Source organism: Somniosus microcephalus, chromosome 1, assembly GCF_052327205.1.
Source record: "Somniosus microcephalus isolate GS21.2 chromosome 1, FLI_Smic_1.0, whole genome shotgun sequence".
Classification (NCBI taxonomy): domain Eukaryota; kingdom Metazoa; phylum Chordata; class Chondrichthyes; order Squaliformes; family Somniosidae; genus Somniosus; species Somniosus microcephalus.
In genome coordinates, this window is record NC_140987.1 from 340,547,858 (window position 1) to 340,619,147 (window position 71,290).

Below are 71,290 nucleotides of genomic sequence, written 5' to 3' on the forward strand. Positions count from 1 at the left end.
ATAGGTGAGTGGGACTTTGTGAGGACAGGGGGCTGATAGGTGAGTGGGACTTGGTGAGGACAGGGGCTGATAGGTGAGTGGGACTTGGTGAGGACAGGGGCTGATAGGTGAGTGGGACTTGGTGAGGACAGGGGCTGATAGGTGAGTGGGACTTGGTGAGGACAGAGACTGATGGTGAGTGGGACTTGGTGAGGACAGAGACTGATAGGTGAGTGGGACTTGGTGAGGACAGGGGGCTGTTAGGTGAGTGGGACTTGGTGAGGACAGGGGCTGATAGGTGAGTGGGACTTGGTGAGGACAGGGGCTGATAGGTGAATGGGACTTGGTGAGGACAGGGGGCTGATAGGTGAGTGGGACTTGGTGAGGACAGGGGCTGATAGGTGAGTGGGACTTGTTGAGGACAGAGACTGATAGGTGAGTGGGACTTGGTGAGGACAGAGACTGATTGGTGAGTGGGACTTGGTGTGGACAGGGGGCTGATAGGTGAGTGGGACTTGGTGAGGACAGGGGCTGATAGGTGAGTGGGACTTGGTGAGGACAGGGGGCTGATAGGTGAGTGGGACTTGGTGAGGACAGGGGCTGATAGGTGTGTGGGACTTGGTGAGGACAGGTGCTGATAGGTGAGTGGGACTTGGTGAGGACAGAGACTGATAGGTGAGTGGGACTTGTTGAGGACAGGTGCTGATAGGTGAGTGGGACTTGGTGAGAACAGAGACTGATAGCTGAGTGGGACTTGGTGAGGAAAGGGGCTGATAGGTGAGTGGGACTTGGTGAGGAAAGGGGCTGATAGGTGAGTGGGACTTGGTGAGGACAGGGGCTGATGGTGAGTGGGACTTGGTGAGGACAGGGGCTGATAGGTGAGTGGGACTTGGTGAGGACAGAGACTGATGGTGAGTGGGACTTGGTGAGGACAGGGGCTGAAAAGTGAGTGGCAATTAGTGAGGACAGGGGCTGATATGTGAGCAGGACTTGGGGAGGACAGGAGCTGATAGGTGAGTGGGAATTGGTGAGGACAGGGGCTGATAGATGAGTGGGAGTTGCTGAGGACAGGGGCTGATAGGTGAGTGGGAATTGGTGAGGACAGGGGGCTGATAGGTGAGTGGGAATTGGTGAGGACAGAGACTGATAGGTGAGCAGGACTTGGGGAGGACAGGAGCTGATAGGTGAGTGGGACTTGGTGAGGACGGGGGCTGATAGGTGAGTGGGACTTGGTGAGGACAGGGTCTGATATGTGAGTGGGACTTGGTGAGGACAGGGGCTGATAGGTGAGTGGGACTTGGTGAGGACAGAGACTGATGGTGAGTGGGACTTGGTGAGGACAGGGGATGAAAAGTGAGTGGGAATTGGTGAGGACAGGGGCTGATAGGTGAGCAGGAATTGGGGAGGACAGGAGCTGATAGGTGAGTGGGACTTGGTGAGGACAGGGGCTGATAGGTGAGTGGGCCTTTTTGAGGACAGGGGCTGATAGGTGAGTGGGACTTGGTGAGGACAGGGGGCTGATAGGTGAGTGTGAATTGGTGAGGACAGAGACTGATAGATGAGCAGGACTTGGGGAGGACAGGAGCTGATAGGTGAATGGGACTTGGTGAGGACAGGGGCTGATAGGTGAGTGGGACTTTGTGAGGACAGGGGCTGATAGGTGAGTGGGACTTGGTGAGGACAGGGGCTGATAGGTGAGTGGGACTTGGCGAGGACAGGGGGCTGATAGATGAGTGGGATTTGGTGAGGACAGGGTCTGATAGGTAAGTGGACTTGGTGAGGAGAAAGACTGATAGGTGAGTGGGACTTGGTAAAGACAGATACTGATAGGTGAGTGGGACCTGGTGTGGACAGAGAGTGATAAGTGAGTGGGACTTGGTGAGGACAGAGACTGATAGGTGAGTGGGAATTGGTGAGGACAGGGGGCTGATAGGTGAGTGGGACTTGGTGAGGACAGAGACTGATAGGTGATTGGGAATTGGTGAGGACAGGGGGCTGATAGGTGAGTGGGACTTGGTGAGGACAGGGGCTGATAGGTGAGTGGGACTTGGTGAGGACAGGGGCTGATAGGTGAGTGGTACTTGGTGAGGACAGGGGGCTGATAGGTGAGTGGGACTTGGTGAGGGCAGGGGCTGATAGTTGAGTGGGACTTGTTGAGGACAGAGACTGATAGGTGAGTGGGACTTGGTGAGGACAGAGACTGATTGGTGAGTGGGACTTGGTGTGGTCAGGGGGCTGATAGGTGAGTGGGACTTGGTGAGGACAGGGGCTGATAGGTGAGTGGGACTTGGTGAGGACAGGGGGCTGATAGGTGAGTGGGACTTGGTGAGGACAGGGGCTGATAGGTGAGTGGGACTTGGTGAGGACAGGGGCTGATATGTGAGTGGGACTTGGTGAGGACAGAGACTGATAGGTGAGTGGGACTTGGTGAGGACAGGTGCTGATAGGTGAGTGGGACTTGGTGAGGACAGAGACTGATAGGTGAGTAGCACTTGGTGAGGACAGGGGGCTGATAGGTGAGTGGGACTTGGTGAGGAGAGGGGCTGATAGGTGAGTGTGATTTGGTGAGGACAGAGACTGATATGTGAGTGGGACTTGGTGAGGACAGGGGGCTGATGGTGAGTGGGACTTGGTGAGGACAGAGACTGATAGGTGAGTGGGACTTTGTGAGGACAGGGGGCTGATAGGTGAGTGGGACTTGGTGAGGACAGGGGCTGATAGGTGAGTGGGACTTGGTGAGGACAGGGGCTGATAGGTGAGTGGGACTTGGTGAGGACAGGGGCTGATAGGTGAGTGGGACTTGGTGAGGACAGAGACTGATGGTGAGTGGGACTTGGTGAGGACAGAGACTGATAGGTGAGTGGGACTTGGTGAGGACAGGGGGCTGTTAGGTGAGTGGGACTTGGTGAGGACAGGGGCTGATAGGTGAGTGGGACTTGGTGAGGACAGGGGCTGATAGGTGAATGGGACTTGGTGAGGACAGGGGGCTGATAGGTGAGTGGGACTTGGTGAGGACAGGGGCTGATAGGTGAGTGGGACTTGTTGAGGACAGAGACTGATAGGTGAGTGGGACTTGGTGAGGACAGAGACTGATTGGTGAGTGGGACTTGGTGTGGACAGGGGGCTGATAGGTGAGTGGGACTTGGTGAGGACAGGGGCTGATAGGTGAGTGGGACTTGGTGAGGACAGGGGGCTGATAGGTGAGTGGGACTTGGTGAGGACAGGGGCTGATAGGTGTGTGGGACTTGGTGAGGACAGGTGCTGATAGGTGAGTGGGACTTGGTGAGGACAGAGACTGATAGGTGAGTGGGACTTGTAGAGGACAGGTGCTGATAGGTGAGTGGGACTTGGTGAGAACAGAGACTGATAGCTGAGTGGGACTTGGGGAGGACAGGAGCTGATAGGTGAGTGGGACTTGGTGATGAAAGGGGCTGATAGGTGAGTGGGACTTGGTGAGGACAGGGGCTGACGGTGAGTGGGACTTGGTGAGGACAGGGGCTGATAGGTGAGTGGGACTTGGTGAGGACAGAGACTGATGGTGAGTGGGACTTGGTGAGGACAGGGGCTGAAAAGTGAGTGGCAATTAGTGAGGACAGGGGCTGATAGGTGAGCAGGACTTGGGGAGGACAGGAGCTGATAGGTGAGTGGGAATTGGTGAGGACAGGGGCTGATAGATGAGTGGGAGTTGCTGAGGACAGGGGCTGATAGGTGAGTGGGAATTGGTGAAGACAGGGGGCTGATAGGTGAGTGGGAATTGGTGAGGACAGAGACTGATAGGTGAGCAGGACTTGGGTAGGACAGGAGCTGATAGGTGAGTGGGACTTGGTGAGGACGGGGGCTGATAGGTGAGTGGGACCTGGTGAGGACAGGGTCTGATAGGTGAGTGGGACTTGGTGAGGACAGGGGCTGATAGGTGACTGGGACTTGGTGAGGACAGAGACTGATGGTGAGTGGGACTTGGTGAGGACAGGGGATGAAAAGTGAGTGGGAATTGGTGAGGACAGGGGCTGATAGGTGAGCAGGAATTGGGGAGGACAGGAGCTGATAGGTGAGTGTGACTTGGTGAGGACAGGGGCTGATAGGTGAGTGGGCCTTTTTGAGGACAGGGGCTGATAGGTGAGTGGGACTTGGTGAGGACAGGGGGCTGACAGGTGAGTGTGAATTGGTGAGGACAGAGACTGATAGATGAGCAGGACTTGGGGAGGACAGGAGCTGATAGGTGAATGGGACTTGGTGAGGACAGGGGCTGATAGGTGAGTGGGACTTTGTGAGGACAGGGGCTGATAGGTGAGTGGGACTTGGTGAGGACAGGGGCTGATAGGTGAGTGGGACTTGGCGAGGACAGGGGGCTGATAGATGAGTGGGATTTGGTGAGGACAGGGTCTGATAGGTAAGTGGACTTGGTGAGGAGAAAGACTGATAGGTGAGTGGGACTTGGTAAAGACAGATACTGATAGGTGAGTGGGACCTGGTGTGGACAGAGACTGATAGGTGAGTGGGACTTGGTGAGGACAGAGGCTGATAGGTGAGTGGGACTTGGTGAGGACAGAGACTGATAGGTGAGTGGGAATTGGTGAGGACAGGGGGCTGATAGGTGAGTGGGACTTGGTGAGGACAGGGGCTGATAGGTGAGTGGGACTTGGTGAGGACAGGGGCTGATAGGTGAGTGGGACTTGGTGAGGACAGGGGGCTGATAGGTGAGTGGGACTTGGTGAGGGCAGGGGCTGATAGTTGAGTGGGACTTGTTGAGGACAGAGACTGATAGGTGAGTGGGACCGAGTGAGGACAGAGACTGATTGGTGAGTGGGACTTGGTGTGGACAGGGGGCTGATAGGTGAGTGGGACTTGGTGAGGACAGGGGCTGATAGGTGAGTGGGACTTGGTGAGGACAGGGGGCTGATAGGCGAGTGGGACTTGGTGAGGACAGGGGCTGATAGGTGAGTGGGACTTGGTGAGGACAGGGGCTGATATGTGAGTGGGACTTGGTGAGGACAGAGACTGATAGGTGAGTGGGACTTGGTGAGGACAGGTGCTGATAGGTGAGTGGGACTTTGTGAGGACAGAGACTGATAGGTGAGTAGCACTTGGTGAGGACAGGGGGCTGATAGGTGAGTGGGACTTGGTGAGGAGAGGGGCTGATAGGTGAGTGTGATTTGGTGAGGACAGAGACTGATATGTGAGTGGGACTTGGTGAGGACAGGGGGCTGATGGTGAGTGGGACTTGGTGAGGACAGGGGCTGATAGGTGAGTGGGACTTGGTGAGGACAGGGGCTGACAGGTAAGTGGACTTGGTGAGGACAGAGACCGATAGGTGAGTGGGACTTGGGGAGGACAGAGACTGATAGGTGAGTGGGACTTGGTGAGGACAGAGACTGATGGGTGAGTGGGACTTGGTGAGGACACGGGCTGATAGTTGAGTGGGACTTGGGGAGGACAGGAGCTGATAGGTGAGTGGGACTTGGTGAGGACAGGAGCTGATAGGTGGGTGGGACTTGGTGAGGATAGGGGCTGATAGGTGAGTGGGACTTGGGAAGGGCAGGGGCTGATAGGTGAGTGGGACTTGGTGAGGACAGGGGCTGATAGGTGAGTGGGACTTGGTGAGGAGAGGGGCTGATAGGTGAGTGGGACTTGGTGAGGACAGGAGCTGATAGGTGAGTGGGACTTGGTGAGGACAGGGGCTGATAGGTGAGCGGGACTTGGCGAGGGCAGGGGCTGATAGGTGAGTGGGACTTGGGGAGGACAGGGGCTGATAGGTAAGTGGGACTTGGTGAGGACACAGACTGATGGTGAGGGGGACTTGGTGAGGACAGGGGCTGATAGGTGAGTGGGACTTGGTGAGGACAGGAGCTGATAGGTGAGTGGGACTTGGTGAGGACAGAGACTGATAGGTGAGTGGCACTTGGTGAGGACAGGGGCTGATAGGTGACTGGACTTGGGGAATACAGAGTCTGATAGGTGAGTGGACTTGGTGAGGAGAGGGGCTGATAGGTGAGTGGGACTTGTTGAGGAAAGGGGCTGATAGCTGAGTGGGACATGGTGAGGGCAGGGGCAGATAGGTGAGTGGGGCTTCGTGAGGACAGGGGCTGATAGGTGAGTGGTACTTGGTGAGGACAGGGGCTGAAAAGTGAGTGGGAATTGGTGAGGACAGGGGCTGATAGTTGAGCAGGACTTGGGGAGGACAGGAGCTGATAGGTGAGTGGGACTTGGAGAGGACAGGGGCTGATAGGTGAATGGGACTTGGTGAGGACAGGGGCTGATAGGTGTGTGGGATTTGGTGAGGACAGGGGGCTGATGGGTGATTGTGAATTGGTGAGGACAGAGACTGATAGATGAGCAGGACGTGGTGAGGACAGGAGCTGATAGGTGAGTGGGACTTGGTGAGGACAGGAGCTGATATGTGAGTGGGACTTGGTGAGGACAGAGACTGATAGGTGAGTGGGACTTGGTGCTGACAGAGACTGATAGGTGAGTGGGACTTGGTGAGGAAAGAGACTGATAGGTGAGTGGGACTTGGTGAGGACAGGGGCTGATAGGTGAGTGGGACTTGGGGAGGACAGGAGCTGATAGGTGAGTGGGACTTGGTGAGGACAGGAGCTGATAGGTGAGTGGGACTTGGTGAGTACAGGGGCTGATAGGTGAGTGGGACTTGGGGAGGGCAGGGGCTGATAGGTGAGTGGGACTTGGTGAGGACAGGGGCTGATAGGTGAGTGGGACTTGGTGAGGACAGGGGCTGATAGGTGAGTGGGACTTGGTGAGGACAGGAGCTGATAGGTGAGTGGGACTTGGTGAGGACAGGGGCTGATAGGTGAGCGGGACTTGGCGAGGGCAGGGGCTGATAGGTGAGTGGGACTTGGTGAGGACAGGGACTGATAGATGAGTGGGACTTGGTGAGGACAGGGGCTGATAGATGTGTGCGACTTGGTGAGGACAGGGGCTGATAGGTGAGTGGGACTTGGTGAGGACAGAGACTGATAGGTGAGTGGGACTTGGTGAGGACAGGGGCTGATAGGTGAGTGGGACTTGGGGAGGACAGGGGCTGATAGGTGAGTGGGACTTGGTGAGGACAGGGGCTGATAGGTGAGTGGGACTTGGTGAGGACAGGGGTTGATAGGTGAGTGGGACTTGTTGAGGACAGGGGCTGATAGGTTAGTGGGACTTGGTGAGGACAGGGGGCTGATAGATGAGTGGGACTTGGTGAGAACAGGGGCTGATAGGTGAGTGGGATTGGTGAGGACAGGAGCTGATAGGTGAGTGGGAATTGGTGAGGACATGGGCTGATAGGTGAGTGGGACTTGGTGAGGACAGGGGCTGATAGGTGAGTGGGACTTGGTGAGGACAGAGACTGATGGTGAGTGGGACTTGGTGAGGACAGGGGCTGAAAAGTGAGTGGAAATTGGTGAGGACAGGGGCTGATAGGTGAGCAGGACTTGGGGAGGACAGGAGCTGATAGGTGAGTGGGGCTTGGTGAGGACAGGTGCTGATATGTGAGTGGGACTTGGTGAGGACAGAGACTGATAGGTGAGTGGGACTTGGTGAGGACAGGTGCTGATAGGTGAGTGGGACTTGGTGAGGACAGAGACTGATAGGTGAGTAGCACTTGGTGAGGACAGGGGGCTGATAGGTGAGTAGGACTTGGTGAGGAGAGGGGCTGATAGGTGAGTGTGATTTGGTGAGGACAGAGACTGATATGTGAGTGGGACTTGGTGAGGACAGGGGGCTAATGGTGAGTGGGACTTGGTGAGGACAGGGGCTGATAGGTGAGTGGGACTTGGTGAGGACAGGGGCTGATAGGTAAGTGCACTTGGTGAGGACAGAGACCGATAGGTGAGTGGGACTTGGTGAGTACAGAGACTGATAGGTGACTGGGACTTCGTGAGGACAGAGACTGATGGGTGAGTGGGACTTGGTGAGGACAGGGGTTGATAGGTGAGTGGGACTTGGGGAGGACAGGAGCTGACAGGTGAGTGGGACTTGGTGAGGAAAGGAGCTGATAGGTGGGTGGGACTTGGTGAGGACAGGGGCTGATAGGTGAGTGGGACTTGGGGAGGGCAGGGGCTGATAGGTGAGTGGGACTTGGTGAGGACAGGGGCTGATAGGTGAGTGGGACTTGGTGAGGAGAGGGGCTGATAGGTGAGTGGGACTTGGTGAGGACAGGAGCTGATAGGTGAGTGGGACTTGGTGAGGACAGGGGCTGATAGGTGAGCGGGACTTGGCGAGGGCAGGGGCTGATAGGTGAGTGGGACTTGGGGAGGACAGGGGCTGATAGGTAAGTGGGACTTGGTGAGGACACAGACTGATGGTGAGGGGGACTTGGTGAGGACAGGGGCTGATTGGTGAGTGGGACTTGGTGAGGACAGGAGCTGATAGGTGAGTGGGACTTGGTGAGGACAGAGACTGATAGGTGAGTGGGACTTGGTGAGGACAGGGGCTGATAGGTGACTGGACTTGGGGAATACAGAGTCTGATGGGTGAGTGGACTTGGTGAGGACAGGGGCTGATAGGTGAGTGGGACTTGTTGAGGACAGGGGCTGATAGGTGAGTGGGACTTGGTGAGGGCTGGGGCAGATAGGTGAGTGGGGCTTGGTGAGGACAGGGGCTGATAGGTGAGTGGGACTTGGTGAGGACCGGGGGCTGATAGGTGAGTGGGACTTGTTGAGGACAGGGGCTGATAGGTGAGTGGGACTTGGTGTGGACAGAGACTGATAGGAGAGTGGGACTTGGTGAGGACAGGGGCTGATAGGTGAGTGGGACTTGGTGAGGACAGAGACTGATATGTGAGTGGGACTTGGTGAGGACAGGGACTGATAGATGAGTGGGACTTGGTGAGGACAGGGGCTGATAGATGTGTGGGACTTGGTGAGGACAGGGGCTGATAGGTGAGTGGGACTTGGGGAGGACAGGGGCTGATAGGTGAGTGGGACTTGGGGAGGACAGAGGCTGATAGGTGAGTGGGACTTGGTGTGGACGGAGACTGATAGGTGAGTGGGACTTGGTGAGGACAGGGGCTGATAGGTGAGTGGGACTTGGTGAGGACAGGGGCTGATAGGTGAGTGGGACTTGGTGAGGACAGGGGCTGATAGGTGAGTGGGACTTGTTGAGGACAGGGGCTGATAGTTTAGTGGGACTTGGTGAGGACAGGGGGCTGATAGGTGAGTGGGACTTGGTGAGGACAGGGGCTGATAGGTGAGTGGGACTTGGTGAGGACAGGAGCTGATAGGTGAGTGGGAATTGGTGAGGACAGGGGCTGATAGGTGAGTGGGACTTGGAGAGGACAGGAGCTGATAGGTGAGTGGGACTTGGTGAGGACAGGGGCTGAAAAGTGAGTGGGAATTGGTGAGGACAGGGGCTGATAGGTGAGCAGGACTTGGGGAGGACAGGAGCTGATAGGTGAGTGGGACTTGGAGAGGACAGGGGCTGATAGGTGAATGGGACTTGGTGAGGACAGCGGCTGATAGGTGTGTGGGACTTGGTGAGGACAGGGGGCTGATAGGTGATTGTGAATTGGTGAGGACAGAGACTGATAGATGAGCAGGACTTGGGAAGGACAGGAGCTGATAGGTGAGTGGGACTTCGTGAGGACAGGGGCTGATAGGTGAGTGGGACTTGGTGAGGACAGGGGCTGATAGGTGAGTGGGACTTGGTGAGGACAGAGACTGATAGGTGAGTGGGACTAGGTGAGGACAGAGACTGATAGGTGAGTGGGACTTGGTGAGGACAGAGACTGATAGGTGAGTGGGACTTGGTGAGGACAGGGGCTGATAGGTGAGTGGGACTTGGGGAGGACAGGAGCTGATAGGTGAATGGGACTTGGTGAGGACAGGAGCTGATAGGTGAGTGGGACTTGGTGAGTACAGGGGCTGATAGGTGAGTGGGACATGGGGAGGGCAGGGGCTGATAGGTGAGTGGGACTTGGTGAGGACAGGGGTGATAGGTGAGTGGGACTTGGTGAGGACAGGGGCTGATAGGTGAGTGGGACTTGGTGAGGACAGGAGCTGATAGGTGAGTGGGACTTGGTGAGGACAGAGACTGATAGGTGAGTGGGACTTGGTGCTGACAGAGACTGATAGGTGAGTGGGACTTGGTGAGGAAAGAGACTGATAGGTGAGTGGGACTTGGTGAGGACAGGGGCTGATAGGTGAGTGGGACTTGGGGAGGACAGGAGCTGATAGGTGAGTGGGACTTGGTGAGGACAGGAGCTGATAGGTGAGTGGGACTTGGTGAGTACAGGGGCTGATAGGTGAGTGGGACTTGGGGAGGGCAGGGGCTGATAGGTGAGTGGGACTTGGTGAGGACAGGGGCTGATAGGTGAGTGGGACTTGGTGAGGACAGGGGCTGATAGGTGAGTGGGACTTGGTGAGGACAGGAGCTGATAGGTGAGTGGGACTTGGTGAGGACAGGGGCTGATAGGTGAGCGGGACTTGGCGAGGGCAGGGGCTGATAGGTGAGTGGGACTTGGTGAGGACAGGGACTGATAGATGAGTGGGACTTGGTGAGGACAGGGGCTGATAGATGTGTGCGACTTGGTGAGGACAGGGGCTGATAGGTGAGTGGGACTTGGTGAGGACAGAGACTGATAGGTGAGTGGGACTTGGTGAGGACAGGGGCTGATAGGTGAGTGGGACTTGGGGAGGACAGGGGCTGATAGGTGAGTGGGACTTGGTGAGGACAGGGGCTGATAGGTGAGTGGGACTTGGTGAGGACAGGGGTTGATAGGTGAGTGGGACTTGTTGAGGACAGGGGCTGATAGGTTAGTGGGACTTGGTGAGGACAGGGGGCTGATAGATGAGTGGGACTTGGTGAGAACAGGGGCTGATAGGTGAGTGGGATTGGTGAGGACAGGAGCTGATAGGTGAGTGGGAATTGGTGAGGACATGGGCTGATAGGTGAGTGGGACTTGGTGAGGACAGGGGCTGATAGGTGAGTGGGACTTGGTGAGGACAGAGACTGATGGTGAGTGGGACTTGGTGAGGACAGGGGCTGAAAAGTGAGTGGAAATTGGTGAGGACAGGGGCTGATAGGTGAGCAGGACTTGGGGAGGACAGGAGCTGATAGGTGAGTGGGGCTTGGTGAGGACAGGTGCTGATATGTGAGTGGGACTTGGTGAGGACAGAGACTGATAGGTGAGTGGGACTTGGTGAGGACAGGTGCTGATAGGTGAGTGGGACTTGGTGAGGACAGAGACTGATAGGTGAGTAGCACTTGGTGAGGACAGGGGGCTGATAGGTGAGTAGGACTTGGTGAGGAGAGGGGCTGATAGGTGAGTGTGATTTGGTGAGGACAGAGACTGATATGTGAGTGGGACTTGGTGAGGACAGGGGGCTAATGGTGAGTGGGACTTGGTGAGGACAGGGGCTGATAGGTGAGTGGGACTTGGTGAGGACAGGGGCTGATAGGTAAGTGCACTTGGTGAGGACAGAGACCGATAGGTGAGTGGGACTTGGTGAGTACAGAGACTGATAGGTGACTGGGACTTCGTGAGGACAGAGACTGATGGGTGAGTGGGACTTGGTGAGGACAGGGGTTGATAGGTGAGTGGGACTTGGGGAGGACAGGAGCTGACAGGTGAGTGGGACTTGGTGAGGAAAGGAGCTGATAGGTGGGTGGGACTTGGTGAGGACAGGGGCTGATAGGTGAGTGGGACTTGGGGAGGGCAGGGGCTGATAGGTGAGTGGGACTTGGTGAGGACAGGGGCTGATAGGTGAGTGGGACTTGGTGAGGAGAGGGGCTGATAGGTGAGTGGGACTTGGTGAGGACAGGAGCTGATAGGTGAGTGGGACTTGGTGAGGACAGGGGCTGATAGGTGAGCGGGACTTGGCGAGGGCAGGGGCTGATAGGTGAGTGGGACTTGGGGAGGACAGGGGCTGATAGGTAAGTGGGACTTGGTGAGGACACAGACTGATGGTGAGGGGGACTTGGTGAGGACAGGGGCTGATTGGTGAGTGGGACTTGGTGAGGACAGGAGCTGATAGGTGAGTGGGACTTGGTGAGGACAGAGACTGATAGGTGAGTGGGACTTGGTGAGGACAGGGGCTGATAGGTGACTGGACTTGGGGAATACAGAGTCTGATGGGTGAGTGGACTTGGTGAGGACAGGGGCTGATAGGTGAGTGGGACTTGTTGAGGACAGGGGCTGATAGGTGAGTGGGACTTGGTGAGGGCTGGGGCAGATAGGTGAGTGGGGCTTGGTGAGGACAGGGGCTGATAGGTGAGTGGGACTTGGTGAGGACCGGGGGCTGATAGGTGAGTGGGACTTGTTGAGGACAGGGGCTGATAGGTGAGTGGGACTTGGTGTGGACAGAGACTGATAGGAGAGTGGGACTTGGTGAGGACAGGGGCTGATAGGTGAGTGGGACTTGGTGAGGACAGAGACTGATATGTGAGTGGGACTTGGTGAGGACAGGGACTGATAGATGAGTGGGACTTGGTGAGGACAGGGGCTGATAGATGTGTGGGACTTGGTGAGGACAGGGGCTGATAGGTGAGTGGGACTTGGGGAGGACAGGGGCTGATAGGTGAGTGGGACTTGGGGAGGACAGAGGCTGATAGGTGAGTGGGACTTGGTGTGGACGGAGACTGATAGGTGAGTGGGACTTGGTGAGGACAGGGGCTGATAGGTGAGTGGGACTTGGTGAGGACAGGGGCTGATAGGTGAGTGGGACTTGGTGAGGACAGGGGCTGATAGGTGAGTGGGACTTGTTGAGGACAGGGGCTGATAGTTTAGTGGGACTTGGTGAGGACAGGGGGCTGATAGGTGAGTGGGACTTGGTGAGGACAGGGGCTGATAGGTGAGTGGGACTTGGTGAGGACAGGAGCTGATAGGTGAGTGGGAATTGGTGAGGACAGGGGCTGATAGGTGAGTGGGACTTGGAGAGGACAGGAGCTGATAGGTGAGTGGGACTTGGTGAGGACAGGGGCTGAAAAGTGAGTGGGAATTGGTGAGGACAGGGGCTGATAGGTGAGCAGGACTTGGGGAGGACAGGAGCTGATAGGTGAGTGGGACTTGGAGAGGACAGGGGCTGATAGGTGAATGGGACTTGGTGAGGACAGCGGCTGATAGGTGTGTGGGACTTGGTGAGGACAGGGGGCTGATAGGTGATTGTGAATTGGTGAGGACAGAGACTGATAGATGAGCAGGACTTGGGAAGGACAGGAGCTGATAGGTGAGTGGGACTTCGTGAGGACAGGGGCTGATAGGTGAGTGGGACTTGGTGAGGACAGGGGCTGATAGGTGAGTGGGACTTGGTGAGGACAGAGACTGATAGGTGAGTGGGACTAGGTGAGGACAGAGACTGATAGGTGAGTGGGACTTGGTGAGGACAGAGACTGATAGGTGAGTGGGACTTGGTGAGGACAGGGGCTGATAGGTGAGTGGGACTTGGGGAGGACAGGAGCTGATAGGTGAATGGGACTTGGTGAGGACAGGAGCTGATAGGTGAGTGGGACTTGGTGAGTACAGGGGCTGATAGGTGAGTGGGACATGGGGAGGGCAGGGGCTGATAGGTGAGTGGGACTTGGTGAGGACAGGGGTGATAGGTGAGTGGGACTTGGTGAGGACAGGGGCTGATAGGTGAGTGGGACTTGGTGAGGACAGGAGCTGATAGGTGAGTGGGACTTGGTGAGGACAGGGGCTGATAGGTGAGCGGGACTTGGCGAGGGCAGGGGCTGATAGGTGATTGGGACTTGGTGAGGACAGGGGCTGATAGGTGAGTGGGACTTGGTGATGACAGGGGCTGATAGGTGAGTGGGACTTGTTGAGGGCAGGGGCTGATAGGTTAGTGGGACTTGGTGAGGACAGGGGGCTGATAGGTGAGTGGGACTTGGTGAGGACAGGGGCTGATCGGTGAGTGGGATTGGTGAGGACAGGAGCTGATAGGTGAGTGGGAATTGGTGAGGACAGGGGCTGATAGGTGAGTGGGACTTGGTGAGGACAGGGGCTGAAAAGTGAGTGGAAATTGGTGAGGACAGGGGCTGATAGGTGAGCAGGACTTGGGGAGGACAGGAGCTGATAGGTGAGTGGGACTTGGAGACGACAGGGGCTGATAGGTGAATGGGACTTGGTGAGGACAGGGGCTGATAGGTGTGTGGGATTTGGTGAGGACAGGGGCTGATAGGTGAGTGGGACTTGGTGAGGACAGGGGCTGATAGGTGAGTGGGACTTGGTGAGGACAGAGACTGATAGTTGAGTGGGACTTGGTGAGGACAGAGACTGATAGGTGAGTGGGACTTGGTGAGGACAGAGACTGATAGATGAGTGGGACTTGGTGAGGACAGGGGCTGATAGGTGAGTGGGACTTGGGGAGGACAGGAGCTGCTAGGTGAGTGGGACTTGGTGAGGACAGGAGCTGATAGGTGAGTGGGACTTGGTGAGTACAGGGGCTGATAGGTGAGTGGGACTTGGGGAGGGCAGGGGCTGATAGGTGAGTGGGACTTGGTGAGAACAGGGGCTGATAGGTGAGCGGGACTTGGCGAGGGCAGGGGCTGATAGGTGAGTGGGACTTGGGGAGGACAGGGGCTGATAGGTGAGTGGGACTTGGTGAGGACAGGAGCTGATAGGTGAGTGGGACTTGGTGAGGACAGGGGCTGATAGGTGAGCGGGACTTGGCGAGGGCAGGGGCTGATAGGTGAGTGGGACTTGGGGAGGACAGGGGCTGATAGGTAAGTGGGACTTGCTGAGGACAGAGACTGATGGTGAGGGGGACTTGGTGAGGACAGGGGCTGATAGGTGAGTGGGACTTGGTGAGGACAGAGACTGATAGGTGAGTGGGACTTGGTGAGGACAGGGGGCTGATAGGTGAGTGGGACTTGGTGAGGACAGGGGCTGATAGGTGAGCAGGACTTGGTGAGGGCAGAGACTGATAGGTGAGTGGGACTTGGTGAGGACAGGGGCTGATAGGTGAGTGGGACTTGGTGAGGACAGGGGCTGAGAGGTGAGTGGGACTTGGTGAGGACAGGGGGCTGATAGGTGAGTGGGACTTGGTGAGGACAGGGGCTGATAGGTGAGTGGGACTTTGTGAGGACAGGGGCTGATAGGTGAGTGGGACATGGTGAGGACAGGGGGCTGATAGGTGAGTGGGACTTGGTGAGGACAGGGGCTGATAGGTGAGTGGGACTTGGTGAGGACAGGGGCTGATAGTTGAGTGGGACTTGTTGAGGACAGAGACTGATAGGTGAGTGGGACTTGGTGAGGACAGAGACTGATTGGTGAGTGGGACTTGGTGTGGACAGGGGGCTGATAGGTGAGTGGGACTTGGTGAGGACAGGGGCTGATAGGTGAGTGGGACTTGGTGAGGACAGGGGGCTGATAGGTGAGTGGGACTTGGTGAGGACAGGGGCTGATAGGTGAGTGGGACTTGGTGAGGACAGGGGCTGATATGTGAGTGGGACTTGGTGAGGACAGAGACTGATAGGTGAGTGGGACTTGGTGAGGAGAGGTGCTGATAGGTGAGTGGGAATTGGTGAGGACAGAGACTGATAGGTGAGTAGCACTTGGTGAGGACAGGGGGCTGATAGGTGAGTGGGACTTGGTGAGGAGAGGGGCTGATAGGTGAGTGTGATTTGGTGAGGACAGAGACTGATATGTGAGTGGGACTTGGTGAGGACAGGGGGCTAATAGTGAGTGGGACTTGGTGAGGACAGGGGCTGATAGGTGAGTGGGACTTGGTGAGGACGGGGCTGATAGGTAAGTGGACTTGGTGAGGACAGAGACCGATAGGTGAGTGGGACTTGGTGAGGACAGAGACTGATAGGTGAGTGGGACTTGGTGAGGACAGAGACTGATGGGTGAGTGGGACTTGGTGAGGACAGGGGCTGGTATGTGAGTGGGACTTGGGGAGGACAGGAGCTGATAGGTGAGTGGGACATGGTGAGGAAAGGAGCTGATAGGTGGGTGGGACTTGGTGAGGACAGGGGCTGATAGGTGAGTGGGACTTGGGGAGGGCAGGGGCTGATAGGTGAGTGGGACTTGGTGAGGACAGGGGCTGATAGGTGAGTGGGACTTGGTGAGGAGAGGGTCTGATAGGTGAGTGGGACTTGGTGAGGACAGGAGCTGATAGGTGAGTGGGACTTGGTGAGGACAGGGGCTGATAGGTGAGCGGGACTTGGCGAGGGCAGGGGCTGATAGGTGAGTGGGACTTGGTGAGGACAGGGGCTGATAGGTGAGTGGGACTTGGTGAGGACAGGGGCTGATAGTTGAGTGGGACTTGGTGAGGACTGGGTCTGATCGGTGAGTGGGACTTGGGGTGGACAGAGGCTGATAGGTGAGTGGGACTTGGTGAGGACAGGGGCTGATAGGTGAGTGGGACTTGGTGAGGACAGGGGCTGATAGGTGAGTGGGACTTGGTGAGGACGGAGACTGATGGTGAGTGGGATTTGGTGAGGACAGGGGCTGAAAAGTGAGTTAGAATTGGTGAGGACAGGGGCTGATAGGTGAGTGGGACTTGGTGAGGACAGGGGCTGATAGATGAGTGGGACTTGGTGAGGACAGGGGCTGATAGTTAAGTGGACTTGGTGAGGACAGAGACTGATAGGTGAGTGGGACTTGGTGAGGACAGAGACTGATAGGTGAGTGGGACTTGCTGTGGACAGAGACTGATAGGTGAGTGGGACTTGGTGAGGACAGAGACTGATAGGTGAGTGGGACTTGGTGAGGACAGAGACTGATAGGTGAGTGGGACTTGGTGAGGACAGGGGGCTGATAGGTGAGTAGGACATGGTGAGGACAGGGGCTGATAGGTGAGTGGGACTTAGTGAGGACAGGGGCTGATAGGTGAATGGGACTTGGTGAGGACAGGGGGCTGATGGTGAGTGGGACCTGGTGAGGACAGGGGCTGAAAGATGAGTGGGACTTGATCAGGACAGGGGGCTGATGGTGAGTGGGACCTTGTGAGGACAGGGGCTGATAGGTGAGTGGGACTTGGGGAGGACAGGGGCTGATAGGTGAGTGGGACTTGGTGAGGACAGGGGCTGATACGTGAGTGGGACTTGGTGAGGACAGGGGCTGATAGGTAAGTGGACTTGGTGAGGACAGAGACCGATAGGTGAGTGGGACTTGGTGAGCACAGAGACTGATAGGTGAGTGGGACTTGGTGAGGACAGGGGCTGATAGGTGAGTGGGACTTGGTGAGGACAGGGGCTGATAGGTGAGTGGGACTTGGTGAGGACAGGGGCTGATAGTTGAGTGGGACTTGTTGAGGACAGAGACTGATAGGTGAGTGGGACTTGGTGAGGACAGAGACTGATTGGTGAGTGGGACTTGGTGTGGACAGGGGGCTGATAGGTGAGTGGGACTTGGTGAGGACAGGGGCTGATAGGTGAGTGGGACTTGGTGAGGACAGGGGGCTGATAGGTGAGTGGGACTTGGTGAGGACAGGGGCTGATAGGTGAGTGGGACTTGGTGAGGACAGGGGCTGATATGTGAGTGGGACTTGGTGAGGACAGAGACTGATAGGTGAGTGGGACTTGGTGAGGAGAGGTGCTGATAGGTGAGTGGGAATTGGTGAGGACAGAGACTGATAGGTGAGTAGCACTTGGTGAGGACAGGGGGCTGATAGGTGAGTGGGACTTGGTGAGGAGAGGGGCTGATAGGTGAGTGTGATTTGGTGAGGACAGAGACTGATATGTGAGTGGGACTTGGTGAGGACAGGGGGCTAATAGTGAGTGGGACTTGGTGAGGACAGGGGCTGATAGGTGAGTGGGACTTGGTGAGGACGGGGCTGATAGGTAAGTGGACTTGGTGAGGACAGAGACCGATAGGTGAGTGGGACTTGGTGAGGACAGAGACTGATAGGTGAGTGGGACTTGGTGAGGACAGAGACTGATGGGTGAGTGGGACTTGGTGAGGACAGGGGCTGGTATGTGAGTGGGACTTGGGGAGGACAGGAGCTGATAGGTGAGTGGGACATGGTGAGGAAAGGAGCTGATAGGTGGGTGGGACTTGGTGAGGACAGGGGCTGATAGGTGAGTGGGACTTGGGGAGGGCAGGGGCTGATAGGTGAGTGGGACTTGGTGAGGACAGGGGCTGATAGGTGAGTGGGACTTGGTGAGGAGAGGGTCTGATAGGTGAGTGGGACTTGGTGAGGACAGGAGCTGATAGGTGAGTGGGACTTGGTGAGGACAGGGGCTGATAGGTGAGCGGGACTTGGCGAGGGCAGGGGCTGATAGGTGAGTGGGACTTGGTGAGGACAGGGGCTGATAGGTGAGTGGGACTTGGTGAGGACAGGGGCTGATAGTTGAGTGGGACTTGGTGAGGACTGGGTCTGATCGGTGAGTGGGACTTGGGGTGGACAGAGGCTGATAGGTGAGTGGGACTTGGTGAGGACAGGGGCTGATAGGTGAGTGGGACTTGGTGAGGACAGGGGCTGATAGGTGAGTGGGACTTGGTGAGGACGGAGACTGATGGTGAGTGGGATTTGGTGAGGACAGGGGCTGAAAAGTGAGTTAGAATTGGTGAGGACAGGGGCTGATAGGTGAGTGGGACTTGGTGAGGACAGGGGCTGATAGATGAGTGGGACTTGGTGAGGACAGGGGCTGATAGTTAAGTGGACTTGGTGAGGACAGAGACTGATAGGTGAGTGGGACTTGGTGAGGACAGAGACTGATAGGTGAGTGGGACTTGCTGTGGACAGAGACTGATAGGTGAGTGGGACTTGGTGAGGACAGAGACTGATAGGTGAGTGGGACTTGGTGAGGACAGAGACTGATAGGTGAGTGGGACTTGGTGAGGACAGGGGGCTGATAGGTGAGTAGGACATGGTGAGGACAGGGGCTGATAGGTGAGTGGGACTTAGTGAGGACAGGGGCTGATAGGTGAATGGGACTTGGTGAGGACAGGGGGCTGATGGTGAGTGGGACTTGGTGAGGACAGGGGCTGAAAGATGAGTGGGACTTGATCAGGACAGGGGGCTGATGGTGAGTGGGACCTTGTGAGGACAGGGGCTGATAGGTGAGTGGGACTTGGGGAGGACAGGGGCTGATAGGTGAGTGGGACTTGGTGAGGACAGGGGCTGATACGTGAGTGGGACTTGGTGAGGACAGGGGCTGATAGGTAAGTGGACTTGGTGAGGACAGAGACCGATAGGTGAGTGGGACTTGGTGAGCACAGAGACTGATAGGTGAGTGGGACTTGGTGAGGACAGGGGCTGATAGGTGAGTGGGACTTGGTGAGGACAGGAGCTGATAGGTGAGTGGGACTTGGTGAGTACAGGGGCTGATAGGTGAGTGGGACTTGGGGAGGGCAGGGGCTGATAGGTGAGTGGGACTTGGTGTGGACAGAGACTGATAGGTGAGTGGGACTTGGTGAGGACAGGGGCTGATAGGTGAGTGGGACTTGGTGAGGACAGAGACTGATAGGTGAGTGGGACTTGGTGAGGACAGGGGGCTGATAGGTGAGTGGGACTTGGTGAGGACAGGGGCTGATAGGTGAGTGGGACTTGGTGAGGTCAGGGGCTGATAGGTGAGCAGGACTTGGTGAGGACAGAGACTGATAGGTGAGTGGGACTTGGTGAGGACAGGGGCTGATAGGTGAGTGGGACTTGGTGAGGTCAGGGTCTGACAGGTGAGTGGGACTTGGTGAGGACAGAGGCTGATAGGTGAGCAAGACTTGGTGAGGACAGAGACTGATAGGTGAGTGGGACTTGGTGAGGACAGGGGCTGATAGGTGAGTTGGACTTGGTGAGGTCAGGGGCTGATAGGTGAGTGGGACTTGGTGAGGACAGGGGCTAATGATGAGTGGGACTTGGTGAGGACAGGGGCTGATAGGTGAGTGGGACTTGGTGAGGACAGGAGCTGATAGGTGAGTGGGAATTGGTGAGGACAGGGGCTGATAGGTGAGTGGGACTTGGTGAGGACAGGGGTTGATAGGTGAGTGGGACTTGGGGAGGACAGAGGCTGATAGGTGAGTGGGACTTGGTGTGGACAGAGACTGATAGGTGAGTGCGACTTGGTGAGGACAGGGGCTGATAGGTGAGTGGGACTTGGTGAGGACAGGGGCTGATAGGTGAGTGGGACTTGGTGAGGACGGAGACTGATGGTGAGTGGGATTTGGTGAGGACAGGGGCTGAAAAGTGAATGGGAATTGGTGAGGACAGGGGCTGATAGGTGAGTGGGACTTGGTGAGGACAGGGGCTGATAGTTGAGTGGGACTTGGTGAGGACAGGGGCTGATAGGTAAGTGGACTTGGTGACGACAGAGACTGATAAGTGAGTGGGACTTGGTACGGACAGAGACTGATAGGTGCGTGGGACTTGGTGTGGACAGAGACTGATAGGTGAGTGGGACTTGGTGAGGACAGAGACTGATAGGTGAGTGGGACTTGGTGAGGACAGAGACTGATAGGTGAGTGGGACTTGGTGAGGACAGGGGGCTGATAGGTGAGTGGGACATGGTGAGGACAGGGGCTGATAGGTGAGTGGGACTTAGTGAGGACAGGGGCTGATAGGTGAATGGGACTTGGTGAGGACAGGGGGCTGATAGGTGAGTGGGACTTGGTGAGGACAGGGGCTGATAGGTGAGTGGGACTTGGTGAGGACAGAGACAGATTGGTGAGTGGGACTTGGTGAGGACAGGGGGCTGATAGGTGAGTGGGACTTGGTGAGGACAGGGGCTGATAAGTGAGTGAGACCTGGTGAGGACAGGGGCTGAAATGTGAGTGGGGCTTGGTGTGGACAGAGACTGATAGGTGAGTGGGACTTGGTGAGGACAGGTGCTGATAGGTGAGTGGGACTTGGTGAGGACAGAGACTGATAGGTGAGTGGGACTTGGTGAGGACAGGGGGCTGATAGGTGAGTGGGACTTGGTGAGGACAGGGGCTGATAGGTGAGTGTGATTTGGTGAGGACAGAGACTGATAGGTGAGTGGGACTTGGTGAGGACAGGGGGCTGATGGTGAGTGGGACTTGGTGAGGACAGGGGCTGATAGATGAGTGGGACTTGATCGGGACAGGGGGCTGATGGTGAGTGGGACTTTGTGAGGACAGGGGCTGATAGGTGAGTGGGACATGGGGAGGACAGGGGCTGATAGGTGAGTGGGACTTGGTGAGGACAGGGGCTGATACGTGAGTGGGACTTGGTGAGGACAGGGGCTGATAGGTAAGTGGACTTGGTGAGGACAGAGACCGATAGGTGAGTGGGACTTGGTGAGCACAGAGACTGATAGGTGAGTGGGACTTGGTGAGGACAGGGGCTGATAGGTGAGTGGGACTTGGTGGGGACAGGAGCTGATAGGTGAGTGGGACTTGGTGAGGACAGGAGCTGATAGGTGAGTGGGACTTGGTGAGTGCAGGGGCTGATAGGTGAGTGGGACTTGGGGAGGGCAGGGGCTGATAGGTGAGTGGGACTTGGTGTGGACAGAGACTGATAGGTGAGTGGGACTTGGTGAGGACAGGGGCTGATAGGTGAGTGGGACTTGTTGAGGACAGAGACTGATAGGTGAGTGGGACTTGGTGAGGACAAGGGGCTGATAGGTGAGTGGGACTTGGTGAGGACAGGGGCTGACAGGTGAGTGGGACTTGGTGAGGTCAGGGGCTGATAGGTGAGCAGGACTTGGTGAGGACAGAGACTGATAGGTGAGTGGGACTTGGTGAGGACAGGGGCTGATAGGTGAGTGGGACTTTGTGAGGTCAGGGTCTGACAGGTGAGTGGGACTTGGTGAGGACAGAGGCTGATAGGTGAGCAAGACTTGGTGAGGACAGAGACTGATAGGTGAGTGGGACTTGGTGAGGACAGGGGCAGCTAGGTGAGTTGGACTTGGTGAGGTCAGGGGCTGATAGGTGAGTGGGACTTGGTGAGGACAGGGGCTAATGATGAGTGGGACTTGGTGAGGACAGGGGCTGATAGGTGAGTGGGACTTGGTGAGGACAGGAGCTGATAGGTGAGTGGGAATTGGTGAGGACAGGGGCTGATAGGTGAGTGCGACTTGGTGAGGACAGGGGCTGATAGGTGAGTGGGACTTGGTGAGGACAGGGGCTGATAGGTGAGTGGGACTTGGTGAGGACGGAGACTGATGGTGAGTGGGATTTGGTGAGGACAGGGGCTGAAAAGTGAATGGGAATTGGTGAGGACAGGGGCTGATAGGTGAGTGGGACTTGGTGAGGACAGGGGCTGATAGGTAAGTGGACTTGGTGAGGACAGAGACTGATAGGTGAGTGGGACTTGGTACGGACAGAGACTGATAGGTGAGTGGGACTTGGTGTGGACAGAGGCTGATAGGTGAGTGGGACTTGGTGAGGACAGAGACTGATAGGTGAGTGGGACTTGGTGAGGACAGAGACTGATAGGTGAGTGGGACTTGGTGAGGACAGGGGGCTGATAGGTGAGTGGGACTTGGTGAGGACAGGGGCTGATAGGTGAGTGGGACTTGGTGAGGACAGGGGCTGATAGGTGAATGGGACTTGGTGAGAACAGGGGGCTGATAGGTGAGTGGGACTTGGTGAGGACAGGGGCTGATAGGTGAGTGGGACCTGTTGAGGACAGAGACCGATAGGTGAGTGGGACTTGGTGAGGACAGAGACTGATTGGTGAGTGGGACTTGGTGTGGACAGGGGGCTGATAGGATCGTGGGACTTGGTGAGGACAGGGGCTGATAGATGAGTGGGACTTGGTGAGGCCAGGGGGCTGATAGGTGAGTGGGACTTGGTGAGGACAGGGGCTGATATGTGAGTGGGACTTGGTGAGGACAGGGGCTGAAATGTGAGGGGACCTGCTGAAGACAGGGGCTGATAGGTGAGTGGGACATGGGGATGACAGGAGCTGATAGGTGAGTGGGACTTGGTGAGGACAGAGGGCTGATGGTGAGTGGGACTTGGTGAGGACAGGGGCTGATTGGTGAGTGGGACTTGGTGAGGACAGGGGCTGATAGGTGAGTGGGACTTGGTGAGGACAGGGGCTGATAGGTAAGTGGACTTGGTGAGGACAGAGACCGATAGGTGAGTGGGACTTGGTGAGGACAGAGACTGATAGGTGAGTGGGACTTGGTGAGGACAGAGACTGATAGGTGAGTGGGACTTGGTGAGGACAGGCGCTGATAGGTGAGTGGGACTTGGGGAGGTCAGGAGCTGATAGGTGAGTGGGACTTGGTGAGGACAGGGGCTGATAGGTGAGTGGGACTTGGGGAGGGCAGGGGCTGATAGGTCAGTGGGACTTGGTGAGGACAGGGGCTGATAGGTGAGTGGGACTTGGTGAGGACATGGGCTGATAGGTGAGTGGGACTTGGTGAGGACAGGGGCTGATAGGTGAGTGGGACTTGGGGAGGACAGAGATTGATGGTGAGTGGGACTTGGTGAGGACAGGGGCTGAAAACTGAGTGGGAATTGCTGAGGACAGGGGCTGATAGGTGAGCAGGACTTGGGGAGGACAGGAGCTGAGAGGTGAGTGGGACTTGGTGAGGACAGGGGCTGATAGGTGAGTGGGAATTGGTGAGGACAGGGGCTGATAGCTGAGTGGGACTTGGTGAGGACAGGGGGCTGATAGGTGAGTGAATTGGTGAGGACAGAGACTGATAGATGAGCAGGACTTGGGGAGGACAGGAGCTGATAGGTGAGTGGGACTTGGTGAGGACAGGGGCTGATAGATGAGTGGGACTTGGTGAGGACAGGGGCTGATATGTGAGTGGGACTTGGTGAGGACAGGGGCTGATAGGTGAGTGGGACTTGGTGAGGACAGGGGCTGATTGGTGAGTGGGACTTGGTGAGGACAGGGGCTGATAGATGAGTGGGACTTGGTGAGGACAGGGGCTGATAGGTAAGTGGACTTGGTGAGGACAGAGACTGATAGGTGAGTGGGACTTGGTGAGGACAGAGATTGATAGGTGAGTGGGACTTGGTGAGGACAGAGACTGATAGGTGAGTGGGACTTGGTGAGGAGAGGGGCTGATAGGTGAGTGGGACTTCGTGTGGAAAGGCCTGATAGATGAGTGGGACTTGGTGAGGACAGGGGCTGATAGATGAGTGGGACTTGGTGAGGACAGGGTCTGATAGGTGATTGGGACTTGGTGAGGACAGAGACTGATGGTGAGTGGGACTTGGTGAGGACAGCGGCTGAAAAGTGTGTGGGAATTGGTGAGGACAGGGGCTGATAGGTGAGCAGGACTTGGGGAGGACAGGGGCTGAAATGTGAGGGGACCTGCTGAAGACAGGGGCTGATAGGTGAGTGGGACATGGGGATGACAGGAGCTGATAGGTGAGTGGGACTTGGTGAGGACAGAGGGCTGATGGTGAGTGGGACTTGGTGAGGACAGGGGCTGATTGGTGAGTGGGACTTGGTGAGGACAGGGGCTGATAGGTGAGTGGGACTTGGTGAGGACAGGGGCTGATAGGTAAGTGGACTTGGTGAGGACAGAGACCGATAGGTGAGTGGGACTTGGTGAGGACAGAGACTGATAGGTGAGTGGGACTTGGTGAGGACAGAGACTGATAGGTGAGTGGGACTTGGTGAGGACAGGCGCTGATAGGTGAGTGGGACTTGGGGAGGTCAGGAGCTGATAGGTGAGTGGGACTTGGTGAGGACAGGGGCTGATAGGTGAGTGGGACTTGGGGAGGGCAGGGGCTGATAGGTCAGTGGGACTTGGTGAGGACAGGGGCTGATAGGTGAGTGGGACTTGGTGAGGACATGGGCTGATAGGTGAGTGGGACTTGGTGAGGACAGGGGCTGATAGGTGAGTGGGACTTGGGGAGGACAGAGATTGATGGTGAGTGGGACTTGGTGAGGACAGGGGCTGAAAAGTGAGTGGGAATTGGTGAGGACAGGGGCTGATAGGTGAGCAGGACTTGGGGAGGACAGGAGCTGAGAGGTGAGTGGGACTTGGTGAGGAAAGGGGCTGATAGGTGAGTGGGAATTGGTGAGGACAGGGGCTGATAGCTGAGTGGGACTTGGTGAGGACAGGGGGCTGATAGGTGAGTGAATTGGTGAGGACAGAGACTGATAGATGAGCAGGACTTGGGGAGGACAGGAGCTGATAGGTGAGTGGGACTTGGTGAGGACAGGGGCTGATAGGTGAGTGGGACTTGGTGAGGACAGGGGCTGATAGGTGAGTGGGACTTGGTGAGGACAGGGGCTGATAGGTGAGTGGGACTTGGTGAGGACAGGGGCTGATTGGTGAGTGGGACTTGGTGAGGACAGGGGCTGATAGATGAGTGGGACTTGGTGAGGACAGGGGCTGATAGGTAAGTGGACTTGGTGAGGACAGAGACTGATAGGTGAGTGGGACTTGGTGAGGACAGAGATTGATAGGTGAGTGGGACTTGGTGAGGACAGAGACTGATAGGTGAGTGGGACTTGGTGAGGAGAGGGGCTGATAGGTGAGTGGGACTTCGTGTGGAAAGGCCTGATAGATGAGTGGGACTTGGTGAGGACAGGGGCTGATAGATGAGTGGGACTTGGTGAGGACCGGGTCTGATAGGTGAGTGGGACTTGGTGAGGACAGAGACTGATGGTGAGTGGGACTTGGTGAGGACAGCGGCTGAAAAGTGTGTGGGAATTGGTGAGGACAGGGGCTGATAGGTGAGCAGGACTTGGGGAGGACAGGAGCTGATATGTGAGTGGGACTTGGTGAGGACAGGGGCTGATAGGTGAGTGGGACTTGGTGAGGACAGGGGCTGATAGGTGAGTGGGACTTGGTGAGGACAGGGGCTGATAGGTGAGTGGGACTTGGTGAGGACAGAGACTGATGGTGAGTGGGACTGTGTGAGGACAGGGGCTGAAAAGTGAGTGGCAATTGGTGAGGACAGGGGCTGATAGGTGAGCAGGACTTGGGGAGGACAGGAGCTGATAGGTGAGTGGGACTTGGTGAGGACAGGGGCTGATAGGTGAGAGGGACTTGCTGAGGACAGGGGCTGATAGTTGAGTGGGACTTGGTGAGGACAGGGGGCTGATAGGTGAGTGGGAATTGGTGAGGACAGAGACTGATAGGTGAGCAGGACTTGGGGAGGACAGGAGCTGATAGGTGAGTGGGACTTGGTGAGGACAGGGGCTGATAGATGAGTGGGACTTGGTGAGGACAGGGGCTGATAGGTGAGTGGGACTTGGTGAGGACAGGGGCTGATAGATGAGTGGGACTTGGTGAGGACAGGGGCTGATAGGTAAGTGGACTGGGTGAGGACAGAGACTGATAGGTGAGTGGGACTTGGTAAGGAAAAAGACTGATAGGTGAGTGGGACTTCGTGTGGACAGAGACTGATAGGTGAGTGGGACTTGGTGAGGACAGAGACTGATAGGTGAATGGGACTTGGTGAGGACAGAGACTGATAGGTGAGTGGGACTTGGTGAGGACAGGGGGCTGATAGGTGAGTGGGACTTGGTGAGGACAGGGGTTGATAGGTGAGTGGGACTTGGTGAGAACAGGGGCTGATAGGTGAGTGGGACTTGGTGAGGACAGGGGCTGATAGGTGAGTGGGACATGGGGAGGTCAGGAGCTGATAGGTGAGTGGGACTTGGTGAGGACAGGAGCTGATAGCTGAGTGGGACTTGGTGAGGACAGGGGCTGATAGGTGAGTGGGACTTGGTGAGGACAGGGGCTGATAGGTGAGTGGGACTTGGTGAGGACAGGGGCTGATAGGTGAGTGGGAATTGGTGAGGACAGGGGGCTGATAGGTGAGTGGGACTTGGTGAGGACAGGGGCTGATAGGTGAGTGGGACTTGGTGAGGACAGAGACTGATAGGTGAGTGGGACTTGGTGAGGACAGAGACTGATAGGTGTGTGGGACTTGGTGAGGAGAGGGGCTGATAGGTGAGTGGGACTTCGTGTGGAAAGGCCTGATAGATGAGTGGGAATTGGTGAGGACAGGGGCTGATAGATGAGTGGGACTTGGTGAGGACAGGGTCTGATAGGTGAGTGGGACTTGGTGAGGACAGAGACTGATGGTGAGTGGGACTTGGTGAGGACAGGGGCTGAAAAGTGTGTGGGAATTGGTGAGGACAGGGGCTGATAGGTGAGCAGGACTTGGGGAGGACAGGAGCTGATATGTGAGTGGGACTTGGTGAGGACAGGGGCTGATAGGTGAGTGGGACTTGGTGAGGACAGGGGCTGATAGGTGAGTGGGACTTGGTGAGGACAGGGGCTGATAGGTGAGTGGGACTTGGTGAGGACAGAGACTGATGGTGAGTGGGACTTGGTGAGGACAGGGGCTGAAAAGTGATTGGCAATTGGTGAGGACAGGTGCTGAGAGTTGAGCAGGACTTGGGGAGGACAGGAGCTGATAGGTGAGTGGGACTTGGTGAGGACAGGGGCTGATAGGTGAGAGGGACTTGCTGAGGACAGCGGCTGATAGGTGAGTGGGACTTGGTGAGGACAGGAGGCTGATAGGTGAGTGGGAATTGGTGAGGACAGAGACTGATAGGTGAGCAGGACTTGGGGAGGACAGGATCTGATAGGTGAGTGGGACTTGGTGAGGACAGGGGCTGATAGGTGAGTGGGACTTGGTGAGGACAGGGGCTGATAGGTGAGTGGGACTTGGTGAGGACAGGGGCTGATAGACGAGTGGGACTTGGTGAGGACAGGGGCTGATAGGTAAGTGGACTGGGTGAGGACAGAGACTGATAGGTGAGTGGGACTTGGTAAGGACAGAGACTGATAGGTGAGTGGGACTTCGTGTGGACAGAGACTGATAGGTGAATGGGACTTGGTGAGGACAGAGACTGATAGGTGAGTGGGACTTGGTGAGGACATAGACTGATAGGTGATTGGGACTTGGTGAGGACAGAGACTGATAGGTGAGTGGGACTTGGTGAGGACAGGGGGCTGATAGTTGAGTGGGACTTGGTGAGGACAGGGGTTGATAGGTGAGTGGGACTTGGTGAGAACAGGGGCTGATAGGTGAGTGGGACTTGGTGAGGACAAGGGCTGATAGGTGAGTGGGACTTGGGGAGGTCAGGAGCTGATAGGTGAGTGGGACTTGGTGAGGACAGGAGCTGATAGCTGAGTGGGACTTGGTGAGGACAGGGGCTGATAGGTGAGTGGGACTTGGTGAGGACAGGGGCTGATAGGTGAGTGGGACTTGGTGAGGACAGGGGCTGATAGGTGAGTGGGAATTGGTGAGGACAGGGGGCTGATTGGTCAGTGGGACTTGGTGAGGACAGGGGCTGATAGGTGAGTGGGATTGTTGAGGACAGAGACTGATAGGTGAGTGGGACTTGGTGAGGACAGAGACTGATTGGTGAGTGGGACTTGGTGTGGACAGGGGGCTGATAGGTGAGTGGGACTTGGTGAGGACAGGGGGCTGAGAGGTGAGTGGGATTGGTGAGGACAGGGGCTGATAGGTGAGTGGGACTTGGTGAGGACAGGGGCTGATATGTGAGTGGGACTTGGTGAGGACAGAGACTGATAGGTGAGTGGGACTTGGTGAGGACAGGGGGCTGATAGGTGAGTGGGAATTGGTGAGGACAGGGGGCTGATAGGTGAGTGGGACTTGGTGAGGACAGGGGCTGATAGGTAAGTGGACTTGGTGAGGACAGAGACTGATAGGTGAGTGGGACTTGGTGTGGACAGAGACTGATAGGTGAGTGGGACTTGGTGAGGACAGAGACTGATAGGTGAGTGGGACTTGGTGAGGACAGAGACTGATAGGTGAGTGGGACTTGGTGAGGAGAGGGGCTGATAGGTGAGTGGGACTTCGTGTGGACAGGGCCTGATAGGTGAGTGGGACTTGGTGAGGACAGGGGCTGATAGATGAGTGGGACTTGGTGAGGACAGGGTCTGATAGGTGAGTGGGACTTGGTGAGGACAGAGACTGATGGTGAGTGGGACTTGGTGAGGACAGGGGCTGAAAAGTGTGTGGGAATTGGTGAGGACAGGGGCTGATAGGTGAGCAGGACTTGGGGAGGACAGGAGCTGATATGTGAGTGGGACTTGGAGAGGACAGGGGTTGATAGGTGAGTGGGACTTGGTGAGGACAGGTGCTGATAGGTGAGTGGGACTTGGTGAGGACAGGGGGCTGATAGGTGTGTGGGAATTGGTGAGGACAGAGACTGATCGGTGAGCAGGACTTGGGGAGGACAGGAGCTGACAGGTGAGTGGGACTTGGTGAGGACAGGGGCTGATAGCTGAGTGGGACTTGGTGAGGACAGGGGCTGATAGGTGAGTGGGACTTGGTGAGGACAGGGGCTGATAGCTGAGTGGGACTTGGTGAGGACAGGGGCTGATAGGTGAGTGGGACTTGGTGAGGACAGAGACTGATGGTGAGTGGGACTTGGTGAGGACAGGGGCTGAAAAGTGAGTGGCAATTGGTGAGGACAGGGGCTGATAGGTGAGCAGGACTTGGGGAGGACAGGAGCTGATAGGTGAGTGGGACTTGGGGAGGACAGGAGCTGATAGGTGAGTGGGACTTGGTGAGGACAGGGGCTGATAGGTGAGTGGGACTTGGTGAGGACAGGGGCTGATAGGTGAGTGGGACTTGGTGAGGACAGGGGCTGATAGATGAGTGGGACTTGGTGAGGACAGGGGCTGATAGGTAAGTGGACTGGGTGAGGACAGAGACTGATAGGTGAGTGGGACTTGGTAAGGACAGAGACTGATAGGTGAGTGGGACTTCGTGTGGACAGAGACTGATAGGTGAATGGGACTTGGTGAGGACAGAGACTGATAGGTGAGTGGGACTTGGTGAGGTCAGAGACTGATAGGTGAATGGGACTTGGTGAGGACAGAGACTGATAGGTGAGTGGGACTTGGTGAGGACAGGGGGCTGATAGGTGAGTGGGACTTGGTGAGGACAGGGGTTGATAGGTGAGTGGGACTTGGTGAGAACAGGGGCTGATAGGTGAGTGGGACTTGGTGTGGACAGGGGGCTGATAGGTGAGAGGGACTTGGTGAGGACAGGGGCTGATAGGTGAGTGGGACTTGGTGAGGACAGGGGGCTGATAGGTGAGTGGGACTTGGTGAGGACAGGGGCTGATAGGTGAGTGGGACTTGGTGAGGACAGGGGCTGATATGTGAGTGGGACTTGCTGAGGACAGAGACTGATAGGTGAGCGGGACTGGGTGAGGACAGGGGCTGATAGATGAGTGGGACTTCGTGAGGACAGGGGCTGATGGGTGAGTGGGACTTGGTGAGGACAGAGACTGATAGGTGAGTGGGACTTGGTGAGGACAGGGCCTGATAGATGAGTGGGACTTGGTGAGGACAGGGGATGATAGGTGAGTGGGACTTGGGGAGGACAGGGGCTGATAGGTGAGTGGGACTTGGGGAGGACAGAGGCTGATAGGTGAGTGGGACTTGGTGTGGAGAGAGACTGATAGGTGAGTGGGACTTGGTGAGGACAGGGGCTGATAGGTGAGTGGGACTTGGTGAGGACAGGGGCTAATAGGTGAGTGGGACTTGGTGAGGACAGGGGCAGATAGGTGAGTGGGTCTTGGTGAGGACAGGGGCTGATAGGTTAGTGGGACTTAGTGAGGTCAGGGGGCTGATAGGTGAGTGGGACTTGGTGAGGACGGGGGATGATAGGTGAGTGGGACTTGGTGGGGACAGGAGCTGATAGGTGAGTGGGACTTGGTGAGGACAGGAGCTGATAGGTGAGTGGGACTTGGTGAGTACAGGGGCTGATAGGTGAGTGGGACTTGGGGAGGGCAGGGGCTGATAGGTGAGTGGGACTTGGTGTGGACAGAGACTGATAGGTGAGTGGGACTTGGTGAGGACAGGGGCTGATAGGTGAGTGGGACTTGGTGAGGACAGAGACTGATAGGTGAGTGGGACTTGGTGAGGACAGGGGGCTGATAGGTGAGTGGGACTTGGTGAGGACAGGGGCTGATAGGTGAGTGGGACTTGGTGAGGTCAGGGGCTGATAGGTGAGCAGGACTTGGTGAGGACAGAGACTGATAGGTGAGTGGGACTTGGTGAGGACAGGGGCTGATAGGTGAGTGGGACTTGGTGAGGACAGGAGCTGATAGGTGAGTGGGACTTGGTGAGTACAGGGGCTGATAGGTGAGTGGGACTTGGGGAGGGCAGGGGCTGATAGGTGAGTGGGACTTGGTGTGGACAGAGACTGATAGGTGAGTGGGACTTGGTGAGGACAGGGGCTGATAGGTGAGTGGGACTTGGTGAGGACAGAGACTGATAGGTGAGTGGGACTTGGTGAGGACAGGGGGCTGATAGGTGAGTGGGATTGGTGAGGACAGGGGCTGATAGGTGAGTGGGACTTGGTGAGGTCAGGGGCTGATAGGTGAGCAGGACTTGGTGAGGACAGAGACTGATAGGTGAGTGGGACTTGGTGAGGACAGGGGCTGATAGGTGAGCAAGACTTGGTGAGGACAGAGACTGATAGGTGAGTGGGACTTGGTGAGGACAGGGGCTGATAGGTGAGTTGGACTTGGTGAGGTCAGGGGCTGATAGGTGAGTGGGACTTGGTGAGGACAGGGGCTAATGGTGAGTGGGACTTGGTGAGGACAGGGGCTGATAGGTGAGTGGGACTTGGTGAGGACAGGAGCTGATAGCTGAGTGGGAATTGGTGAGGACAGGGGCTGATAGGTGAGTGGGACTTGGTGAGGACATGGGTTGATAGGTGAGTGGGACTTGGGGAGGACAGAGGCTGATAGGTGAGTGGGACTTGGTGTGGACAGAGACTGATAGGTGAGTGCGACTTGGTGAGGACAGGGGCTGATAGGTGAGTGGGACTTGGTGAGGACAGGGGCTGATAGGTGAGTGGGACTTGGTGAGGACGGAGACTGATGGTGAGTGGGATTTGGTGAGGACAGGGGCTGAAAAGTGAAAGGGAATTGGTGAGGACAGGGGCTGATAGGTGAGTGGGACTTGGTGAGGACAGGGGCTGATAGTTGAGTGGGACTTGGTGAGGACAGGGGCTGATAGGTAAGTGGACTTGGTGAGGACAGAGACTGATAGGTGAGTGGGACTTGGTACGGACAGAGACTGATAGGTGAGTGGGACTTGGTGTGGACAGAGCCTGATAGGTGAGTGGGACTTGGTGAGGACAGAGACTGATAGGTGAGTGGGACTTGGTGAGGACAGGGGGCTGATAGGTGAGTGGGACTTGGTGAGGACAGGGGCTGATAGGTGAATGGGACTTGGTGAGGACAGGGGGCTGATAGGTGAGTGGGACTTGGTGAGGACAGGGGCTGATAGGTGAGTGGGACTTGTTGAGGACAGAGACCGATAGGTGAGTGGGACTTGGTGAGGACAGAGACTGATTGGTGAGTGGGACTTGGTGTGGACAGGGGACTGATAGGATAGTGGGACTTGGTGAGGACAGGGGCTGATAGATGAGTGGGACTTGGTGAGGCCAGGGGGCTGATAGGTGAGTGGGACTTGGTGAGGACAGGGGCTGATATGTGAGTGGGACTTGGTGAGGACAGGGGCTAAATTGTGAGTGGGACCTGCTGAAGACAGGGGCTGATAGGTGAGTGGGACATGGGGATGACAGGAGCTGATAGGTGAGTGGGACTTGGTGAGGACAGAGGGCTGATGGTGAGTGGGACTTGGTGAGGACAGGGGCTGATTGGTGAGTGGGACCTGGTGAGGACAGGGGCTGATAGGTGAGTGGGACTTGGTGAGGACAGGGGCTGATAGGTAAGTGGACTTGGTGAGGACAGAGACCGATAGGTGAGTGGGACTTGGTGAGGACAGAGACTGATAGGTGAGTGGGACTTGGTGAGGACAGAGACTGCTAGGTGAGTGGGACTTGGTGAGGACAGGCGCTGATAGGTGAGTGGGACTTGGGGAGGTCAGGAGCTGATAGGTGAGTGGGACTTGGTGAGGACAGGGGCTGATAGGTGAGTGGGACTTGGGGAGGGCAGGGGCTGATAGGTCAGTGGGACTTGGTGAGGACAGGGGCTGATAGGTGAGTGGGACTTGGTGAGGACAGGGGCTGATAGGTGAGTGGGACTTGGTGAGGACAGGGGCTGATAGGTAAGTGGACTTGGTGAGGACAGAGACCGATAGGTGAGTGGGACTTGGTGAGGACAGAGACTGATAGGTGAGTGGGACTTGGTGAGGACAGAGACTGCTAGGTGAGTGGGACTTGGTGAGGACAGGCGCTGATAGGTGAGTGGGACTTGGGGAGGTCAGGAGCTGATAGGTGAGTGGGACTTGGTGAGGACAGGGGCTGATAGGTGAGTGGGACTTGGGGAGGGCAGGGGCTGATAGGTCAGTGGGACTTGGTGAGGACAGGGGCTGATAGGTGAGTGGGACTTGGTGAGGACAGGGGGCTGATAGGTGAGTGGGACTTGGTGAGGACAGGGGTTGATAGGTGAGTGGGACTTGGTGAGAACAGGGGCTGATAGGTGAGTGGGACTTGGTGAGGACAGGGGCTGATAGGTGAGTGGGACTTGGGGAGGTCAGGAGCTGATAGGTGAGTGGGACTTGGTGAGGACAGGAGCTGATAGCTGAGTGGGACTTGGTGAGGACAGACACTGATAAGTGAGTGGGACTTGGTGAGGACAGGGGCTGATAGGTGAGTGGGACTTGGTGAGGACAGGGGCTGATAGGTGAGTGGGAATTGGTGAGGACAGGGGGCTGATAGGTCAGTGGGACTTGGTGAGGACAGGGGCTGATAGGTGAGTGGGATTGTTGAGGACAGAGACTGATAGGTGAGTGGGACTTGGTGAGGACAGAGACTGATTGGTGAGTGGGACTTGGTGTGGACAGGGGGCTGATAGGTGAGTGGGACTTGGTGAGGACAGGGGCTGATAGGTGAGTGGGACTTGGTGAGGACAGGGGGCTGAGAGGTGAGTGGGATTGGTGAGGACAGGGGCTGATAGGTGAGTGGGACTTGGTGAGGACAGGGGCTGATATGTGAGTGGGACTTGGTGAGGACAGAGACTGATAGGTGAGTGGGACTTGGTGAGGACAGGGGGCTGATAGGTGAGTGGGAATTGGTGAGGACAGGGGGCTGATAGGTGAGTGGGACTTGGTGAGGACAGGGGCTGATAGGTAAGTGGACTTGGTGAGGACAGAGACTGATAGGTGAGTGGGACTTGGTGTGGACAGAGACTGATCGGTGAGTGGGACTTGGTGAGGACAGGGGCTGATAGGTGAGTGGGACTTGGTGAGGACACGGGCTGATAGGTGAGTGGGACTTGGTGAGGACAGGGGCTGATAGGTGAGTGGGACTTGGTGAGGACAGAGACCGATAGGTGAGTGGGACTTGGTGAGGACAGAGACTGATAGGTGAGTGGGACTTGGTGAGGACAGAGACTGCTAGGTGAGTGGGACTTGGTGAGGACAGGCGCTGATAGGTGAGTGGGACTTGGGGAGGTCAGGAGCTGATAGGTGAGTGGGACTTGGTGAGGACAGGGGCTGATAGGTGAGTGGGACTTGGGGAGGGCAGGGGCTGATAGGTCAGTGGGACTTGGTGAGGACAGGGGCTGATAGGTGAGTGGGACTTGGTGAGGACAGGGGGCTGATAGGTGAGTGGGACTTGGTGAGGACAGGGGTTGATAGGTGAGTGGGACTTGGTGAGAACAGGGGCTGATAGGTGAGTGGGACTTGGTGAGGACAGGGGCTGATAGGTGAGTGGGACTTGGGGAGGTCAGGAGCTGATAGGTGAGTGGGACTTGGTGAGGACAGGAGCTGATAGCTGAGTGGGACTTGGTGAGGACAGGGGCTGATAAGTGAGTGGGACTTGGTGAGGACAGGGGCTGATAGGTGAGTGGGACTTGGTGAGGACAGGGGCTGATAGGTGAGTGGGAATTGGTGAGGACAGGGGGCTGATAGGTCAGTGGGACTTGGTGAGGACAGGGGCTGATAGGTGAGTGGGATTGTTGAGGACAGAGACTGATAGGTGAGTGGGACTTGGTGAGGACAGAGACTGATTGGTGAGTGGGACTTGGTGTGGACAGGGGGCTGATAGGTGAGTGGGACTTGGTGAGGACAGGGGCTGATAGGTGAGTGGGACTTGGTGAGGACAGGGGGCTGAGAGGTGAGTGGGATTGGTGAGGACAGGGGCTGATAGGTGAGTGGGACTTGGTGAGGACAGGGGCTGATATGTGAGTGGGACTTGGTGAGGACAGAGACTGATAGGTGAGTGGGACTTGGTGAGGACAGGGGGCTGATAGGTGAGTGGGAATTGGTGAGGACAGGGGGCTGATAGGTGAGTGGGACTTGGTGAGGACAGGGGCTGATAGGTAAGTGGACTTGGTGAGGACAGAGACTGATAGTTGAGTGGGACTTAGTGAGGACAGAGACTGATAGGTGAGTGGGACTTGGTGAGGAGAGGGGCTGATAGGTGAGTGGGACTTCGTGTGGACAGGGCCTGATAGGTGAGTGGGACTTGGTGAGGACAGGGGCTGATAGATGAGTGGGACTTGGTGAGGACAGGGTCTGATAGGTGAGTGGGACTTGGTGAGGACAGAGACTGATGGTGAGTGGGACTTGGTGAGGACAGGGGCTGAAAAGTGTGTGGGAATTGGTGAGGACAGGGGCTGATAGGTGAGCAGGACTTGGGGAGGACAGGAGCTGATATGTGAGTGGGACTTGGAGAGGACAGGGGTTGATAGGTGAGTGGGACTTGGTGAGGACAGGGGCTGATAGGTGAGTGGGACTTGGTGAGGACAGGGGGCTGATAGGTGTGTGGGAATTGGTGAGGACAGAGACTGATCGGTGAGCAGGACTTGGGGAGGACAGGAGCTGACAGGTGAGTGGGACTTGGTGAGGACAGGGGCTGATAGCTGAGTGGGACTTGGTGAGGACAGGGGCTGATAGGTGAGTGGGACTTGGTGAGGACAGGGGCTGATAGCTGAGTGGGACTTGGTGAGGACAGGGGCTGATAGGTGAGTGGGACTTGGTGAGGACAGAGACTGATGGTGAGTGGGACTTGGTGAGGACAGGGGCTGAAAAGTGAGTGGCAATTGGTGAGGACAGGGGCTGATAGGTGAGCAGGACTTCGGGAGGACAGGAGCTGATAGGTGAGTGGGACTTGGGGAGGACAGGAGCTGATAGGTGAGTGGGACTTGGTGAGGACAGGGGCTGATAGGTGAGTGGGACTTGGTGAGGACAGGGGCTGATAGGTGAGTGGGACTTGGTGAGGACAGGGGCTGATAGATGAGTGGGACTTGGTGAGGACAGGGGCTGATTGGTAAGTGGACTGGGTGAGGACAGAGACTGATAGGTGAGTGGGACTTGGTAAGGACAGAGACTGATAGGTGAGTGGGACTTGGTGAGGTCAGAGACTGATAGGTGAATGGGACTTGGTGAGGACAGAGACTGATAGGTGAGTGGGACTTGGTGAGGACAGGGGGCTGATAGGTGAGTGGGACTTGGTGAGGACAGGGGTTGATAGGTGAGTGGGACTTGGTGAGAACAGGGGCTGATAGGTGAGTGGGACTTGGTGTGGACAGGGGGCTGATAGGTGAGAGGGACTTGGTGAGGACAGGGGCTGATAGGTGAGTGGGACTTGGTGAGGACAGGGGGCTGATAGGTGAGTGGGACTTGGTGAGGACAGGGGCTGATAGGTGAGTGGGACTTGGTGAGGACAGGGGCTGATATGTGAGTGGGACTTGCTGAGGACAGAGACTGATAGGTGAGCGGGACTGGGTGAGGACAGGGGCTGATAGATGAGTGGGACTTCGTGAGGACAGGGGCTGATGGGTGAGTGGGACTTGGTGAGGACAGAGACTGATAGGTGAGTGGGACTTGGTGAGGACAGGGCCTGATAGATGAGTGGGACTTGGTGAGGACAGGGGCTGATAGGTGAGTGGGACTTGGGGAGGACAGAGGCTGATAGGTGAGTGGGACTTGGTGTGGACAGAGACTGATAGGTGAGTGGGACTTGGTGAGGACAGGGGCTGATAGGTGAGTGGGACTTGGTGAGGACAGGGGCTAATGGGTGAGTGGGACTTGGTGAGGACAGGGGCAGATAGGTGAGTGGGTCTTGGTGAGGACAGGGGCTGATAGGTTAGTGGGACTTAGTGAGGTCAGGGGGCTGATAGGTGAGTGGGACTTGGTGAGGACAGGGAATGATAGGTGAGTGGGACTTGGTGGGGACAGGAGCTGATAGGTGAGTGGGACTTGGTGAGGACAGGAGCTGATAGGTGACTGGGACTTGGTGAGTACAGGGGCTGATAGGTGAGTGGGACTTGGGGAGGGCAGGGGCTGATAGGTGAGTGGGACTTGGTGTGGACAGAGACTGATAGGTGAGTGGGACTTGGTGAGGACAGGGGCTGATAGGTGAGTGGGACTTGGTGAGGACAGAGACTGATAGGTGAGTGGGACTTGGTGAGGACAGGGGGCTGATAGGTGAGTGGGACTTGGTGAGGACAGGGGCTGATAGGTGAGTGGGACTTGGTGAGATCAGGGGCTGATAGGTGAGCAGGACTTGGTGAGGACAGAGACTGATAGGTGAGTGGGACTTGGTGAGGACAGGGGCTGATAGGTGAGTGGGACTTGGTGAGGACAGGAGCTGATAGGTGAGTGGGACTTGGTGAGTACAGGGGCTGATAGGTGAGTGGGACTTGGGGAGGGCAGGGGCTGATAGGTGAGTGGGACTTGGTGTGGACAGAGACTGATAGGTGAGTGGGACTTGGTGAGGACAGGGGCTGATAGGTGAGTGGGACTTGGTGAGGACAGAGACTGATAGGTGAGTGGGACTTGGTGAGGACAGGGGGCTGATAGGTGAGTGGGATTGGTGAGGACAGGGGCTGATAGGTGAGTGGGACTTGGTGAGGTCAGGGGCTGATAGGTGAGCAGGACTTGGTGAGGACAGAGACTGATAGGTGAGTGGGACTTGGTGAGGACAGGGGCTGATAGGTGAGCAAGACTTGGTGAGGACAGAGACTGATAGGTGAGTGGGACTTGGTGAGGACAGGGGCTGATCGGTGAGTTGGACTTGGTGAGGTCAGGGGCTGATAGGTGAGTGGGACTTGGTGAGGATAGGGGCTAATGGTGAGTGGGACTTGGTGAGGACAGGGGCTGATAGGTGAGTGGGACTTGGTGAGGACAGGAGCTGATAGCTGAGTGGGAATTGGTGAGGACAGGGGCTGATAGGTGAGTGGGACTTGGTGAGGACATGGGTTGATAGGTGAGTGGGACTTGGGGAGGACAGAGGCTGATAGGTGAGTAGGACTTGGTGTGGACAGAGACTGATAGGTGAGTGCGACTTGGTGAGGACAGGGGCTGATAGGTGAGTGGGACTTGGTGAGGACAGGGGCTGATAGGTGAGTGGGACTTGGTGAGGACGGAGACTGATGGTGAGTGGGATTTGGTGAGGACAGGGGCTGAAAAGTGAAAGGGAATTGGTGAGGACAGGGGCTGATAGGTGAGTGGGACTTGGTGAGGACAGGGGCTGATAGTTGAGTGGGACTTGGTGAGGACAGGGGCTGATAGGTAAGTGGACTTGGTGAGGACAGAGACTGATAGGTGAGTGGGACTTGGTACGGACAGAGACTGATAGGTGAGTGGGACTTGGTGTGGACAGAGGCTGGTAGGTGAGTGGGACTTGGTGAGGACAGAGACTGATAGGTGAGTGGGACTTGGTGAGGACAGAGACTGATAGGTGAGTGGGACTTGGTGAGGACAGGGGGCTGATAGGTGAGTGGGACTTGGTGAGGACAGGGGCTGATAGGTGAATGGGACTTGGTGAGGACAGGGGGCTGATAGGTGAGTGGGACTTGGTGAGGACAGGGGCTGATAGGTGAGTGGGACTTGTTGAGGACAGAGACCGATAGGTGAGTGGGACTTGGTGAGGACAGAGACTGATTGGTGAGTGGGACTTGGTGTGGACAGGGGACTGATAGGATAGTGGGACTTGGTGAGGACAGGGGCTGATAGATGAGTGGGACTTGGTGAGGCCAGGGGGCTGATAGGTGAGTGGGACTTGGTGAGGACAGGGGCTGATATGTGAGTGGGACTTGGTGAGGACAGGGGCTAAATTGTGAGTGGGACCTGCTGAAGACCGGGGCTGATAGGTGAGTGGGACATGGGGATGACAGGAGCTGATAGGTGAGTGGGACTTGGTGAGGACAGAGGGCTGATGGTGAGTGGGACTTGGTGAGGACAGGGGCTGATTGGTGAGTGGGACCTGGTGAGGACAGGGGCTGATAGGTGAGTGGGACTTGGTGAGGACAGGGGCTGATAGGTAAGTGGACTTGGTGAGGACAGAGACCGATAGGTGAGTGGGACTTGGTGAGGACAGAGACTGATAGGTGAGTGGGACTTGGTGAGGACAGAGACTGCTAGGTGAGTGGGACTTGGTGAGGACAGGCGCTGATAGGTGAGTGGGACTTGGGGAGGTCAGGAGCTGATAGGTGAGTGGGACTTGGTGAGGACGGGGGCTGATAGGTGAGTGGGACTTGGGGAGGGCAGGGGCTGATAGGTCAGTGGGACTTGGTGAGGACAGGGGCTGATAGGTGAGTGGGACTTGGTGAGGACATGGGCTGATAGGTGAGTGGGACTTGGTGAGCACAGGGGCTGATAGGTGAGTGGGACTTGGGGAGGACAGAGATTGATGGTGAGTGGGACTTGGTGAGGACAGGGGCTGAAAAGTGAGTGGGAATTGGTGAGGACAGGGGCTGATAGGTGAGTGGGACTTGGTGAGGACAGGGGCTGATGGGTGAGTGGGACTTGGTGAGGACAGGGGCTGATAGGTGAGTGGGACTTGGTGAGGACAGGGGCTGATTGGTGAGTGGGACTTGGTGAGGACAGGGGCTGATAGATGAGTGGGACTTGGTGAGGACAGGGGCTGATAGGAAAGTGGACTTGGTGAGGACAGAGACTGATAGGTGAGTGGGACTTGGTGAGGACAGAGACTGATAGGTGAGTGGGACTTGGTGAGGACAGAGATTGATAGGTGAGTGGGACTTGGTGAGGACAGAGACTGATAGGTGAGTGGGACTTGGTGAGGAGAGGGGCTGATAGGTGAGTGGGACTTCGTGTGGAAAGGCCTGATAGATGAGTGGGACTTGGTGAGGACAGGGGCTGATAGATGAGTGGGACTTGGTGAGGACAGGGTCTGATAGGTGAGTGGGACTTGGTGAGGACAGAGACTGATGGTGAGTGGGACTTGGTGAGGACAGCGGCTGAAAAGTGTGTGGGAATTGGTGAGGACAGGGGCTGATAGGTGAGCAGGACTTGGGGAGGACAGGAGCTGATATGTGAGTGGGACTTGGTGAGGACAGGGGCTGATAGGTGAGTGGGACTTGGTGAGGACAGGGGCTGATAGGTGAGTGGGACTTGGTGAGGACAGGGGCTGATAGGTGAGTGGGACTTGGTGAGGACAGAGACTGATGGTGAGTGGGACTGTGTGAGGACAGGGGCTGAAAAGTGAGTGGCAATTGGTGAGGACAGGGGCTGATAGGTGAGCAGGACTTGGGGAGGACAGGAGCTGATAGGTGAGTGGGACTTGGTGAGGACAGGGGCTGATAGGTGAGAGGGACTTGCTGAGGACAGGGGCTGATAGGTGAGTGGGACTTGGTGAGGACAGGGGGCTGATAGGTGAGTGGGAATTGGTGAGGACAGAGACTGATAGGTGAGCAGGACTTGGGGAGGACAGGAGCTGATAGGTGAGTGGGACTTGGTGAGGACAGGGGCTGATAGGTGAGTGGGACTTGGTGAGGACAGGGGCTGATAGGTGAGTGGGACTTGGTGAGGACAGGGGCTGATAGATGAGTGGGACTTGGTAAGGACAGGGGCTGATAGGTAAGTGGACTTGGTGAGGACAGAGACTGATAGGTGAGTGGGATTTGGTAAGGACAGAGACTGATAGGTGAGTGGGACTTGGTGTGGACAGAGACTGATAGGTGAGTGGGACTTGATGAGGACAGAGACTGATAGGTCAGTTGGACTTGGTGAGGACAGAGACTGATAGGTGAGTGGGACTTGGTGAGGACAGGGCGCTGATAAGTGAGTGGGACTTGGTGAGGACAGAGGCTGATAGGTGAGTGGGACTTGGTGAGGACAGGGGCTGATAGGTGAGTGGGACTTGCTGAGGACAGGGGGCTGATAGGTGAGTGGGACTTGGTGAGGTCAGGGGCTGATAGGTGAGTGGGACTTGTTGAGGACAGAGACTGATAGGTGAGTGGGACTTGGTGAGGACACAGACTGAATGGTGAGTGGGACTTGATGAGGACAGGGGGCTGGTAGTTGAGTGGGACTTGGTGAGGACAGAGACTGATAGGTGAGTGGGACTTGGTGAGGACAGAAACTGATAGGTGAGTGGGACTTGGTGAGGACAGGGGCTGATAGGTGAGTGGGACTTGGGGAGGACAGGAGCTGATAGGTGAGTGCGAGTTGGTGAGGACAGGAGCTGATAGCTGAGTGGGACTTGGTGAGGACAGGGGCTGATAGGTGAGTCGGACTTGGGGAGGGCAGGGGCTGATAGGTGAGTGGGACTTGGTGAGGACAGGGGCTGATAGGTGAGTGGGACTTGGTGAGGATAGGGGCTGATAGGTGAGTGGGACTTGGTGAGGACAGGTGCTGATAGCTGAGTGGGACCTGGTGAGGACAGAGACTGATGGTGAGTGGGACTTGGTGAGGACAGGGGCTGAAAAGTGAGTGGGAATTGGTGAGGACAGGGGCTGATAGGTGAGCAGGACTTGGGGAGGACAGGAGCTGATAGGTGAGTGGGACTTGGGGAGGACAGGGGCTGATAGGTGAGTGGGACTTGGTGAGGACAGGGGCTGATAGGTGAGTGGGACTTGGTGAGGACAGGGGGCTGATAGGTGAGTGTGAATTGGTGAGGACAGAGATTGATAGATGAGCAGGACTTGGGGAGGACAGGAGCTGATAGGTGAGTGGGATTGGTGAGGACGGGGCTGATAGGTGACTGGGACTTGGTGAGGACAGGGGCTGATAGGTGAGTGGGACTTGGTGAGGACAGAGACTGATTGGTCAGTGGGACTTGGTGTGGACATGGGGGCTGATAGGTGAGTGGGACTTGGTGAGGACAGGGGCTGATATGTGAGTGGGACTTGGTGAGGACAGGGGGCTGATAGGTGAGTGGGACTTGGTGAGGACAGGGGCTGATAGGTGAGTGGGACTTGGTGAGGACAGGTGCTGATAGGTGAGTGGGACTTTGTGAGGACAGAGACTGATAGGTGAGTGGGACTTGGTGAGGACAGGTGCTGAAAGGTGAGTGGGACTTGGTGAGAACAGAGACTGATAGCTGAGTGGGACTTGGTTAGGACAGGGGGCTGATAGGTGAGTGGGACTTCGTGAGGACAGGGGCTGATAGGTGAGTGTGACTTGGTGAGGACAGAGACTGATAGGTGAGTGGGACTAGGTGAGGACAGGGGGCTGATGGTGAGTGGGACTTGGTGAGGACAGGGGCTGATAGTTGAATGGGACTTGGCGAGGACAGAGGCTGATAGGTGAGTGGGACTTAGTGTGGACAGAGACTCATAGGTGAGTGGGACTTATTGTGCACAGGGGCTGATAGGTGTGTGGGACGGTGAGGACAGGGGCTGATAGGTCAGTGGGACTTGGTGAGGACAGGGGCTGATAGGTGAGTGGGACTTGGTGAGGACAGGGGGCTGATAGGTGAGTGGGAATTGGTGAGGACAGGTGCTGATAGGTGAGTGGGACTTTGTGAGGACAGAGACTGATAGGTGAGTGGGAATTGGTGAGGACAGGTGCTGATAGGTGAGTGGGACTTGGTGAGAACAGAGACTGATAGCTGAGTGGGACTTGGTGAGGACAGGGGTCTGATAGGTGAGTGGGACTTCGTGAGGACAGGGGCTGATAGGTGAGTGTGACTTGGTGAGGACAGAGACTGATAGGTGAGTGGGACTTGGTGAGGACAGGGGCTGATAGTTGAGTGGGACTTGGCGAGGACAGAGGCTGATAGGTGAGTGGGACCTGGGGAGGTCAGGAGCTGATAGGTGAGTGGGACTTGGTGAGGACAGGAGCTGATAGGTGAGTGGGACTTGGTGAGGACAGGGGCTGATAGGTGAGTGGGACTTGGGGAGGGCAGGGGCTGATAGGTGAGTGGGACTTGGTGAGGACAGAGACTGATGGTGAGTGGGACTTGGTGAGGACAGCGGCTGAAAAGTGTGTGGGAATTGGTGAGGACAGGGGCTGATAGGTGAGCAGGACTTGGGGAGGACAGGAGCTGATATGTGAGTGGGACTTGGTGAGGACAGGGGCTGATAGGTGAGTGGGACTTGGTGAGGACAGGGGCTGATAGGTGAGTGGGACTTGGTGAGGACAGGGGCTGATAGGTGAGTGGGACTTGGTGAGGACAGAGACTGATGGTGAGTGGGACTGTGTGAGGACAGGGGCTGAAAAGTGAGTGGCAATTGGTGAGGACAGGGGCTGATAGGTGAGCAGGACTTGGGGAGGACAGGAGCTGATAGGTGAGTGGGACTTGGTGAGGACAGGGGCTGATAGGTGAGAGGGACTTGCTGAGGACAGGGGCTGACAGGTGAGTGGGACTTGGTGAGGACAGGGGGCTGATAGGTGAGTGGGAATTGGTGAGGACAGGGGCTGAAAAGTGAGTGGCAATTGGTGAGGACAGGGGCTGATAGGTGAGCAGGACTTCGGGAGGACAGGAGCTGATAGGTGAGTGGGACTTGGGGAGGACAGGAGCTGATAGGTGAGTGGGACTTGGTGAGGACAGGGGCTGATAGGTGAGTGGGACTTGGTGAGGACAGGGGCTGATAGGTGAGTGGGACTTGGTGAGGACAGGGGCTGATAGATGAGTGGGACTTGGTGAGGACAGGGGCTGATTGGTAAGTGGACTGGGTGAGGACAGAGACTGATAGGTGAGTGGGACTTGGTAAGGACAGAGACTGATAGGTGAGTGGGACTTGGTGAGGTCAGAGACTGATAGGTGAATGGGACTTGGTGAGGACAGAGACTGATAGGTGAGTGGGACTTGGTGAGGACAGGGGGCTGATAGGTGAGTGGGACTTGGTGAGGACAGGGGTTGATAGGTGAGTGGGACTTGGTGAGAACAGGGGCTGATAGGTGAGTGGGACTTGGTGTGGACAGGGGGCTGATAGGTGAGAGGGACTTGGTGAGGACAGGGGCTGATAGGTGAGTGGGACTTGGTGAGGACAGGGGGCTGATAGGTGAGTGGGACTTGGTGAGGACAGGGGCTGATAGGTGAGTGGGACTTGGTGAGGACAGGGGCTGATATGTGAGTGGGACTTGCTGAGGACAGAGACTGATAGGTGAGCGGGACTGGGTGAGGACAGGGGCTGATAGATGAGTGGGACTTCGTGAGGACAGGGGCTGATGGGTGAGTGGGACTTGGTGAGGACAGAGACTGATAGGTGAGTGGGACTTGGTGAGGACAGGGCCTGATAGATGAGTGGGACTTGGTGAGGACAGGGGCTGATAGGTGAGTGGGACTTGGGGAGGACAGAGGCTGATAGGTGAGTGGGACTTGGTGTGGACAGAGACTGATAGGTGAGTGGGACTTGGTGAGGACAGGGGCTGATAGGTGAGTGGGACTTGGTGAGGACAGGGGCTAATGGGTGAGTGGGACTTGGTGAGGACAGGGGCAGATAGGTGAGTGGGTCTTGGTGAGGACAGGGGCTGATAGGTTAGTGGGACTTAGTGAGGTCAGGGGGCTGATAGGTGAGTGGGACTTGGTGAGGACAGGGAATGATAGGTGAGTGGGACTTGGTGGGGACAGGAGCTGATAGGTGAGTGGGACTTGGTGAGGACAGGAGCTGATAGGTGACTGGGACTTGGTGAGTACAGGGGCTGATAGGTGAGTGGGACTTGGGGAGGGCAGGGGCTGATAGGTGAGTGGGACTTGGTGTGGACAGAGACTGATAGGTGAGTGGGACTTGGTGAGGACAGGGGCTGATAGGTGAGTGGGACTTGGTGAGGACAGAGACTGATAGGTGAGTGGGACTTGGTGAGGACAGGGGGCTGATAGGTGAGTGGGACTTGGTGAGGACAGGGGCTGATAGGTGAGTGGGACTTGGTGAGATCAGGGGCTGATAGGTGAGCAGGACTTGGTGAGGACAGAGACTGATAGGTGAGTGGGACTTGGTGAGGACAGGGGCTGATAGGTGAGTGGGACTTGGTGAGGACAGGAGCTGATAGGTGAGTGGGACTTGGTGAGTACAGGGGCTGATAGGTGAGTGGGACTTGGGGAGGGCAGGGGCTGATAGGTGAGTGGGACTTGGTGTGGACAGAGACTGATAGGTGAGTGGGACTTGGTGAGGACAGGGGCTGATAGGTGAGTGGGACTTGGTGAGGACAGAGACTGATAGGTGAGTGGGACTTGGTGAGGACAGGGGGCTGATAGGTGAGTGGGATTGGTGAGGACAGGGGCTGATAGGTGAGTGGGACTTGGTGAGGTCAGGGGCTGATAGGTGAGCAGGACTTGGTGAGGACAGAGACTGATAGGTGAGTGGGACTTGGTGAGGACAGGGGCTGATAGGTGAGCAAGACTTGGTGAGGACAGAGACTGATAGGTGAGTGGGACTTGGTGAGGACAGGGGCTGATCGGTGAGTTGGACTTGGTGAGGTCAGGGGCTGATAGGTGAGTGGGACTTGGTGAGGATAGGGGCTAATGGTGAGTGGGACTTGGTGAGGACAGGGGCTGATAGGTGAGTGGGACTTGGTGAGGACAGGAGCTGATAGCTGAGTGGGAATTGGTGAGGACAGGGGCTGATAGGTGAGTGGGACTTGGTGAGGACATGGGTTGATAGGTGAGTGGGACTTGGGGAGGACAGAGGCTGATAGGTGAGTAGGACTTGGTGTGGACAGAGACTGATAGGTGAGTGCGACTTGGTGAGGACAGGGGCTGATAGGTGAGTGGGACTTGGTGAGGACAGGGGCTGATAGGTGAGTGGGACTTGGTGAGGACGGAGACTGATGGTGAGTGGGATTTGGTGAGGACAGGGGCTGAAAAGTGAAAGGGAATTGGTGAGGACAGGGGCTGATAGGTGAGTGGGACTTGGTGAGGACAGGGGCTGATAGTTGAGTGGGACTTGGTGAGGACAGGGGCTGATAGGTAAGTGGACTTGGTGAGGACAGAGACTGATAGGTGAGTGGGACTTGGTACGGACAGAGACTGATAGGTGAGTGGGACTTGGTGTGGACAGAGGCTGGTAGGTGAGTGGGACTTGGTGAGGACAGAGACTGATAGGTGAGTGGGACTTGGTGAGGACAGAGACTGATAGGTGAGTGGGACTTGGTGAGGACAGGGGGCTGATAGGTGAGTGGGACTTGGTGAGGACAGGGGCTGATAGGTGAATGGGACTTGGTGAGGACAGGGGGCTGATAGGTGAGTGGGACTTGGTGAGGACAGGGGCTGATAGGTGAGTGGGACTTGTTGAGGACAGAGACCGATAGGTGAGTGGGACTTGGTGAGGACAGAGACTGATTGGTGAGTGGGACTTGGTGTGGACAGGGGACTGATAGGATAGTGGGACTTGGTGAGGACAGGGGCTGATAGATGAGTGGGACTTGGTGAGGCCAGGGGGCTGATAGGTGAGTGGGACTTGGTGAGGACAGGGGCTGATATGTGAGTGGGACTTGGTGAGGACAGGGGCTAAATTGTGAGTGGGACCTGCTGAAGACCGGGGCTGATAGGTGAGTGGGACATGGGGATGACAGGAGCTGATAGGTGAGTGGGACTTGGTGAGGACAGAGGGCTGATGGTGAGTGGGACTTGGTGAGGACAGGGGCTGATTGGTGAGTGGGACCTGGTGAGGACAGGGGCTGATAGGTGAGTGGGACTTGGTGAGGACAGGGGCTGATAGGTAAGTGGACTTGGTGAGGACAGAGACCGATAGGTGAGTGGGACTTGGTGAGGACAGAGACTGATAGGTGAGTGGGACTTGGTGAGGACAGAGACTGCTAGGTGAGTGGGACTTGGTGAGGACAGGCGCTGATAGGTGAGTGGGACTTGGGGAGGTCAGGAGCTGATAGGTGAGTGGGACTTGGTGAGGACGGGGGCTGATAGGTGAGTGGGACTTGGGGAGGGCAGGGGCTGATAGGTCAGTGGGACTTGGTGAGGACAGGGGCTGATAGGTGAGTGGGACTTGGTGAGGACATGGGCTGATAGGTGAGTGGGACTTGGTGAGCACAGGGGCTGATAGGTGAGTGGGACTTGGGGAGGACAGAGATTGATGGTGAGTGGGACTTGGTGAGGACAGGGGCTGAAAAGTGAGTGGGAATTGGTGAGGACAGGGGCTGATAGGTGAGTGGGACTTGGTGAGGACAGGGGCTGATGGGTGAGTGGGACTTGGTGAGGACAGGGGCTGATAGGTGAGTGGGACTTGGTGAGGACAGGGGCTGATTGGTGAGTGGGACTTGGTGAGGACAGGGGCTGATAGATGAGTGGGACTTGGTGAGGACAGGGGCTGATAGGAAAGTGGACTTGGTGAGGACAGAGACTGATAGGTGAGTGGGACTTGGTGAGGACAGAGACTGATAGGTGAGTGGGACTTGGTGAGGACAGAGATTGATAGGTGAGTGGGACTTGGTGAGGACAGAGACTGATAGGTGAGTGGGACTTGGTGAGGAGAGGGGCTGATAGGTGAGTGGGACTTCGTGTGGAAAGGCCTGATAGATGAGTGGGACTTGGTGAGGACAGGGGCTGATAGATGAGTGGGACTTGGTGAGGACAGGGTCTGATAGGTGAGTGGGACTTGGTGAGGACAGAGACTGATGGTGAGTGGGACTTGGTGAGGACAGCGGCTGAAAAGTGTGTGGGAATTGGTGAGGACAGGGGCTGATAGGTGAGCAGGACTTGGGGAGGACAGGAGCTGATATGTGAGTGGGACTTGGTGAGGACAGGGGCTGATAGGTGAGTGGGACTTGGTGAGGACAGGGGCTGATAGGTGAGTGGGACTTGGTGAGGACAGGGGCTGATAGGTGAGTGGGACTTGGTGAGGACAGAGACTGATGGTGAGTGGGACTGTGTGAGGACAGGGGCTGAAAAGTGAGTGGCAATTGGTGAGGACAGGGGCTGATAGGTGAGCAGGACTTGGGGAGGACAGGAGCTGATAGGTGAGTGGGACTTGGTGAGGACAGGGGCTGATAGGTGAGAGGGACTTGCTGAGGACAGGGGCTGATAGGTGAGTGGGACTTGGTGAGGACAGGGGGCTGATAGGTGAGTGGGAATTGGTGAGGACAGAGACTGATAGGTGAGCAGGACTTGGGGAGGACAGGAGCTGATAGGTGAGTGGGACTTGGTGAGGACAGGGGCTGATAGGTGAGTGGGACTTGGTGAGGACAGGGGCTGATAGGTGAGTGGGACTTGGTGAGGACAGGGGCTGATAGATGAGTGGGACTTGGTAAGGACAGGGGCTGATAGGTAAGTGGACTTGGTGAGGACAGAGACTGATAGGTGAGTGGGATTTGGTAAGGACAGAGACTGATAGGTGAGTGGGACTTGGTGTGGACAGAGACTGATAGGTGAGTGGGACTTGATGAGGACAGAGACTGATAGGTCAGTTGGACTTGGTGAGGACAGAGACTGATAGGTGAGTGGGACTTGGTGAGGACAGGGCGCTGATAAGTGAGTGGGACTTGGTGAGGACAGAGGCTGATAGGTGAGTGGGACTTGGTGAGGACAGGGGCTGATAGGTGAGTGGGACTTGCTGAGGACAGGGGGCTGATAGGTGAGTGGGACTTGGTGAGGTCAGGGGCTGATAGGTGAGTGGGACTTGTTGAGGACAGAGACTGATAGGTGAGTGGGACTTGGTGAGGACACAGACTGAATGGTGAGTGGGACTTGATGAGGACAGGGGGCTGGTAGTTGAGTGGGACTTGGTGAGGACAGAGACTGATAGGTGAGTGGGACTTGGTGAGGACAGAAATTGATAGGTGAGTGGGACTTGGTGAGGACAGGGGCTGATAGGTGAGTGGGACTTGGGGAGGACAGGAGCTGATAGGTGAGTGCGAGTTGGTGAGGACAGGAGCTGATAGCTGAGTGGGACTTGGTGAGGACAGGGGCTGATAGGTGAGTCGGACTTGGGGAGGGCAGGGGCTGATAGGTGAGTGGGACTTGGTGAGGACAGGGGCTGATAGGTGAGTGGGACTTGGTGAGGATAGGGGCTGATAGGTGAGTGGGACTTGGTGAGGACAGGTGCTGATAGCTGAGTGGGACCTGGTGAGGACAGAGACTGATGGTGAGTGGGACTTGGTGAGGACAGGGGCTGAAAAGTGAGTGGGAATTGGTGAGGACAGGGGCTGATAGGTGAGCAGGACTTGGGGAGGACAGGAGCTGATAGGTGAGTGGGACTTGGGGAGGACAGGGGCTGATAGGTGAGTGGGACTTGGTGAGGACAGGGGCTGATAGGTGAGTGGGACTTGGTGAGGACAGGGGGCTGATAGGTGAGTGTGAATTGGTGAGGACAGAGATTGATAGATGAGCAGGACTTGGGGAGGACAGGAGCTGATAGGTGAGTGGGATTGGTGAGGACGGGGCTGATAGGTGACTGGGACTTGGTGAGGACAGGGGCTGATAGGTGAGTGGGACTTGGTGAGGACAGAGACTGATTGGTCAGTGGGACTTGGTGTGGACATGGGGGCTGATAGGTGAGTGGGACTTGGTGAGGACAGGGGCTGATATGTGAGTGGGACTTGGTGAGGACAGGGGGCTGATAGGTGAGTGGGACTTGGTGAGGACAGGGGCTGATAGGTGAGTGGGACTTGGTGAGGACAGGTGCTGATAGGTGAGTGGGACTTTGTGAGGACAGAGACTGATAGGTGAGTGGGACTTGGTGAGGACAGGTGCTGAAAGGTGAGTGGGACTTGGTGAGAACAGAGACTGATAGCTGAGTGGGACTTGGTTAGGACAGGGGGCTGATAGGTGAGTGGGACTTCGTGAGGACAGGGGCTGATAGGTGAGTGTGACTTGGTGAGGACAGAGACTGATAGGTGAGTGGGACTAGGTGAGGACAGGGGGCTGATGGTGAGTGGGACTTGGTGAGGACAGGGGCTGATAGTTGAATGGGACTTGGCGAGGACAGAGGCTGATAGGTGAGTGGGACTTAGTGTGGACAGAGACTCATAGGTGAGTGGGACTTATTGTGCACAGGGGCTGATAGGTGTGTGGGACGGTGAGGACAGGGGCTGATAGGTCAGTGGGACTTGGTGAGGACAGGGGCTGATAGGTGAGTGGGACTTGGTGAGGACAGGGGGCTGATAGGTGAGTGGGAATTGGTGAGGACAGGTGCTGATAGGTGAGTGGGACTTTGTGAGGACAGAGACTGATAGGTGAGTGGGAATTGGTGAGGACAGGTGCTGATAGGTGAGTGGGACTTGGTGAGAACAGAGACTGATAGCTGAGTGGGACTTGGTGAGGACAGGGGTCTGATAGGTGAGTGGGACTTCGTGAGGACAGGGGCTGATAGGTGAGTGTGACTTGGTGAGGACAGAGACTGATAGGTGAGTGGGACTTGGTGAGGACAGGGGGCTGATGGTGAGTGGGACTTGGTGAGGACAGGGGCTGATAGTTGAGTGGGACTTGGCGAGGACAGAGGCTGATAGGTGAGTGGGACCTGGGGAGGTCAGGAGCTGATAGGTGAGTGGGACTTGGTGAGGACAGGAGCTGATAGGTGAGTGGGACTTGGTGAGGACAGGGGCTGATAGGTGAGTGGGACTTGGGGAGGGCAGGGGCTGATAGGTGAGTGGGACTTGGTGAGGACAGAGACTGATGGTGAGTGGGACTTGGTGAGGACAGCGGCTGAAAAGTGTGTGGGAATTGGTGAGGACAGGGGCTGATAGGTGAGCAGGACTTGGGGAGGACAGGAGCTGATATGTGAGTGGGACTTGGTGAGGACAGGGGCTGATAGGTGAGTGGGACTTGGTGAGGACAGGGGCTGATAGGTGAGTGGGACTTGGTGAGGACAGGGGCTGATAGGTGAGTGGGACTTGGTGAGGACAGAGACTGATGGTGAGTGGGACTGTGTGAGGACAGGGGCTGAAAAGTGAGTGGCAATTGGTGAGGACAGGGGCTGATAGGTGAGCAGGACTTGGGGAGGACAGGAGCTGATAGGTGAGTGGGACTTGGTGAGGACAGGGGCTGATAGGTGAGAGGGACTTGCTGAGGACAGGGGCTGACAGGTGAGTGGGACTTGGTGAGGACAGGGGGCTGATAGGTGAGTGGGAATTGGTGAGGACAGAGACTGATAGGTGAGCAGGACTTGGGGAGGACAGGAGCTGATAGGTGAGTGGGACTTGGTGAGGACAGGGGCTGATAGGTGAGTGGGACTTGGTGAGGACAGGGGCTGATAGGTGAGTGGGACTTGGTGAGGACAGGGGCTGATAGATGAGTGGGACTTGGTAAGGACAGGGGCTGATAGGTAAGTGGACTTGGTGAGGACAGAGACTGATAGGTGAGTGGGATTTGGTAAGGACAGAGACTGATAGGTGAGTGGGACTTGGTGTGGACAGAGACTGATAGGTGAGTGGGACTTGATGAGGACAGAGACTGATAGGTCAGTTGGACTTGGTGAGGACAGAGACTGATAGGTGAGTGGGACTTGGTGAGGACAGGGCGCTGATTGGTGAGTGGGACTTGGTGAGGACAGAGGCTGATAGGTGAGTGGGACTTGGTGAGGACAGGGGCTGATAGGTGAGTGGGACTTGCTGAGGACAGGGGGCTGATAGGTGAGTGGGACTTGGTGAGGTCAGGGGCTGATAGGTGAGTGGGACTTGTTGAGGACAGAGACTGATAGGTGAGTGGGACTTGGTGAGGACACAGACTGAATGGTGAGTGGGACTTGATGAGGACAGGGGGCTGGTAGTTGAGTGGGACTTGGTGAGGACAGAGACTGATAGGTGAGTGGGACTTGGTGAGGACAGAAACTGATAGGTGAGTGGGACTTGGTGAGGACAGGGGCTGATAGGTGAGTGGGACTTGGGGAGGACAGGAGCTGATAGGTGAGTGCGAGTTGGTGAGGACAGGAGCTGATAGCTGAGTGGGACTTGGTGAGGACAGGGGCTGATAGGTGAGTCGGACTTGGGGAGGGCAGGGGCTGATAGGTGAGTGGGACTTGGTGAGGACAGGGGCTGATAGGTGAGTGGGACTTGGTGAGGATAGGGGCTGATAGGTGAGTGGGACTTGGTGAGGACAGGTGCTGATAGCTGAGTGGGACTTGGTGAGGACAGAGACTGATGGTGAGTGGGACTTGGTGAGGACAGGGGCTGAAAAGTGAGTGGGAATTGGTGAGGACAGGGGCTGATAGGTGAGCAGGACTTGGGGAGGACAGGAGCTGATAGGTGAGTGGGACTTGGGGAGGACAGGGGCTGATAGGTGAGTGGGACTTGGTGAGGACAGGGGCTGATAGGTGAGTGGGACTTGGTGAGGACAGGGGGCTGATAGGTGAGTGTGAATTGGTGAGGACAGAGATTGATAGATGAGCAGGACTTGGGGAGGACAGGAGCTGATAGGTGAGTGGGATTGGTGAGGACGGGGCTGATAGGTGACTGGGACTTGGTGAGGACAGGGGCTGATAGGTGAGTGGAACTTGGTGAGGACAGAGACTGATTGGTCAGTGGGACTTGGTGTGGACATGGGGGCTGATAGGTGAGTGGGACTTGGTGAGGACAGGGGCTGATAGGTGAGTGGGACTTGGTGAGGACAGGGGGCTGATAGGTGAGTGGGAATTGGTGAGGACAGGTGCTGATAGGTGAGTGGGACTTTGTGAGGACAGAGACTGATAGGTGAGTGGGAATTGGTGAGGACAGGTGCTGATAGGTGAGTGGGACTTGGTGAGAACAGAGACTGATAGCTGAGTGGGACTTGGTGAGGACAGGGGTCTGATAGGTGAGTGGGACTTCGTGAGGACAGGGGCTGATAGGTGAGTGTGACTTGGTGAGGACAGAGACTGATAGGTGAGTGGGACTTGGTGAGGACAGGGGGCTGATGGTGAGTGGGACTTGGTGAGGACAGGGGCTGATAGTTGAGTGGGACTTGGCGAGGACAGAGGCTGATAGGTGAGTGGGACCTGGGGAGGTCAGGAGCTGATAGGTGAGTGGGACTTGGTGAGGACAGGAGCTGATAGGTGAGTGGGACTTGGTGAGGACAGGGGCTGATAGGTGAGTGGGACTTGGGGAGGGCAGGGGCTGATAGGTGAGTGGGACTTGGTGAGGACAGAGACTGATGGTGAGTGGGACTTGGTGAGGACAGCGGCTGAAAAGTGTGTGGGAATTGGTGAGGACAGGGGCTGATAGGTGAGCAGGACTTGGGGAGGACAGGAGCTGATATGTGAGTGGGACTTGGTGAGGACAGGGGCTGATAGGTGAGTGGGACTTGGTGAGGACAGGGGCTGATAGGTGAGTGGGACTTGGTGAGGACAGGGGCTGATAGGTGAGTGGGACTTGGTGAGGACAGAGACTGATGGTGAGTGGGACTGTGTGAGGACAGGGGCTGAAAAGTGAGTGGCAATTGGTGAGGACAGGGGCTGATAGGTGAGCAGGACTTGGGGAGGACAGGAGCTGATAGGTGAGTGGGACTTGGTGAGGACAGGGGCTGATAGGTGAGAGGGACTTGCTGAGGACAGGGGCTGACAGGTGAGTGGGACTTGGTGAGGACAGGGGGCTGATAGGTGAGTGGGAATTGGTGAGGACAGAGACTGATAGGTGAGCAGGACTTGGGGAGGACAGGAGCTGATAGGTGAGTGGGACTTGGTGAGGACAGGGGCTGATAGGTGAGTGGGACTTGGTGAGGACAGGGGCTGATAGGTGAGTGGGACTTGGTGAGGACAGGGGCTGATAGATGAGTGGGACTTGGTAAGGACAGGGGCTGATAGGTAAGTGGACTTGGTGAGGACAGAGACTGATAGGTGAGTGGGATTTGGTAAGGACAGAGACTGATAGGTGAGTGGGACTTGGTGTGGACAGAGACTGATAGGTGAGTGGGACTTGATGAGGACAGAGACTGATAGGTCAGTTGGACTTGGTGAGGACAGAGACTGATAGGTGAGTGGGACTTGGTGAGGACAGGGCGCTGATTGGTGAGTGGGACTTGGTGAGGACAGAGGCTGATAGGTGAGTGGGACTTGGTGAGGACAGGGGCTGATAGGTGAGTGGGACTTGCTGAGGACAGGGGGCTGATAGGTGAGTGGGACTTGGTGAGGTCAGGGGCTGATAGGTGAGTGGGACTTGTTGAGGACAGAGACTGATAGGTGAGTGGGACTTGGTGAGGACACAGACTGAATGGTGAGTGGGACTTGATGAGGACAGGGGGCTGGTAGTTGAGTGGGACTTGGTGAGGACAGAGACTGATAGGTGAGTGGGACTTGGTGAGGACAGAAACTGATAGGTGAGTGGGACTTGGTGAGGACAGGGGCTGATAGGTGAGTGGGACTTGGGGAGGACAGGAGCTGATAGGTGAGTGCGAGTTGGTGAGGACAGGAGCTGATAGCTGAGTGGGACTTGGTGAGGACAGGGGCTGATAGGTGAGTCGGACTTGGGGAGGGCTGGGGCTGATAGGTGAGTGGGACTTGGTGAGGACAGGGGCTGATAGGTGAGTGGGACTTGGTGAGGATAGGGGCTGATAGGTGAGTGGGACTTGGTGAGGACAGGTGCTGATAGCTGAGTGGGACTTGGTGAGGACAGAGACTGATGGTGAGTGGGACTTGGTGAGGACAGGGGCTGAAAAGTGAGTGGGAATTGGTGAGGACAGGGGCTGATAGGTGAGCAGGACTTGGGGAGGACAGGAGCTGATAGGTGAGTGGGACTTGGGGAGGACAGGGGCTGATAGGTGAGTGGGACTTGGTGAGGACAGGGGCTGATAGGTGAGTGGGACTTGGTGAGGACAGGGGGCTGATAGGTGAGTGTGAATTGGTGAGGACAGAGATTGATAGATGAGCAGGACTTGGGGAGGACAGGAGCTGATAGGTGAGTGGGATTGGTGAGGACGGGGCTGATAGGTGACTGGGACTTGGTGAGGACAGGGGCTGATAGGTGAGTGGAACTTGGTGAGGACAGAGACTGATTGGTCAGTGGGACTTGGTGTGGACATGGGGGCTGATAGGTGAGTGGGACTTGGTGAGGACAGGGGCTGATATGTGAGTGGGACTTGGTGAGGACAGGGGGCTGATAGGTGAGTGGGACTTGGTGAGGACAGGGGCTGATAGGTGAGTGGGACTTGGTGAGGACAGGTGCTGATAGGTGAGTGGGACTTTGTGAGGACAGAGACTGATAGGTGAGTGGGACTTGGTGAGGACAGGTGCTGAAAGGTGAGTGGGACTTGGTGAGAACAGAGACTGATAGCTGAGTGGGACTTGGTGAGGACAGGGGGCTGATAGGTGAGTGGGACTTCGTGAGGACAGGGGCTGATAGGTGAGTGTGACTTGGTGAGGACAGAGACTGATAGGTGAGTGGGACTAGGTGAGGACAGGGGGCTGATGGTGAGTGGGACTTGGTGAGGACAGGGGCTGATAGTTGAATGGGACTTGGCGAGGACAGAGGCTGATAGGTGAGTGGGACTTAGTGTGGACAGAGACTCATAGGTGAGTGGGACTTATTGTGCACAGGGGCTGATAGGTGTGTGGGACGGTGAGGACAGGGGCTGATAGGTCAGTGGGACTTGGTGAGGACAGGGGCTGATAGGTGAGTGGAACTTGGTGAGGACAGGGGGCTGATAGGTGAGTGGGAATTGGTGAGGACAGGTGCTGATAGGTGAGTGGGACTTTGTGAGGACAGAGACTGATAGGTGAGTGGGACTTGGTGAGGACAGGTGCTGATAGGTGAGTGGGACTTGGTGAGAACAGAGACTGATAGCTGAGTGGGACTTGGTGAGGACAGGGGGCTGATAGGTGAGTGGGACTTCGTGAGGACAGGGGCTGATAGGTGAGTGTGACTTGGTGAGGACAGAGACTGATAGGTGAGTGGGACTTGGTGAGGACAGGGGGCTGATGGTGAGTGGGACTTGGTGAGGACAGGGGCTGATAGTTGAGTGGGACTTGGCGAGGACAGAGGCTGATAGGTGAGTGGGACCTGGGGAGGGCAGGGGCTGATAGGTGAGTGGGACTTGGTGAGGATAGGGGCTGATAGGTGAGTGGGACTTGGTGAGGACAGGGGCTGATAGGTGAATGGGACTTGGTGAGGACAGGGGCTGATAGGTGAGTGGGACCTGGGGAGGTCAGGAGCTGATAGGTGAGTGGGACTTGGTGAGGACAGGAGCTGATAGGTGAGTGGGACTTGGTGAGGACAGGGGCTGATAGGTGAGTGGGACTTGGGGAGGGCAGTGGCTGATAGGTGAGTGGGACTTGGTGAGGACAGGGGCTGATAGGTGAGTGGGACTTGGTGAGGAGAGGGGCTGATAGGTGAGTGGGACTTGGTGAGGACAGGGGCTGATAGGTGCGTGGGACTTGGTGAGGACAGGGGCTGATAGGTGAGTGGGACTTGGTGAGGACAGAGACTGATGGTGAGTGGGACTTGTTGAGGACAGGGGCTGAAAAGTGAGTGGGAATTGGTGAGGAGAGGGGCTGATAGTTGAGCAGGACTTGGGGAGGACAGGAGCTGATAGCTGAGTGGGACTTGGTGAGGACAGGGGCTGATAGGTGAGTGGGACTTGGTGAGGACAGAGACTGATAGGTGAGTGGGATTTGGTAAGGACAGAGACTGATAGGTGAGTGGGACTTGGTGAGGACAGGGGCTGATAGGTAAGTGGACTTGGTGAGGACAGAGACTGATAGGTGAGTGGGATTTGGTAAGGACAGAGACTGATAGGTGAGTGGGACATGGTGAGGACAGGGGTTGATAGGTAAGTGGACTTGGTGAGGACAGAGACTGATAGGTGAGTGGGATTTGGTAAGGACAGAGACTGATAGGTGAGTGGGACTTGGTGTGGACAGAGACTGATAGGTGAGTGGGACTTGATGAGGACAGAGACTGATAGGTCAGTTGGACTTGGTGAGGACAGAGACTGATAGGTGAGTGGGACTTGGTGAGGACAGGGCGCTGATAGGTGAGTGGGACTTGGTGAGGACAGACGCTGATAGGTGAGTGGGACTTGGTGAGGACAGGGGCTGATAGGTGAGTGGGACTTGCTGAGGACAGGGGGCTGATAGGTGAGTGGGACTTGGTGAGGTCAGGGGCTGATAGGTGAGTGGGACTTGTTGAGGACAGAGACTGATAGGTGAGTGGGACTTGGTGAGGACACAGACTGAATGGTGAGTGGGACTTGATGAGGACAGGGGGCTGGTAGTTGAGTGGGACTTGGTGAGGACAGAGACTGATAGGTGAGTGGGACTTGGTGAGGACAGAAACTGATAGGTGAGTGGGACTTGGTGAGGACAGGGGCTGATAGGTGAGTGGGACTTGGGGAGGACAGGAGCTGATAGGTGAGTGGGAGTTGGTGAGGACAGGAGCTGATAGCTGAGTGGGACTTGGTGAGGACAGGGGCTGATAGGTGAGTCGGACTTGGGGAGGGCAGGGGCTGATAGGTGAGTGGGACTTGGTGAGGACAGGGGCTGATAGGTGAGTGGGACTTGGTGAGGATAGGGGCTGATAGGTGAGTGGGACTTGGTGAGGACAGGTGCTGATAGCTGAGTGGGACTTGGTGAGGACAGAGACTGATGGTGAGTGGGACTTGGTGAGGACAGGGTCTGAAAAGTGAGTGGGAATTGGTGAGGACAGGGGCTGATAGGTGAGCAGGACTTGGGGAGGACAGGAGCTGATAGGTGAGTGGGACTTGGGGAGGACAGGGGCTGATAGGTGAGTGGGACTTGGTGAGGACAGGGGCTGATAGGTGAGTGGGACTTGGTGAGGACAGGGGGCTGATAGGTGAGTGTGAATTGGTGAGGACAGAGATTGATAGATGAGCAGGACTTGGGGAGGACAGGAGCTGATAGGTGAGTGGGATTGGTGAGGACGGGGCTGATAGGTGACTGGGACTTGGTGAGGACAGGGGCTGATAGGTGAGTGGGACTTGGTGAGGACAGAGACTGATTGGTCAGTGGGACTTGGTGTGGACATGGGGGCTGATAGGTGAGTGGGACTTGGTGAGGACAGGGGCTGATATGTGAGTGGGACTTGGTGAGGACAGGGGGCTGATAGGTGAGTGGGACTTGGTGAGGACAGGTGCTGATAGGTGAGTGGGACTTTGTGAGGACAGAGACTGATAGGTGAGTGGGACTTGGTGAGGACAGGTGCTGAAAGGTGAGTGGGACTTGGTGAGAACAGAGACTGATAGCTGAGTGGGACTTGGTGAGGACAGGGGGCTGATAGGTGAGTGGGGCTTCGTGAGGACAGGGGCTGATAGGTGAGTGTGACTTGGTGAGGACAGAGACTGATAGGTGAGTGGGACTAGGTGAGGACAGGGGGCTGATGGTGAGTGGGACTTGGTGAGGACAGGGGCTGATAGTTGAGTGGGACTTGGCGAGGACAGAGGCTGATAGGTGAGTGGGACTTAGTGTGGACAGAGACTCATAGGTGAGTGGGACTTATTGTGCACAGGGGCTGATAGGTGTGTGGGACGGTGAGGAGAGGGGCTGATAGGTCAGTGGGACTTGGTGAGGACAGGGGCTGATAGGTGAGTGGGACTTGGTGAGGACAGAGGGCTGATAGGTGAGTGGGAATTGGTGAGGACAGAGACTGATAGGTGTGCAGGACTTCGTGAGGACAGGAGCTGATAGGTGAGTGGGACTTGGTGAGGACAGGGGCTGATAGGTGAGTGGGACTTGGTGAGGACAGGGGCTGATAGGTGAGTGGGACTTGGTGAGGACAGGGGCTGATAGGTGAGTGGGACTTGGTGAGGACAGGGGCTGATAGGTGAGTGGGACTTGGTGAGGACAGGGGCTGATAGATGAGTGGGACTTGGTAAGGACAGGGGCTGATAGGTAAGTGGACTTGGTGAGGACAGAGACTGATAGGTGAGTGGGATTTGGTAAGGACAGAGACTGATAGGTGAGTGGGACTTGGTGTGGACAGAGACTGATAGGTGAGTGGGACTTGATGAGGACAGAGACTGATAGGTCAGTTGGACTTGGTGAGGACAGAGACTGATAGGTGAGTGGGACTTGGTGAGGACAGGGCGCTGATTGGTGAGTGGGACTTGGTGAGGACAGAGGCTGATAGGTGAGTGGGACTTGGTGAGGACAGGGGCTGATAGGTGAGTGGGACTTGCTGAGGACAGGGGGCTGATAGGTGAGTGGGACTTGGTGAGGTCAGGGGCTGATAGGTGAGTGGGACTTGTTGAGGACAGAGACTGATAGGTGAGTGGGACTTGGTGAGGACACAGACTGAATGGTGAGTGGGACTTGATGAGGACAGGGGGCTGGTAGTTGAGTGGGACTTGGTGAGGACAGAGACTGATAGGTGAGTGGGACTTGGTGAGGACAGAAACTGATAGGTGAGTGGGACTTGGTGAGGACAGGGGCTGATAGGTGAGTGGGACTTGGGGAGGACAGGAGCTGATAGGTGAGTGCGAGTTGGTGAGGACAGGAGCTGATAGCTGAGTGGGACTTGGTGAGGACAGGGGCTGATAGGTGAGTCGGACTTGGGGAGGGCAGGGGCTGATAGGTGAGTGGGACTTGGTGAGGACAGGGGCTGATAGGTGAGTGGGACTTGGTGAGGATAGGGGCTGATAGGTGAGTGGGACTTGGTGAGGACAGGTGCTGATAGCTGAGTGGGACTTGGTGAGGACAGAGACTGATGGTGAGTGGGACTTGGTGAGGACAGGGGCTGAAAAGTGAGTGGGAATTGGTGAGGACAGGGGCTGATAGGTGAGCAGGACTTGGGGAGGACAGGAGCTGATAGGTGAGTGGGACTTGGGGAGGACAGGGGCTGATAGGTGAGTGGGACTTGGTGAGGACAGGGGCTGATAGGTGAGTGGGACTTGGTGAGGACAGGGGGCTGATAGGTGAGTGTGAATTGGTGAGGACAGAGATTGATAGATGAGCAGGACTTGGGGAGGACAGGAGCTGATAGGTGAGTGGGATTGGTGAGGACGGGGCTGATAGGTGACTGGGACTTGGTGAGGACAGGGGCTGATAGGTGAGTGGAACTTGGTGAGGACAGAGACTGATTGGTCAGTGGGACTTGGTGTGGACATGGGGGCTGATAGGTGAGTGGGACTTGGTGAGGACAGGGGCTGATATGTGAGTGGGACTTGGTGAGGACAGGGGGCTGATAGGTGAGTGGGACTTGGTGAGGACAGGGGCTGATAGGTGAGTGGGACTTGGTGAGGACAGGTGCTGATAGGTGAGTGGGACTTTGTGAGGACAGAGACTGATAGGTGAGTGGGACTTGGTGAGGACAGGTGCTGAAAGGTGAGTGGGACTTGGTGAGAACAGAGACTGATAGCTGAGTGGGACTTGGTGAGGACAGGGGGCTGATAGGTGAGTGGGACTTCGTGAGGACAGGGGCTGATAGGTGAGTGTGACTTGGTGAGGACAGAGACTGATAGGTGAGTGGGACTAGGTGAGGACAGGGGGCTGATGGTGAGTGGGACTTGGTGAGGACAGGGGCTGATAGTTGAATGGGACTTGGCGAGGACAGAGGCTGATAGGTGAGTGGGACTTAGTGTGGACAGAGACTCATAGGTGAGTGGGACTTATTGTGCACAGGGGCTGATAGGTGTGTGGGACGGTGAGGACAGGGGCTGATAGGTCAGTGGGACTTGGTGAGGACAGGGGCTGATAGGTGAGTGGAACTTGGTGAGGACAGGGGGCTGATAGGTGAGTGGGAATTGGTGAGGACAGGTGCTGATAGGTGAGTGGGACTTTGTGAGGACAGAGACTGATAGGTGAGTGGGACTTGGTGAGGACAGGTGCTGATAGGTGAGTGGGACTTGGTGAGAACAGAGACTGATAGCTGAGTGGGACTTGGTGAGGACAGGGGGCTGATAGGTGAGTGGGACTTCGTGAGGACAGGGGCTGATAGGTGAGTGTGACTTGGTGAGGACAGAGACTGATAGGTGAGTGGGACTTGGTGAGGACAGGGGGCTGATGGTGAGTGGGACTTGGTGAGGACAGGGGCTGATAGTTGAGTGGGACTTGGCGAGGACAGAGGCTGATAGGTGAGTGGGACCTGGGGAGGGCAGGGGCTGATAGGTGAGTGGGACTTGGTGAGGATAGGGGCTGATAGGTGAGTGGGACTTGGTGAGGACAGGGGCTGATAGGTGAGTGGGACTTGGTGAGGACAGGGGCTGATAGGTGAGTGGGACCTGGGGAGGTCAGGAGCTGATAGGTGAGTGGGACTTGGTGAGGACAGGAGCTGATAGGTGAGTGGGACTTGGTGAGGACAGGGGCTGATAGGTGAGTGGGACTTGGGGAGGGCAGTGGCTGATAGGTGAGTGGGACTTGGTGAGGACAGGGGCTGATAGGTGAGTGGGACTTGGTGAGGAGAGGGGCTGATAGGTGAGTGGGACTTGGTGAGGACAGGGGCTGATAGGTGCGTGGGACTTGGTGAGGACAGGGGCTGATAGGTGAGTGGGACTTGGTGAGGACAGGGGCTGATAGGTGAGTGGGACTTGGTGAGGACAGAGACTGATGGTGAGTGGGACTTGTTGAGGACAGGGGCTGAAAAGTGAGTGGGAATTGGTGAGGAGAGGGGCTGATAGTTGAGCAGGACTTGGGGAGGACAGGAGCTGATAGCTGAGTGGGACTTGGTGAGGACAGGGGCTGATAGGTGAGTGGGACTTGGTGAGGACAGAGACTGATAGGTGAGTGGGATTTGGTAAGGACAGAGACTGATAGGTGAGTGGGACTTGGTGAGGACAGGGGCTGATAGGTAAGTGGACTTGGTGAGGACAGAGACTGATAGGTGAGTGGGATTTGGTAAGGACAGAGACTGATAGGTGAGTGGGACATGGTGAGGACAGGGGTTGATAGGTAAGTGGACTTGGTGAGGACAGAGACTGATAGGTGAGTGGGATTTGGTAAGGACAGAGACTGATAGGTGAGTGGGACTTGGTGTGGACAGAGACTGATAGGTGAGTGGGACTTGATGAGGACAGAGACTGATAGGTCAGTTGGACTTGGTGAGGACAGAGACTGATAGGTGAGTGGGACTTGGTGAGGACAGGGCGCTGATAGGTGAGTGGGACTTGGTGAGGACAGACGCTGATAGGTGAGTGGGACTTGGTGAGGACAGGGGCTGATAGGTGAGTGGGACTTGCTGAGGACAGGGGGCTGATAGGTGAGTGGGACTTGGTGAGGTCAGGGGCTGATAGGTGAGTGGGACTTGTTGAGGACAGAGACTGATAGGTGAGTGGGACTTGGTGAGGACACAGACTGAATGGTGAGTGGGACTTGATGAGGACAGGGGGCTGGTAGTTGAGTGGGACTTGGTGAGGACAGAGACTGATAGGTGAGTGGGACTTGGTGAGGACAGAAACTGATAGGTGAGTGGGACTTGGTGAGGACAGGGGCTGATAGGTGAGTGGGACTTGGGGAGGACAGGAGCTGATAGGTGAGTGGGAGTTGGTGAGGACAGGAGCTGATAGCTGAGTGGGACTTGGTGAGGACAGGGGCTGATAGGTGAGTCGGACTTGGGGAGGGCAGGGGCTGATAGGTGAGTGGGACTTGGTGAGGACAGGGGCTGATAGGTGAGTGGGACTTGGTGAGGATAGGGGCTGATAGGTGAGTGGGACTTGGTGAGGACAGGTGCTGATAGCTGAGTGGGACTTGGTGAGGACAGAGACTGATGGTGAGTGGGACTTGGTGAGGACAGGGGCTGAAAAGTGAGTGGGAATTGGTGCGGACAGGGGCTGATAGGTGAGCAGGACTTGGGGAGGACAGGAGCTGATAGGTGAGTGGGACTTGGGGAGGACAGGGGCTGATAGGTGAGTGGGACTTGGTGAGGACAGGGGCTGATAGGTGAGTGGGACTTGGTGAGGACAGGGGGCTGATAGGTGAGTGTGAATTGGTGAGGACAGAGATTGATAGATGAGCAGGACTTGGGGAGGACAGGAGCTGATAGGTGAGTGGGATTGGTGAGGACGGGGCTGATAGGTGACTGGGACTTGGTGAGGACAGGGGCTGATAGGTGAGTGGGACTTGGTGAGGACAGAGACTGATTGGTCAGTGGGACTTGGTGTGGACATGGGGGCTGATAGGTGAGTGGGACTTGGTGAGGACAGGGGCTGATATGTGAGTGGGACTTGGTGAGGACAGGGGGCTGATAGGTGAGTGGGACTTGGTGAGGACAGGTGCTGATAGGTGAGTGGGACTTTGTGAGGACAGAGACTGATAGGTGAGTGGGACTTGGTGAGGACAGGTGCTGAAAGGTGAGTGGGACTTGGTGAGAACAGAGACTGATAGCTGAGTGGGACTTGGTGAGGACAGGGGGCTGATAGGTGAGTGGGACTTCGTGAGCACAGGGGCTGATAGGTGAGTGTGACTTGGTGAGGACAGAGACTGATAGGTGAGTGGGACTAGGTGAGGACAGGGGGCTGATGGTGAGTGGGACTTGGTGAGGACAGGGGCTGATAGTTGAGTGGGACTTGGCGAGGACAGAGGCTGATAGGTGAGTGGGACTTAGTGTGGACAGAGACTCATAGGTGAGTGGGACTTATTGTGCACAGGGGCTGATAGGTGTGTGGGACGGTGAGGAGAGGGGCTGATAGGTCAGTGGGACTTGGTGAGGACAGGGGCTGATAGGTGAGTGGGACTTGGTGAGGACAGAGGGCTGATAGGTGAGTGGGAATTGGTGAGGACAGAGACTGATAGGTGTGCAGGACTTCGTGAGGACAGGAGCTGATAGGTGAGTGGGACTTGGTGAGGACAGGGGCTGATAGGTGAGTGGGACTTGGTGAGGACAGGGGCTGATAGGTGAGTGCGACTTGGAGAGGAGAGGGGCTGATAGGTGAGTGGGACTTGGTGAGGACAGAGACTGATGGTGAGTGGGACCTGGTGAGGACAGGGGCTGAAAAGTGAGTGGCAATTGGTGAGGACAGGGGCTGATAGGTGAGCAGGACTTGGGGAGGACAGGAGCTGATAGGTGAGTGGGACTTGGTGAGGACAGGGGCTGATAGGTGAGTGGGACTTGCTGAGGACAGGGGCTGATAGGTGAGTGGGACTTGGTGAGGACAGGGGCTGATAGGTGAGTGGGAATTGGTGAGGACAGAGACTGATAGGTGAGCAGGACTTGGGGAGGACAGGTGCTGATAGGTGAGTGGGACTTGGTGAGGACAGGGGCTGATAGGTGAGTGGGACTTGGTGAGGACAGGGGCTGATAGGTGAGTGGGACTTGGTGAGGACAGGGGCTGATAGGTGAGTGGGACTTGGTGAGGACAGGGGCTGATCGATGAGTGGGACTTGGTGAGGACAGGGGCTGATAGGTAAGTGGGGCTTGGTGAGGACAGGGGCTGATAGGTGAGTGGGACTTGGTGAGGACAGAGACTGATAGGTGAGTGGGACTTGGTGAGGACAGAGACTGATTGGTGAGTGGGACTTGGTGTGGATAGGGGGCTGATAGGTGAGTGGGACTTGGTGAGGAAAGGGGCTGATAGGTGAGTGGGACTTGGTGAGGACAGGGGACTGATAGGTGAGTGGGACTTGGTGAGGACAGGGGCTGATAGGTAAGTGGACTTGTTGAGGACAGAGACTGATAGGTGAGTGGAACTTGGTGAGGACAGAGGCTGATAGGTAAGTGGACTTGTTGAGGACAGAGACTGATAGGTGAGTGGGACTTGGGGAGGACAGAGACTGATAGGTGAGTGGGACTTGTTGAGGACAGGGTCTGATAGGTGAGTGGGACTTGGGGAGGACAGAGACTGATAGGTGAGTGGGACTTGGTGAGGACAGGGGCTGATAGGTGAGTGGGACTTGCGGAGGACAGAGGCTGATAGGTGAGTGGGACTTGGTGTGGACAGAGACTGATCGGTGAGTGGGACTTGGTGAGGACAGGGGCTGATAGGTGAGTGGGACTTGGTGAGGACAGGGACTGATAGATGAGTGGGACTTGGTGAGGACAGGGGCTGATAGGTGAGTGGGTCTTGGTGAGGACAGGGACTGATAGATTAGTGGGACTTGGTGAGGACAGGGGCTGATAGGCGAGTGGGACTTGGGGAGGACAGGGACTGATAGGTGAGTGGAAATTGTGAGGAGAGGGGCTGAAAGGTGAGTGGGACTTGGTGAGGACAGGGGCTGATAGGTGAGTGGGACTTGGGGAGGACAGGGGCTGATAGGTGAGTGGGACTTGGTGAGGACAGAGACTGATAGGTGAGTGGGACTTGGTGAGGACAGGGGCTGATAGGTGAGTGGGACTTGGTGAGGACAGCGGCTGATAGGTGAGTGGGACTTGGTGAGGACAGGGGCTGAAAGGTGAGTGGGACTTGGTGAGGACAGGGGCTGATAGGTGAGTGGGACTTGGTGAGGGCAGGGGCTGATAGGTGAGTGGGACTTGGTGAGGACAGGGGGCTTATAGGTGAGTGGGACTTGGTGAGGACAGGGGCTGATAGGTGAGTGGGACTTGGTGAGGAAAGGGGCTGATCGGTGAGTGGGACTTGGTGAGTACAGGGGCTGATAGGTGAGTGGGACTTGGTGAGGACAGGGGGCTGATAGGTGAGTGGGACATGGTGAGGACAGGGGCTGATAGGTGAGTGGGACTTCGTGAGGACAGGGGCTGATAGGTGAGTGGGACTTGGTGTGGACAGGGGCTGATAGGTGAGTGGGACTTGGTGAGGACAGGGGGCTGATAGGTGAGTGGGGCATGGTGAGGACAGGGGCTGATAGGTGAGTGGGACTTGGTGAGGACAAGGGCTGATAGGTGAGTGGGACTTGGTGATAACAGGGGCTGATAGTTGAGTGGGACTTGGTGAGGACAGGGGCTGATAGGTGAGTGGGACTTGGTGAGGACAGAGGCTGATAGGTGAGTGGGACTTGGTGAGGACAGGGGGCTGATAGGTGAGTGGGGCTTGGTGAGGGCAGGGGCTGATAGGTGACTGGGACTTGGTGAGGACAGGGGCTGATGGTGAGCAGGACTTGGGGAGGACAGGGGCTGTTAGGTGAGTGGGACTTGGTGAAGACAGGGGCTGATGGTGAGTGGGACTTGGTGAGGACAGGGACTGATAGATGAGTGGGACTTGGTGAGGACAGGGGCTGATAGGTGAGTGGGACTTCGGGAGGACAGGGGCTGATAGGTGAGTGGGACTTGGGGAGGACAGAGGCTGATAGGTGAGTGGGACTTGGTGTGGACAGAGACTGATAGGTGAGTGGGACTTGGTGAGGACAGGGGCTGATAGGTGAGTGGGACTTGGTGAGGACAGGGGCTGATAGGTGAGTGGGACTTGGTGAGGCCAGAGGCTGAAAGGTGAGTGGGACTTGGTGAGGACAGGGGCTGATAGGTGAGTGGGACTTGGTGAGGGAAGGGGCTGATAGGTGAGTGGGACTTGGTGAGGACAGGGGGCTGATAGGTGAGTGGGACTTGCTGAGGACAGGGGCTGATATGTGAGTGGGACTTGGTGAGACAGGTGCTGATCGGTGAGTGGGACTTGGTGAGTACAGGGGCTGATAGGTGAGTGGGACTTGGTGAGGACAGGGGGCTGATAGGTGAGTGGGATATGGTGAGGACAGGGGCTGATAGGTGAGTGGGACCTGGTGACGACAGGGGCTGATAGGTGAGTGGGAATTGGTGAGGACAGGGGCTGATAGGTGAGTGGGACTTGGTGAGGACAGGAGGCTGATAGGTGAGTGGGACATGGTGAGGACAGGGGCTGATAGGTGAGTGGGACTTGGTGAGGACAGGGGCTGATAGGTGAGTGGGACTTGGTGATAACAGGGGCTGATAGGTGAGTGGGACTTGGTGAGGACAGGGGCTGATAGGTGAGTGGGACTTGGTGAGGACAGAGGCTGATAGGTGAGTGGGACTTGGTGAGGACAGGGGCTTGATAGGTGAGTGTGACTTGGTGAGGGCAGGGGCTGATAGGTGAGTGGGACTTGGTGAGGGCAGGGGCTGATAGGTGAGTGGGACTTGGTGAGGACAGGGGCTGATGGTGAGCGGGACTTGGGGAGGACAGGGGCTGATAGGTGAGTGGGACTTGGTGAGGACAGGGGCTGATGGTGAGTGGGACTTGGTGAGGACAGGGGCTGATAGGTGAGTGGGACTTGGTGAGGACAGGGACTGAAAGGTGAGTGGGACTTGGTGAGGGCAGGGGCTGATAGGTGAGTGGGACTTGGTGAGGACAGGAGCTGATAGGTGAGTGGGACTTGGTGAGGACAGAGACTGATTGGTCAGTGGGACTTGGTGTGGACATGGGGGCTGATAGGTGAGTGGGACTTGGTGAGGACAGGGGCTGATAGGTGAGTGGGACTTGGTGAGGACAGGTGCTGATAGGTGAGTGGGACTTTGTGAGGACAGAGACTGACAGGTGAGTGGGACTTGGTGAGGACAGGTGCTGATAGGTGAGTGGGACTTGGTGAGAACAGAGACTGATATCTGAGTGGGACTTGGTGAGGACAGGGGGCTGATAGGTGAGTGGGACTTCGTGAGGACAGGGGCTGATAGGTGAGTGTGACTTGGTGAGGACAGAGACTGATAGGTGAGTGGGACTTGATGAGGACAGGGGCTGATAGTTGAGTGGGACTTGGCGAGGACAGAGGCTGATAGGTGAGTGGGACTTAGTGTGGACAGAGACTCATAGGTGAGTGGGACTTATTGTGCACACGGGCTGATAGGTGAGTGGGACGGTGAGGACAGGGGCTGATAGGTGAGTGGGACTTGGTGAGGACAGGGGCTGATAGGTGAGTGGGACTTGGTGAGGACAGGGGGCTGAAAGGTGAGTGGGAATTGGTGAGGACAGAGACTGATAGGTGTGCAGGACTTGGTGAGGACAGGAGCTGATAGTTGAGTGGGACTTGGTGAGGACAGGGGCTGATAGGTGAGTGGGACTTGGTGAGGACAGGGGCTGATAGGTGAGTGGGACTTGGAGAGGACAGGGGCTGATAGGTGAGTGGGACTTGGTGAGGACAGAGACTGATGGTGAGTGGGACTTGGTGAGGACAGGGGCTGAAAAGTGAGTGGCAATTGGTGAGGACAGGGGCTGATAGGTGAGCAGGACTTGGGGAGGACAGGAGCTGATAGGTGAGTGGGACTTGGTGAGGACAGGGGCTGATAGGTGAGTGGGACTTGCTGAGGACAGGGGCTGATAGGTGAGTGGGACTTGGTGAGGACAGGGGCTGATAGGTGAGTGGGAATTGGTGAGGACAGAGACGGATAGGTGAGCAGGACTTGGGGAGGACAGGTGCTGATAGGTGAGTGGGACTTGGTGAGGACAGGGGCTGATAGGTGAGTGGGACTTGGTGAGGACAGGGGCTGATAGGTGAGTGGGACTTGGTGAGGACAGGGGCTGATAGGTGAGTGGGACTTGGTGAGGACAGGGGCTGATAGATGAGTGGGACTTGGTGAGGACAGGGGCTGATAGGTAAGTGGGGCTTGGTGAGGACAGGGGCTGATAGGTGAATGGGAGTGGTGAGGACAGAGACTGATAGGTGAGTGGGACTTGGTGAGGACAGAGACTGATTGGTGAGTGGGACTTGGTGTGGATAGGGGGCTGATAGGTGAGTGGGACTTGGTGAGGAAAGGGGCTGATAGGTGAGTGGGACTTGGTGAGGACAGGGGACTGATAGGTGAGTGGGACTTGGTGAGGACAGGGGCTGATAGGTAAGTGGACTTGTTGAGGACAGAGACTGATAGGTGAGTGGAACTTGGTGAGGACAGGGGCTGATAGGTAAGTGGACTTGTTGAGGACAGAGACTGATAGGTGAGTGGAACTTGGTGAGGACAGGGGCTGATAGGTAAGTGGACTTGTTGAGGACAGAGACTGATCGGTGAGTGGGACTTGGTGTGGACAGAGACTGATCGGTGAGTGGGACTTGGTGAGGACAGAGACTGATAGGTGAGTGGGACTTGGTGAGGACAGAGTCTGATCGGTGAGTGGGACTTGGTGAGGGCAGAGACTGATAGGTGAGTGGGACTTGGTGAGGACAGAGACTGATGGTGAGGGTGACTTGGTGAGGACAGGGGCTGATAGGTGAGTGGGACTTGGTGAGGACAGGAGCTGATGGGTGAGTGGGACATGGTGAGGACAGAGACTGATACGTGAGTGGACTTGGGGAGGACAGAGTCTGATAGGTGAGTGGACTTGGTGAGGACAGGGGCTTATAGGTGAGTGCGACTTGGTGAGGACAGAGACTGATAGGTGAGAGGGACTTGGTGAGGACAGGGGCTGATAGGTGAGCAGGACTTGGTGAGGACAGAGACTGATAGGTGAGTGGGACTTGGTGAGGACAGGGGCTGATAGGTGAGTGGGATTTGGTGAGTACAGGGGCTGATAGGTGAGTGGGACTTGGTGAGGACAGGGGGCTGATGGGTGAGTGGGACTTGGTGAGGACAGGGGTTGATAGGTGAGTGGGACTTGGTGAGGACAGGAGCTGATATGTGAGTGGGAATTGGTGAGGACAGAGACTGATAGGTGAGTGGGAATTGGTGAGGACAGAGACTGATAGGTGAGTGGGACTTGGTGAGGACAGGGGCTGATAGATGAGTGGACTTGGGGAGGACAGAGACTGATAGGTGAGTGGACTTGGTGTGGACAGGGGCTGATAGGTGAGTGGGACTTGGTGAGGACAGGGGCTGATAGGTGAGTGGGACTTGGTGAGGACAGGGACTGATAGATGAGTGGGACTTGTTGAGGACAGGGGCTGATAGGTGAGTGGGACTTGGTGAGGACAGGGGCTGATAGATGAGTGGGACTTGGTGAGGACAGGGGCTGATAGGTGAGTGGGACTTGGTGAGGACAGGGGCTGATAGATGAGTGGGACTTGGTGAGGACAGGGGCTGATGGTGAGTGGGACATGGGGAGGACAGAGGCTGATAGGTGAGTGGGACTTGGTGTGGACAGAGACTGATAGGTGAGTGGGACTTGGTGAGGACAGGGGCTGATAGATGAGTGGGACTTGGTGAGGACAGGGGCTGATGGTGAGTGGGACTTGGGGAGGACAGAGGCTGATAGGTGAGTGGGACTTGGTGTGGACAGAGACTGATAGGTGAGTGGGACTTGGTGAGGACAGGGGCTGATAGATGAGTGGGACTTGGTGAGGAAAGGGGCTGATAGGTGAGTGGGACATGGTGAGGACAGGGGCTGATAGGTGAGTGGGACTTGGTGAGGACAGGGGCTGATAGGTGAGTGGGACTTGGTGAGGATAGGGGGCTGATAGGTGAGTGGGACTTGGTGTGGACAGGGGCTGATAGGTGAGTGGGACTTGGTGAGGACAGGAGCTGACAGGTGAGTGGGAATTGGTGAGGACAGAGACTGATAGGTGAGTGGGACTTGGTGAGGACAGTGGCTGATAGATGAGTGGACTTGGGGAGGACAGAGACTGATAGGTGAGTGGACTTGGTGTGGACAGGGGCTGATAGGTGAGTGGGACTTGGTGAGGACAGGGGCTGATAGGTGAGTGGGACTTGGTGAGGACAGGGGCTGGTAGGTGAGTGGGACTTGGTGAGGACAGGGGCTGATAGGTGAGTGGGACTTGGTGAGGACAGAGACTGATAGGTGAGTGGGACCTGTTGAGGGCAGGGGCTGATAGGAGAGTGGGACTTGGTGAGGACAGGGGCTGATAGGTGAGTGGGACTTGGTGAGGACAGAGACTGATAGGTGAGTGGGACTTGGTGAGGACAGGGGCTGATAGGAGAGTGGGACTTGGTGAGGACAGGGGCTGATAGGTGAGTGGGACTTGGTGAGGACAGGGGCTGATAGGTGAGTGGGACTTGGTGAGGACAGAGACTGATAGGTGAGTGGCACTTGGTGAGGACAGGGGCTGATAGGAGAGTGGAACTTGGTGAGGACAGGGGCTGATAGGTGAGTGGGACTTGGTGAGGACAGGGGCTAATGGTAAGTGGGACTTGGTGTGGACAGAGACTGATCGGTGAGTGGGACTTGGGCAGGACAGGGGCTGATAGGTGAGTGGGACTTGGTGAGGACAGAGACTGATGGTGAGTGGGACTTGGTGTGGACAGAGACTGATAGGTGAGTGGGACTTGGTGAGGACAGGGGCTGATAGGTGAGTGGGACTTGGTGAGTACAGGGGGCTTATAGGTGAGTGGGACTTGGTGAGGACAGGAGCTGATAGGTGAGTGGGACTTGCGGAGGACAGAGGCAGATAGGTGAGTGGGACTTGGTGTGGACAGAGACTGATAGGTGAGTGGGACTTGGTGAGGACAGGGGCTGATAGGTGAGTGGGGCTTGGTGAGGACAGAGACTGATAGGTGAGTAGGACTTGGAGAGGACAGGGACTGATAGATGAGTGGGACTTGGTGAGGACAGGGGCTGATAGGCGAGTGGGACTTGGGGAGGACAGGGACTGATAGGTGAGTGGACATTGTGAGGACAGGGGCTGATAGGTGAGTGGGACTTGGTGAGGACAGGGGGCTGATAGGTGAGTGGGACTTGGTGAGGACAGGGGCTGATAGGTGACTGGGAATAGGTGAGGACAGGGGCTGATAGGTGAGTGGGACTTGGTGAGTAGAGGGGCTGATAGGTGAGTGGGACTTGGTGAGGACAGGGGGCTGATAGGTG